We start from the raw sequence: 68,500 nt of genomic DNA, 5'->3' as shown, positions 1-68,500 counted from the left end.
TACAAAAGTCAGTTGTGTTTTTATACACTAACAACGAAATAGCAGAAGGAGAAATCAAGAATACAATCATGAGGCTGGCCCCATGGCATAGTGGTTAAGTTCGCATGGTCCACTTCAGCACAAGTTGGGATCCTGGGCGTGGACCTACATACTGCTCGTCAAGCCATGCTGTGGGGGCATCCCATGTACAAAATTGAGGAAGATTTGCACTGATGTTAGCTCAGGGACAATCTTTCTCAAGCAAAAGAAAAAAAGGAAGATTGGCAACAGATATTAGCCCAGGGCAAAGCTTTCTCATAAAAAAAAAATGCAATCGCAACAGACAGAATAGAATGAAATACCTAGGATCAAATTTAACCAAAGAACTGAAAGACCTGTACACTGAAAACTATAAAACATTGCTGAAAGAAGTCAAGGAAGACACAAAGAAATGGAAAGATATTCCGTGCTTATGGATTGGAAGAATTAACATAGTTAAAATGTCCATGCTTCCTAAAGCAATCTACAGAGTCAATGCAATCCCTATCAAAGTCCCAATGATATTTTTCATGGAAATAGAAAAGAATCCTAAAATTTATATAGAACAACAAAAGACCCCGAATAGCCAAAGCAATCCTGAGAAAAAGGAACAAAGCTGGAAGTATCATACTCCCTGATTTTAAAATATACTACAAAGCTATGGTAACCCAAACAGCATGGTATTGAAACAAAAACAGACACACAGATCAATGGAACAGAATTAAGAGCTCAGAAATAAACCCGCACACCTATGGACAGCTAATTTTTGACAAAGCAGCCAAGAACATACAATGGAGAAAGCAAAGTCTCTTCAATAAATGGTGTTGGGAAAACTGGACAGTCACATGCAAAAGAATGAAAGTGGATCATTATCTTACAACATACATGAAAATTAACTCAAAATGGATTAAAGGTTTGAATGTAAGACCTGAACACAAAACTAGAATGAAAAACATAGGCAGTATGCTCTTTGATATTGGTCTTAGCAGTATATGTTTTTGAATATTGTGTCTCCTCAGGCAAAGGAAACAAAAGAAAAAATAAATGGGACTACATCAAACTAAAAAGCTTCTGCACAGCAAAGGAAACCATAACAAAACAAAAAGACAACCTAACAACTGGAAGAAGATATTTGCAAATCATATATCTGATAAGGGATTAATATCCAAAAAATATAAAGAATGCATACAACTCAACAGCAAAAAAACTAACCCAATTAAAAAATGGGCAAGGGGCCAGTCTGGTGGCTCAGTGGTTAAGTTCACATGTTCCTCTTCAGCGGCCCGGGGTTCGCCGGTTCGGATCCCAGGTTTGGACATGGCACTGCTTGTCAAGCCATACTGTGGCAGGTGTCCCACATATAAAGTAGAGGAAGATGGGCACAGATGTTAGCACAGCAAAAAGAGGAGGATTGGAAGCAGATGTTAGCTCAGGGCTAATCTTCCTCAAAAAAAAAAAAAGGGCAAAAGATCTGAACAGACATTTTTCCCAAAAAGACATACAGATGGCCAACAGGCACATGAAAAGATGTTCAACATCACTAATTATGTTGTTGCAAATCAAAACTACCATGATGGGGCCGGCCAGGTGGCACAGTGGTTAAGTTCACAAGTTCTGCTTCTCCGCAGCCTGGGGTTCCCCGGTTTGGATCCAAGGTGCAGACATGGCACCGCTTGGCAAAAGCCATGCTGTGGTCGGCATCCCATATATAAAGCAGAGGAAGATGGGCATGGATGTTAGCTCAGGGCCAGTCTTCCTCAGCAGAAAGAGGAGGATTGGCAGTAGTTAGCTCAGGGCTAATCTTCCTCAAAGAAACAAAACAAAACAAAACTACAATGAATTATCACCTCATGCCCATCAGAATGGGTATTATTAAAAAGACAAGAAATAAGAAGTGTTGGAGGGGCTGGCCCCACGGCCGAGTGGTTAAGTTTGCGAGCTCTGCTTCGGCGGCCCAGGGTTTCACCAGTTCAAATCCTGGGCACAGACATGGCACCACTTATCAAGCCATGCTGAGGCGGCATCCCACATTCCACAACTAGAAGGACCCACAACTAAAAATACACAACTATGTACTGGGGGGCTTTGGGAGAAAAAGGAAAAAATAAAAAATTAAAAAAAAAAGAAGTGTTTGAGAGAATGTGGAGAAAAGGGAACCCTCATACACTGCTTGTGGGAGTGCAAACTGGTGCAGCCACTATGGAAAACAACATGGAGATTCCTCAAAAAATTAAGAATAAATACCATATGACCCAGCTATTCCACTTCTGGGTATTTATTCAAAGAATATGAAAACACTAATTCGAAACGATACATACACCCCTACATTCATTGCAGCATTATTCACAACAGCCAAGACTTGGAAACAACCTACGTGCCCATCGAGGGATGAATGGATAAAGAAGATGTGGTATATATACACAATAGAATACCGCTCAGCCATAAAAGATGAAATCTTGCCATTTGTGAATACATGAAATGACCTTGAGGGCATTATGCTAAGTGAAATAAGTCAGATGGAGAAAGCCAAACACCATATTATTTTACTCGTGTGGAAGATTAAAACAACAACAGCAACAAACAAACACATAGATACAGAGAATACATTGGTGGTTACCAGATGGTAAGGGAAGGGAGTGAAAGGGGTAAGAGGGACACGTGTATGGCGACAGATGGCAATTAGACTTTGGTTGGTGAACACAATGTAGCCTACAGTGAAATGGAAATATGATGTACACCTGAAATTTATATAATGTTATAAACCAATATGACCCCAATAAAAAAAAAAAAAAGAATGTAGTGAAGATAGAGATGTCAGGCAATAATCCCCAGTTATATGCTGATGTCAGGTAATAAACCAGGGAGGGAGCTGTCTCTAAAGGGCCTTGCAACAACAGCAGGTGCCACCCTGGATCAGGGAGCCCTCCCATTTCCTAGTGGCGCACAGGGAATGGCTGTGCTCCACACTGGATTAATTTCTTCTAAAGGAGGCTAAGTAACTGTTATAAAAATTTACTTTTTAAACTTGTTATTATGAAACTTTTAAAATAGTAGGAAGAATAGTATAAAGAACACCCATATGCTCATCACCTAATTCCAACAATTGTCAACATTTTGCCATATTTGAAAATGTGGCAAAAATGTTAAATTATATTCTATTATAAAAATAGTAAATATATATTAAATTATATATGCATGTGTGTATATACATATATTCGGCAGACTCATTTCAAAATGAGTTACAGAGATCGTGACATTTTATCCCTAAATACTTCAGCATGCATGTCCACAACATAAGGACATTCAGCTACACATCCACAACACTGTTACCATACCTAAGAAAATTAACAGTAATTCCTAATATTACTTAATATTTAATCAGTATTCAAATTTTTTCAAATGTTCCACAAATGTCTTTTATGGTAGTTGTATTTTTAAAGAGCTAGTATCCAATCAAGGATCAAGCGTGGTATTTTACTGTTACATCTTGTAATGCTTTTGATTCTAGAACAACCTACTTCTTTGCCTCTTTCTGTGACGCTGATCTTTTGAAAAGACTAGGCCAGTTGTCTATGTTCCACAAGTTGGATTCGTCTAACTGTGCCCTCTTGATTTATTTATTTTTATTTATTTTTTAGGAAGATTGACCCTGGGCTACCATCCATGCCCATCTTCCTCTCTTTTATATGTGGGACGCCTGCCACAGCATGGCTTAATAAGCGGTGGGTAGGTCCATGCCTGGGATCTGAACCAGCAAACCCCAGCCACGAAGTGGAGCATGCAAGCTTAATCACTGCACCACGGGTTGGCCCCCTTCTTTTGATGTTTTTAACGTATTCCTCAATCTTCTGCATTTTCTTTAACCTGGGAGTTACACCCAAAGACCTAACTAGATTCTGGTTACATGGTTTGGGCAAGAATACTTCATGGATGACACTATGTATTAGTTTCCTGTGGCTATTGTAGCAAATTATTATAAACTTGCTGTCTTAAAACAATAGATATTTATTCCCTCACAGTTCTGGAGGCCAGAAATCTGAAACAGTTTCACTGGGTTGAAATCAAGGTGTTGACAGGGCCTTGCCTGCTCGGGAGATACTGGGGGAGAATCTGTTCCTTATCTCTTCCAGCTTCTGGTGGCTGCTGACATTCCTTCACTTGTGGCCCCAACACTCCAATTTCTGCCTCTGTGTCACACACATTGCCTCCTTCTCTTCACTCTGTGCGTGTCGAATCTTCCTCTGCCTCCCTCTTGTAAGGATATATGTGATTGCATTTAGGGCCTACCTGGATAATCCAGGGTAATCTCCCCATCTCAAGATCCACGTCTGCAAAAGGCCCTTTTTTCCCTGTATAAGGTAACATTCACAGGTTCCAGGGTTAGGATGTGGATACCTTTTGGGGGATCATTTTTCAGTCTACTACATGCTACATACTTCGCAGGGCCTCACAACAGGGGGATCACAATATCTACTTGTGCCATTATTCTTGGTCTCAGTTTGATCACCTGGTTAAAGTGGTGACCCCAGATCTCGTCATTGTAGAGGTATTTTCCCCACTTGTGATTGGCAAGATTGGGGTAATTCTTTGCCACCAACTGAATGAATAAATATCTAGTTCCCCATCAATCTTTAACCCAATGATTTCAGCATCCACTGATGATCTCTGCCTGTGTAGGGGAGGAAATAGTTTTCCTTGACCCTTTTAGGGTCTCTGGCTGTGCCTGAAAATTAACCTGACAAAGATAGATTAACGGGAGAAAAGCATACATATTTATTTAATATGTTTTACATGACGCAGGAGCCCTCCTAAGGAATGAAGACCCAAAGAAATGGTGAAACCTACTTGCTTTTATGTTAGGTCGAACAAAGGGAGGCAATTGTGGAAAAGTGACTACATGTATTGGGGAGGCTAAAGGAAGATAATTATTTTAACAAGGTCTGTTTGGATAGAATTCTTTCAGTCTCAATTTCTTGTCCTTGATAAGAATGTCTTCCTTCCTCCTGGTACAGGGAGGGCATCTTTCACAGCGGAGCTTTATTTCCTGCTTTCAGGAAGAAAAAGGAAGGTCATGAGCCAGCCCCGTGGCTGAGTGGTTAAGTTCACACGCTCTGCTTCGGCAGCCCAGCGTTTCACCAGTTCGGATCCTGGGTGCAGACATGGCACCACTCATCAGGCCATGCTGAGGCGGCGTCCCACATGCCACAGCTAGAAGGACCCAGAACTGAAATATATACAACTATGTACTCGGGGGATTGGGGAAGAAAAAGCAGGAAAAAAAATGTTAACTGGAAGGTCAGAGTGCCTTTCTTGCACCTGCTGTTTCTCAAGGGCCTTTAATTCAAAATAATAAATACGCCTAAGTGGCATATTTTGGGGTGCCATGCTCTGAACTCCTTCCCCTGAGTTAATTATTTCATTCAAGTTTGCAAAATAATGATTTTCCAGTGGGATCATTCTTCCTACACTTGTTAGCTGACAATCCTTTGTAAAAGAAGTAATAAGTCATCTCATAAACTGTTTTTTTTAAAGATCTTTATTTATTTATTTTTATTTTTCCTTCTTCTGCCTAAAGCCCCCCAGTACATAGTTGTATATTTTTAGTTCTGAGTCCCTCTAGCTGTGGCATGTGGGACACCGCCTCAGCATGGCTCCATGACCAGGTCCGCAGAGTACACGAACTTAACCACTTGGCCACAGGGCTGGCCCCTACACTGGTATTTCGTCTAACCTGAATTACTTGTTCCCACTGCAAAGATAGGATGATTTATTCTTTTCCTTTATTTACAGTATTGTATATAAGGAGTTGGTGTAAAAGTCTCCTCCAATGGTGACAAATGAATTTCCCTCTTTTTTTTTTTTTTGAGGAAGATCACCCCTGAGCTAACATCTGCTGCCAATCCTCCTCTTCTTGCTGAGGAAGACGCCCTGAGCTAACATCCGTGCTCATCTTCCTCTACTTTACTTTATGTGGGACTCCTGCCACAGCCTGGCCTAATGAGCAGTGCCATGTCCATACCCAGGATCTGAGCCGGTGAACCCTGGGCTGCCAAAGCAGAGTGTGTGAACTTAACCACTGCACCACTGGGCCAGCCCTCTTTTTTTTTTTTTTTTTTTTTTTTTTAGCATTTTTGGTTATTTTTAGTTAAAGAAAAACAGCCTTTTCCAAGGGTGACAAAGTGAATTGAAGGTCAGAAGGAAGCAGGATGTTTGTTGCTCACAAACTCTTGCTCCAAAACCTGGCCAGGAGGAAAGAGGGCCCCCCTGGGAACTTAAGGGCAATTGGCCAGCAGAGGATCTTTGCCGGGGTGGGCAGAGCTGCAGCCCACCCTTGGTCACTGGATTGGTCTGAGTGGGCTCTAAGGTGATTTCCACCAGCCAGTCGGTTGACATGATTAACACTATTATTCTTGGAGGGCATTAAATTAAGTAATGACGTGGGGAGCCAAGAGAGTGGCTTATTCAGTCAGATTCTGAATCACAATCAGGAAATAGTCTTTATCTGGTGCAACTATAATTTCATTTTTCTTGGAGTGAATTGGAAGGAAGATGAGGTCCTTCTGGGGGTCAATTTCGCAATGGTGCTCCAGGCCTTCAAGATGAAGTTGTGCATGAGGCTGGTGAACTGTGTGGTGGAGGGATCGTCCATGGTGATCTTGATGGGAATGCCTGTGTTCACCATGATGATTCCCTGCTCTCCTTTCTGGCTCTGAAGTCGCTTCGTGTCCCTTCCACCTCTGCCTCACAGAGCTCTGGTGAGGAGGAAAGCCAAGACACGTGAAGTGCTTAGCCATGCCTGACAGATTAAGCTTCCAGGACACATTATCATTATTGTTGCTGTTGATGCAAATAATCAATAATCATTCTATAGTAAAGAAAATAAGAGCATTTTATTTAAGCCAAAACTGAGGACTATAGCCTGGAAGTCACAGCCTTTGCAAGGGAAGAAAGCCCTCCAGAGAAGAGTGATTTTCAGCACAGTTATATACCATTTCCAAACAGAGACAAACATCAAGCATGACAGGGGTACATTCTTTCAACACTTCAAGGAGCTATTTTATTACAGATTAGCATGTACACAGTGGGTCGACATGATCCTGATGACACAGGAAGGGAGACATCAGGTGTCACAAGAAGGGAGGCATTAATTCTTATCTTCAAAGAGTGCATTCTTTACCTTAGGATTATAATTGAGGCAGGTGTATGAAGCACGCGTACAATGCATGTTTGACAGGCCATAAGTCAGGCTTCTTTGGTTCACATAAATTTTAGGCCAAAATCAAGTTTAATCTAGAATGGCTTCCCCATACACCTCAACATATACAAATTTCTTATATCATTACTATCTTGCAACAAGGCCCAGGATGCTAGGATGCAGGGTCCTGTGGGCTGGTCTCCCCGTCTCTGTCAGTCCCTTGCCAAGGCCTGAGCTCCTGCTCTGGTCAAGGGTGCCCCCTCTTTTTTGTATACATGGGTCCAGGAAACTTCCCTGTGGTCCCTTTGACCTTATCAAATGCCTTGCTGAGACCCAGACACACCGAGACACTGGTCTTCCTCTGATGTCTCCTTTTACAACTGTGGCCAAGGAACTGTCACTGGGGTTGGATGATATCCTCAATGAACCCATATTAGTTCCTGGATGTTGCTCTCTACTAGGCTTCTACCTCCAATAGCAAGGGCATCTCAACATCTCCAGGGATTCCAAAATAACAGAACCAAGCTTGGTAGAGGTCAGACAACACGTGTCCCTTAACTTGGCTAATTGACAGGAACACAGCAAAGTTAGCTGGGCTTAAGATACTGAAGCAAAAAGGTGATTATCTATCTCCTCTCCTCCCTCTAGGTGTATTGCCTCTTGATGCATGATGGGATCATTCGCTCTGGGCACCACTTTCTTTGTGGCTCTATATTTGTCAAGTTACCCAGAGGTCTCCATTTATCTTTTTCCTTCTATTTTATTTGTTGTGAAGTATATAATATATACAAAAGTGTATAGAATAATTATGTACACTTTAAAGAAGACTGATAAACAACATGTACTCACCACTGAGTTTAAGATCTGGTGCTGATAAACTGTGGCTTGCAGATTTAGGGGCCGTAGGAAATGTGATTTCTGACCTCAGTCCCACAGGAGTGTGAATTTTGTTAGGAATTTTCCAGAGACGCTTTTCTTTTCTTTCTTTTTTTTTTTTTTTTTTTGCTCTCTCCAGAACAAAGACGGAGGCCAGTTCACCCACTGAAGGTGAGGCCTTTTGATACTTTATTTACAAAGAGAGGCAGCTAGCCTGAGAGCTGTAGTTTGTCAGTGTTTAAAAATATTGCATTAAAATATTGTTTATCTTGGGGCTGGCGCAGTGGCGCAGCAGTTAAGTGTGCACGTTCCACTTCGGTGGCCTGGGGTTCATGGGTTCGGATCCCAGGTGTGGACATGGCACCGCTTGGCAAGCCATGCTGTGGTAGGCATCCCACATATAAAGTAGAGGAAGATGGGCACGGATGTTAGCTCAGGGCCAGTCTTCCTCAGCAAAAAGAGGAGGATTGGCAGATGTTAGCTCAGGGCTGATTGTCCTCAAAAAAAAAAAAATAAATAAAAATAAAAATATTCTATCCAGAATATTAGGAAAGGGAAGAACCACTCTTTCATTGTGGTAATCTGAGTCCCTTTTTTTGTCAAAAAGAAGCACAGGCCTTTGTCTTAAATCTTCCTTCCTTTTTTTTTTAAGATTTTATTTTTTCCTTTTTCTCCCCAAATCTCCCTAGTACATAGTTGTGTGTCCTTCTAGTTGTGGTATGTGGGATGCCGCCTCAGCATGGCCTGACGAGCGGTGCCATGTCCGTGCCCAGGATCCAAACTGGCGAAACCCGGGACCGCCGCAGCGGAGCTCGCGAACTTAACCACTTGGCCACAGGGCGGGCCCCTTAAATCTTCCTTCCTAATCATTTTTTTGGGTGAAAATAGTTGACCTCCTCCTGCTCTGTCCTGTTAATGATTTCTTGTTGTGAGGGCTGAATTAGTGAAAAAGTGTACCTGGTGCCTGGTCCCTGGTATTTGCTGTTCAATATTAACAGTTAACGATCTCTTTCAATTGTTTAAGTGCAGCCTGGTAAGACAGGGAGAGCGAGCCCAGAGCTGGTTCAATCCTGAGCCGAGGGGCTGATTGTGTGAAGGGGAGAAGGGCTTGTGCTGGGGGGTTGGGGCTCCACACTAGAATTGGGCTGCTGATCCAGGTGGCACTCACCAGGCTGTAGTTTTCAAAGTCCACTTTGTCCTATTTGTAAAAATACACACTATACCTTCCCCTTTCAGCCTCCTGCCACTCCTTCCAATTCCCCCTTTATGTTACAAGAAAAAAAGCTAACCATCAAAAAGTTCTACAACCCTTTCTGCACCCCGGACACGTGTTCTAATCCTGATTTTCAAACTTGAGTGTGCATCAGAATCCCCTGGAGAGTTTGTTAACACAGATTGCTGGGCCCACCCCCAGAGTTTCAGATTCTGTAGGTCTCAGGAGGCAGTCGAGGAGCGGGGAAGGCCAAGGTTTTCTAACACGTTCCCAGGAAGTGCTGCCACTCAGCTGGGACCACACCTTGAAAACCACTGGCCCAGCTCCTTATCATCCTGGACTTGTCTTTCCTCCTGTCTTAAAGCACCCACCATGTGCCAGGTGTTGGGGCGGGTCTTTAAGACGCCTGGGTAAATAGGGCAGGTTTGGTCCCTGTCAGCTATATGGTTACTGGTTTCTTTAGACACATATTCTTCCTGCTGAGACAGTTTCTCTTTTGAGATCTTTTCTTCAGTGTTTTGAAATTTAATCTTCCTAAGTCTAGGCTAAATGTCTAAGAGAAAGTTTCTTAAAGTACAGTCCAGGGACCCTCGAGCATTAGACTCTCCTGCAATTCCTATTAAAAATGCAAAGTGCGGGCTGGCCCGGTGGTGCAGTGCTTAAGTGCGCATGCACGTTCTGCTTCGGTGGCCCGGGGTTCGCCGGCTCAGATCCCGGGGGCAGACATGGCACCACTTGGCAAGCCATGCTGTGTTAGGTGTCCCACGTATAAAGTAGAGGAAGCTGGGCACAGATGTTAGCTCAGGGCCAGTCTTCCTCAACAAAAAGAGGAGGATTGGCAGCAGTTAGCTCAGGGCTAATCTTCCAAAAAAAGAAAAAAGCAAAGTCCTAGACACTGATTCTAGAAATACTGGAATCTGCAGGTCTGGGGTGGGGCCCAGGGCTGGGGAGGAGGTCCTTGAAGAGGATCCTCTCTTAGCTGAGGGTTCTTGGCTATGAAGAAGCAACATGGTCACTTTCTCACAAGCCTCTGCGACGTCTACTTCACAAGGCAGTAGCTCATGGGTCAAACATTCATGGTATCATTTCCTTTCTTTCCTTCACTATTTCTGAGAAATAAAATCTTAACACGACTTGGTCAGATGTGCAAGTTTTAGTGGTATCAGACAGCAGATGTCCCAAGTGCTATAGACACCAGCCCCACTATTCTTTCTTGTGTCCTATTTCGTGATCTGCATTAGAAAAGCAGACCCCCCACAACCACGCCCCTGCCTTTGTTTCTCTCCCTTCTTCCCTCAGATGTCCCCCTGCTTCCTCCTGCAGGCCCACAGATTCTGCCTCTGTTTGTGTTTCTTGTGTGGTCACAATGTGGTTTACTGGCTAAGGCAAAGTATTACATCAATTTACTCTGAGAACCAGCAATTAAAGGGGGGAAATTAAGCATTTATCCTGCCATTCCCATACAAACCATGTTTTCAGGGCAACCGAACAGCCTTGATGAAGGAAAGCTCTTTTTTTACTGAAGAATTCCAGCTAATAAATGAGGATGAAATAACAGAATTTAAAAATCAACATTTCACAACCCCTCATGAAATGGTTGATTCAGGCAAAACTCATCTGTGGATGAAACTATCAGTTCTAAGTTTGATGGGGGAAACCTACAAAAGAGGGTCAGGATTTCGTCATCTGAACCCACCACTCAACCTCAGCTTCACTCAGAGAGGGACGAGCAGACAGTACTTGCTTCCTGACGGGCGCAACAGGAAGCACACAGCTCCTGTGAAGGCATCATGCTGCCCCCACCCCGCTCCCCATGGAATCTGAATCCAATCAAACCTCAGGTTTGAGACCTGGAAATACAAGGTATGGAGGAAGAAGTTAAATGACACTCTGAGAAAGCAAACTAATGAACCCAAAAATGGAAATTTCTTTAGGACAAATGACTCCATTTCTGCATAAATGGTTTCAAAAAAAGAAAAGAGGTGGGACTATTGATTAAAAGAGACTTGGGAAATGTCAAAATCCAATGTGTATGTTTTCTTTGGATCCTGATTTGAACAAATCAACCATAAATAAGGTATTTTTGAGACATCTGATAAAATTTGAACATTGAGTCTTAGCTGGTACCATAGAGTCATTGTTAATGTTTTGGGTGTACAACGACATTATGGTTATACAACAAAATGTTCCATTTTAAAGAATGAGATGTATACTTAAGAATGTAGGGGTGAATGTCATGAGGTCTGGGATTTGCTTTAAAATACTTCAGCAAATGAAAAGAAAAGAATCAGAAGCAGCAAATATGACAACATCTTGATAACTGTTGAAACGATGTTGGGGTGTATGTGGGGCTCGTTAAACTATTTCCTCTACTTTTCTATGTTTTTAAAAATGTCTGTAAATGAAAAATTCAAGTGTTACATTATTGACCACAAATTCTTGATAAAATCTAACAAAATTACACCATGTCTTCACATACAGTGGGATTATTCCACTGCTTCCACCAGACAGAACAAATTATCCTATCATTTCTTTTCTTTCCGTTTTTTTTTTTTTTTGAGGAAGATTAGCCCTGAGCTAACATCCACTGCCCATCCTTCTGGTTTTGCTGAGGAAGACTGGCCCTGAGCTAACATCTGTTCCCTCTTCCTCTGTTTTATATGTGGGACGCCTGCTACAGCATGGCTTGATAAGCAGTGCGTTGGTCCACACCCAGGATCCAACTGGCAAACCCTGGGCTGCTGAAGCAGAATGAGCTAACCTAACCGCTACACCACCCTATGGGTCAACCCTATCCTGTCATTTCTTAGAGAAGCAGCTGGCAGTAAAACACCCTCTAACTGCAAATAGATGTGGCCCTTATCCCTCAGCCTTGAGCATTCTCACCATCCCTTCCAGGCGCCTTACTTTTTTTTCCACATGGAGGAAAGCTGTGGCTCTCCCACACAGCTGCAGCCGACCCAGGTTCTTTTCACAGCATCTGCCTTAGGATGATACTATTTTCTCACATGACTTGTCACAGTGCTGACTTCTCTGCCAGGCCAGCCTGGACAGTATCCTACTCCATCTTAGAAATATAAAACAGAGCAAGTTTTTAAATATCTTATGGGGCTCCCCCTCCTACTCTCATGACACTTCTGAAGATCAATCAGTTTTCCTGTGATGAGAAAGAATGTGAAAGGGAAAGAAGGCTTTGACTGGCCAGTTAGATTTCCACAGGCAATAAGTACACCAGCTTCCCCATAGCTGAGTTCCATCTCACAAGTGTACATGAGGAAAACAGACATGAAGACGCGCATTGACAACCAGAGATGCTACTCATGTTCATGCTCCTTCATTAAAAACATTAAGTTACAAACATTTTGATTCATAAATAGTCAAGGTGGGTGGTGAGGCTAGTTCCCCACCCTGAAATCAAACATCCCACCCTTCCGGGACATTCACCAACCTTCTTCAAAGCCAATACCTTAGTCCAAAGAGGAAGCTCAGCCTTCCCCAATTCCCTGAGCTCACATTTCTTCAATGCTACGGGCCCACCTCACCCTGTCCAAGAAAAGGACCGATCATTGTCCGGGGAGGGCAGGACTTCTTGTGTGGGAGAAGCAGCCAGGCTTTTAGTCCTAACAGAGTGATTTCCCTGTCAAAGAGAAGTTGGTTTTGCAAAAGGCTAGTGTCTAAAGGAAGCTGAAACTGTCTTTCAGGCACCTCCAGCAGACCCACCACAGACCCATGATCCTGAAGGCTGAGTCCAGGGCCTTTTACCCCTGCACGCAACTCAGAGTGTCCCATAGACGCTGACTTTGGCCAGGGAGATGCTCTCTGTGTATTGGCTCAGGCCTTTCTCATACAGGACGTAGAGCTGGGGGGCCTGGTCCTCCCCACCCACGCTGCCCTCCAGGGCTGCCATCGAGGAGTAGCCACTGGGTCCTGGCCACAGCTGGACCGTCTCTTTCCGCCATGAAGTCCCATTGCTGAAGCTCCAGCGCAGGGTCAGGTTCACTCCTGGGGAGAGTAGCAGAGTCAGGGAGAGGGGGGGTGCTGCCTAGGCCTTCTTTAGATAACAGGGGCTCCCCTGACAACCCCACTGGCAGACACTCACGGAACTCTGGATGGGCTGGGTTGGAGAAGAAGATGATGCCAGAGTTGGTGGCTACAGCTCCTGCAGCTACCACAGGGTCCACGAGCTCTGGGTCGAAGGTCACATCCCGAGGCCTCAGTGTATCACAGGCGTCATAGCTGCGGAGGATGATTCGACAGTGGCAGTGGTAGTTGTTCTGGTTCCTGGCATTGATGATGACTGAGCCATCTGGAAGCTCATAGGGCTGAGGGGAGAGAACAGGGCATCAGGATGACCCAAGGAAGGGGCAGGAAAAAGGGCCCAGCCCCTGAGGAAGCAAGGCTGTGAGGCACAGTGCTGGGCAGCCAGACCCTGGGTCTGTGAGTGAAATGGTGTCTGGAGGACAGGGCAGGGAACAGCCCACGGAGTCCTGACCTGGCATTCATCAGGGTTGAAGTCGTATTTCTGCTTGGGCTGGCCATAGGGGATGCCTCTGATCCCATTCCCATAGCGCCAGGAGGCGCCATGATCATCACTGAGGAGGCAGAAGACCCCATCCCGCTCCAGCGTCCCGTGGCCACACACGATGAGGCGGCCCTTCCGTGGCTGCCGCTGTTTCTATGAGAAAGGGAACTGGCATCACAGAGGGAAACACTGAGGGGGCTCAGAGGGAAGGGCAACCCACCACCTCCTAAGTGTGAGGACACATCTCATACTTGGTTCTGTCCTTGCTTACTGAGGGTCCCAGAAGGATCCCGTAAACACCTACTGCCTGAATTAAGGAGCTCTTGTACAGAATAAGCTCCTTCAGGACATCCAGGGTGTACACTGAACAGGCTGTGCACACAACAAGCCACAGGGGTGCACGGGAGCTTAAAGCCAACCTGTGCTCACTCACCAAGCTGCGCCCCATGGCACAGCCCTGTGTCTGCTCAAAGAAAGGAGAGCCTTTTTCTATTCTGCACAGGCACCACATGGACTAGTGCAGCCCTGTTGAAAACCCCCAAATAGGCAGCCAAGGGCAAAGTTCCATCTTCTCTTGGTAGGATGTTCCTCCCAGGATGTCCCTTTTTCCAAGGAATCCCATCTAAGACAGAAAATTTGACTTCACAGCACCTTCTCCTTGGAAAGGAATCTATTTTGGGGCATCACCCAGACTCTCCACAAGGCAGCCCCCTCCACCCCTCTCAGACAGAGACCTGAATGCCTGAGCCCGGTCCAGGGGCAAACACCTCGGTGCCGATATCCAAGGAAAGGTTCCGGGGTGAGCTCCAGGAAACACCGTCATCCTTGCTCCACACCAACATGGTGGAGGCCACCTGGCAGCCAGCCTTGTGAGCACAGAGGGAGTAGAAAAGGAATACAATTCCTGTCTCCCTATCGCTCACCACTGCTCCCAGGTTCAGCCCATCTGGTGTTTCTCCATCATCTACAATGAAGGCTGTAGGAGACCACGTGCTACCTAAAGAACAAAGGGAAGAAATCCAGGGTGAGTACTCTGGAGGTGACCTTTCCACCACTCCTTGTAAATTTCCACCTCCTGCCAGGGACCCAAGGCCTTAGAATGGCCCGAGGGCCCTATAAGACCTGCCCCTCCTTACCTCTCTGACCTCATCTATCCTACCCTCACTCACTCCATCCAGCCACACAAGCTCCTTCCCATTGCTCAAATACTTCCCTCCCTTCTTGAGGCCTCTGCACAGACTTGTGACATCTGCCTGGGGTACTCTTCTTCCAGGCTCACTCCTTCACCTCCTTCAAGTCTTTGTTCAAATGTCACCTATTTGAAATTGCAATTGAACTCCGGCACTCCCCACACTTCTTGCTCTGTATTATTTTTCTCCATTGCATTTATCACCTTCTGACATAAAAAGTAAACTTATTTATTATGCTTATTACAATAAGCATAATTGAATATAGAATTAAAACATTATATATATATTGAATTAGAATATAAGCCCCTTGAGGACAGGAATTTTGGTCTGTTTTCTTCATAAGTGTATTCACATAACCTTGAATAGTGCCTGATATATAGTATGTGTTCAATAAACGTCTGAATGAATGTTCAACTCCCAGGTGATCTCAATTTCCAGATCAGTGCCCTGGACAGCTTCCCTCCTTAAGTTCCCTGCACCCTTCAGGGACCCAGGCCTCCAGCCCCCCAAGTTCCCCTGTCCTCAGGGTCCTTGGGCAGGTCAGGCTCCCCATCCACCTAACCCAGCACCAGAACTTGCCACCCAGGTATCTTTATACCCTGGTCCATAGACCTCCGCAGAGCAATAAACTTGGCCCCCAGATCCGACGAGGACATTTTTCGGGCTTCAGCGAAGGCAAGGAGAGTGCCCTGAGGAGTTACTGTGATAAGCGGGATGCGGAAGGTATCCACGGAGCCGATCTGCTTCCCACTCACCCACAGCAGCTGCTCCATGGTCACCAGCGGCTGAACCTGCGAAGGGAGAAGGGAGGGTCAACACGAACAAATTTGACTTGGGGTTTTAGGACGATGACTAGCAGCTTGCAGTCGAGTTTCCCTGGAAGAGGCAGGGTGCTGGGGATCCCGAGTGGGGGCATGGGTCCCAGAACAAGGAAGGGGAACCCGGAGGAGAGTCTGGAGTGAAGCCGGGGGCTCGGGGCTCGGGAGGGAGGAAGGAGCCCTGAAGGAGCGGAGGGACCTCAAAAGGGGAAGGAGCTTGAATGAAGAGGAGACGCAGAGGAGAGGAGGACGGAGCCCGGAGATCGAGAGGGGTTGAACAGGGAGAGTGGAGAGAACAGGGTCTGAGAACCGCGGGAGAGTCCCGCGGAGGAGACGGGGCTCAGCAGCCCGCGCCCCGAGGAACACCAGGCATAGAGTGCCCGCGTGGGTCGGGGGATGGGGCTATATGAGGGGTGACACTCACCAGATCGAAGTCGTTCCCTGCCCTAGTTCCAAATCTTGCCAAAGACAACAGCAGCAGGAAGATCGCGGCCAACACCTGAACTCTACAGCCTCCCCAGAACCCCAGCGTCCGCGGTCCCCCGGGTCTGTCCCGGAGCACCGTGCCGGAGCGCTCCGCCATCATGTCTGCCCGCGGAGGCCGCGACCCCGGCCCCCAGGCCTAGACGCTGGCGGGAGTCGGTCAGCAGATCCCGGCCCTTTAAACCCTCAGGTATCACCCCCAAAGCCGCCTCACTGCCAGCCGCCCCGCCGAGCTTCCGCGACACTAATTGGTCCTCTCACACTCCGACTCCCCTCGTGACCCTTCAGCCTCCAAGCTAGCCCTTCCAATTGGCTCTCTTTGAAGACCCGGAGCGCGTGACCCGGAGGGAAGGGTATTGGCTGGCGTGACGATGGGCAGGCGTTACTTCGGAAGAGCCTTTTGATTGGCCGCGGTACCTGGCTGCGTCACAGGGGCGGGGCCTATTTTAAAGAGCCAGGCGGGGAAGAAAAGGACTGCGGGTTGTCATGGAAGGAATAAAAGTCCCAGACTTTTTGAGAAAACAAAATAGCACTCTTTAATAAAACGTTTTTACTAAAAAATCGGGATCTGGAAGGTAGGTGAGGCTATGAGGCTGTACAGGCGGGGTGCAGCCCTGGTTCAGGGCTGCATCTCTCACTTCTTCCTCTTCTTGTCTTTCGGGGGCGCCTGGTTCTTCTTGCCCAGAATCTTCAGAAGGGACTTGGACATGTAGTAGGGCCGGTCCAGGGAGCCGTCGTTCCGCTCCAGATCCTCCACTGAGCCGCAACAGAGACCCGTTAGAGCGGACCCTCAGGGGGCCACAGCCACTCCCCCCGGAAAATCTTGGGCTAAGAAACTGGCTGCCTGGTTTGCAGGCTGCACCACCACCGGCTGTTTTTTTCGGGTAGCTTTTGTAACCTGCTGGGTATGTTATATAATCTCAGTTTCCTCATCTGTAAAGTGGAGTCAATGATACTGTATTTCATCGTGTGATAAGAGTTAACGGAAAAAAATGCATGTCAATCGATTAGCGCAGAGCCAGAATGAATTATAGGAGGGTTAGAAAATCCCCACTCACTACAGCCACCTGCTGGGAAGTCTCTTGCGGCTAATTTCTACCCTAGATTTTCTGGAAGTTCCCAGAGGCCTCTGCCCTGGAATGCTCTTTCTTGGGAGAACTCACCAGCCTGGGAGCTCACTTCCTCCTTTCTTCCCCAAACCCCTGGCCTGAGGATGCCAGCAGAGGCTGCCTTTGGCTCTGGCTCTTTTACAGAGTCGCTGTTTCTGGAAGCACCAAGTTTTCTAAAAAGCCTGAACAGTCTGGTACCTTGAAGTGGGGGGAGGAGGTGGGGGTGTGACTCACAGAAACAGAGGAAGAGCGTGTCTACACACATGCCAAAAACGCTGAAGAAGCCGCTGGCGATGACGTAGGCCCCTACGATGGAGGTCTGGAAGACACAAGGCCCTTTAGCGTTCCTTTGGGGAGTTGGGGGTGAGGCAGAGAAGGGGGAGTCACTCACCATGATGGGTAGCCAGTAGTAGTTGAGTTGGGGGTTCTCAAAGTTTTTACCCAGCCCCTGGATGCGACCAGTGAAAAAAAAGAAGGACAGGACCCCTGTGGAAGAGATCTGGCGGTCAGTGTCATTTCTCAGAGGTTACCTCTTCAGCCACCCAGCACGCCTGCCCTCTGTTCCTTTAACTCCCAGCCCTGGTCCTTACCAACACCTCCAACCACCAACAGCTTCCCAAAGAGCAGCAGCAGATCTGTCACTTTGTCCAGGATGACCACCCTGTATGGGGAGTTGGGGTAGGATGGGGGTGAGAGGCCTGGCAGGGCTGGGAGCAGAATTGGCTATATAATTTGCCGTTACAGATACAAAGTGAAAATTGTTCACATTTCAAGATGGAGGCAGCAGAGCATTAAACCAAGCTTGAGGCCCTTCTGAGCACAGTGTGCCCATGAAGCTGGCCTGGGGTGGGAGATCCCCCGGGGTCGCGGGTGGGGTGGACAGCCTGACCTGATGATGTTCCGCATGAGCAGCATGAAGGCGTTTTTGGCTGAGACACAGAAATTCTTCCCATAGATGGCGATCTGGGTGAAGTGGAAAGGTCAGAGTTACCTGTGGAGAGCTCACCTGGGCCAGGATGGGGGGCCTGGGCCAAGGGACCCTGGAGCAAGTGGTTGCTCAAGCATTGGGGCTCACCATGATGTATGCATTGCGGTTCAGGAACTTGATGAACTTTTCCAGACACCAGAGGCAGCACTTGAAGCAGCACATGATGCAGCGGGTCACAGGGTTCTGGGCTTCTGGGGGTGAGGGGGGCTCGTGTTTGGACTCTATCCCCTGACAGTGCCTCCCAGAGGATCCAGTTGCTCAGCCTGGCCTTCCTCAGCCCCCGAACTCAGTTTACCTCTCAGTTTGTGGTCAATGTACTCCAAGATGACTCGAACTATCTGCACAATGGTCAGGATCAGGGATCCGAAGGCCAGCGACCCGGTGTGGTAACTGCGAAGGGTTAGGCAGTCAGAGGCGGCCCCAGGACCCTTGGGACTCCCAGGCTCACAATTCCCAGCCCCGTGTCCTGGGCTTACCGGATGGTGCGGATGAAGGCAGCGCTCAGAGGGAAGGTGGGGATATCCCGGGGCTTGTGGAAGGCCCAGTAGAAGGAGGCAAAGGCCCCAGCCAGGACACACTGGCCCAGGGCCAGTACCCAGTTGAGGGTCCAGAATAGCCCCAGGACCCCATAGATTTGCAAGTTGAAGATAGAACGTTGTACCAGGCCTGTGGACAAGTAGCTTTGGAAGACGCATTTCAGCCCTGGGCATGAGTTCACAGGCTGCTCTTGCTGGAGACAGAATAGGTTTAGGCTCAGCCTTCAGACCTCAGTGTAGAGCCTCAGCCCATTCCCAGCCAGCTCCTGCCGCTCCCAGATAGAGAGGGAAGTAGCAGCCTCCCTCAGTTGGGGGACCCAGTTCCTTCCAAGAGTTCCATGTCCAGGTTCAAACTGGTTTCACTTGGCATATTGTGTAAGCATAATTAGCTTCCTTCAGTCTGGATGGGCACAAGAGCTCCCAGGCCGTGTGGGCCAAGTCGTTTTTTTTTCTTTTTTTGTGTGTGAGGAAGATTGGCCCTGAGATAACATCTATTGTCTATCTCCCTCTTTTTGCTTGAGGAAGATTGTCACCAAGCTAACATCTGTGCCAATCTTCCTCTATTTTAGGTGGGATGCTACCACACTGTGGCTTGACAAGCAGTGCTGGGTCTGTGCCCAGGATCTGAACCTGTGAACCCCAGGCCTCTAAAGTGGAGCAGGCACACTTAACCACTACGCCACCAGGCCAGCCCCTGGGTCAAGCCTTAATGGTGCAAGGGCACTGTGACCAACGCCTAGCTCTCCTTGGCACTCAATCAGCAATCCCCTCCCAGGGCAGCCTCTGCAACTTCAACCAAAACGCTTTCCAGCAAAACTGAACAGACTGGGTATTAGACAGTATTAAGGAATTATTAACTTTGTCGGGTGTGATAATGGTATAGTGGTTATGTTTTTGAAAAGTCCTTATCTGTTGAGATCCATCCTGATGTATTTACGGGTGAAATGGCACAACACCAGAATTTGCCTTGAAAAACTCCAGAAAAAAAATTTGCAGGGGCCTGCTCCATGGCCAAGTGGTTAAGTTCGCGCGCTGTGCTGCGGCGGCCCAGGGTTCGGATCCTGGGTGCGGACATGGCGCCGTTTGTCAGGCCATGTTGAGGCGGTGTCCCGCATCCCACAACTAGAAGGACCTGCCACTAAGATATACAGCTATGTACTGGGGGGGTGGGTGGGGGAGATAAAGCAGGAAAAAAAAAAAGATAGGCAACAGTTGTTAGCACAGGTGCCAGTCTTTAAAAAAAATTAAAAATAAAATAAGAAAGAAAAGAAAATGTGCAGCTAGGGGAGTGCATGGGGAGATAGACAAAACAAGAATAGTAGAAGCTGAAGGCTGTGGAATCCGGCTAAGGGGATTCTCAACATTTGTGTGTGTTTGAAAATTTCCATAATAAAAAGTAAAAAATGCAGAAATAAAAAACAACCCTTTCCAGCAAATGGGACAAAAATCTTGATAATTGCTGAAACTGAGGATGTGTTTGAAATTTTACGATAAGGAAACCAACCCCTTTCTGCTTTACTTGTAATTGTGGACTTGTGTCAGTCTCCAGTGTGAGACCCTGAGCACGTTGAAAGAAAGAACCAAGGGATTTGGGGCTTGGCACACCCAGTGCCTGCCTCTGGTGCCTGGAAAAGTTTACCCGTAGTGGGTCCTCCATAAATGTAAAGGAAACTCCTTCTCCTTTTTCAGAGTGGGGCTAATGCCTGTGGGCACAGCACATGGTCCCAGCTCAGATGAGGTGGCCATGTGAAAGCCCTGAGGACAGTACGTGCCCAGCAGTCCAGTGACAGGTCCTGCGAGCCTCACAGGGGACAGGGTGTGGTAGCAGCTCCTCTCCCAGGCCCCCAGGGAGTCCCACTGGCCTATTGCCTGGGGCACTGTCTTCCAAGGGAGGACCACCAGCTGCATAATCAGATCTTGTCAGAAGCCGGGCATTGCACTAAGCACTTTCTTCTGCCCGATGTCATTTAATCTTAGTCACTGGAGGGACAGGCCACTTCACCCGTTTTACAGATGACTGGACTGAGGTCAGGTTGGTGAAGTGGTGAATGGTCCACCTGGCAGAGGAATGTTCTGGGGAGGGGTGGAGTTCTGGTACTGAGGTTCCCCAGGGCCTAGCCCTGCCCTCAGGCACAGTGTGCCTCCTCTTCCAGCCTCAGTTTCCTTCCCTGCATCAGGGTGGCGCAGTGGGAGGAGTGCTAGATCTGCAGTCAGTGCACTGGCTCCCTTTCTGGCTCTGCTGGGGGTCTGTTGTGTGGCCTTGAGTGAGCCCCTTGCCCTCTCTGGTCCTCAGTCTCTTCTGCACAATGAAGGATTTGGACCAGTTGGCCCCTAAAGTCCCCTTGGCCCTTTTGGTGGCCCCTCTATGTCCACCCCAGATCCCCTCACCATGGGGTCGCATGATGCATTCATTGTCACGATCTCACAGCCGGGCGTGCTGACATTGGGAGCCCACAAGACATACTGAGGTTGCCCGGATGTGGCCAGGTACCCAGAGAGGAGTCAAGGAAAGCCTGGTCATATGGGGGTCTCCACAGATCCCCTCCCCAGGGACCCCTTCCCAGGGACTTGTGTAGGTTGTTCACTGCACAAAGGGGAGTTGAGCCTGGACTCCCTCTTTCAGCTCTGTCCAGGTGCAGGGCCGTGCCTGCTCGGAGGAGGGGGCACCTTCGTCCAACGGCACTGAAGCACTATGTGTGGGCAAGTCCCGCCCTGTCTCCCCTCCACCCCCCATGGGCTCTAGGAGGGCCCGGCTGTGTGGGCAAAGGATACAGAGCAGTCATGGCCCAGTAGGCGATGCAGATGAGCAGGAGGACAAAGGTGACCAGCGGGTAAAACATGGTGGACATCATCTGTCCCACGGCCCTGCGGGGAGATGGAAGCCTGTCCACTGGCATGGCCTGGCCCCCGGACCCCACCCTTCCTCTCATGGGGCTGACCTGGCGAGGGCCCCACCTCTGCCCTTGCCAGGGGCTACTCCATCCCCCCAGGCTGAGCACACAGTAGGCACTCACTGAATTAACTGAACTGAATAAATCAGGCTCAAGGGCCCCTTAGAGGAAACTAGAGTCACAGAGAAGCCACATGGGGCAGCTTCAGGGAGAGTAAGGCAGGAGAATCCTCAGAGTGGGGTCTCTTGACCAACCTGGCAGGTAGGTCCTGGTTGGGAGCAAGCTGCCACTTCTCCTCCCTGCCTGGGCTCCTGCCACTCCACCCAGCAACCACCACCACTGTGACAATAACCACTACCATTACGCCCAACACTTACAGAGGGCCACGCCCTGATCCGGGCACCTGACAGACACTAATTCACTTAATCCTCATGACAACCCTACAAGGTAGGAACTATTATTGCCTCCACTTTACAGATGGGTAAACTGAGGCTCAGAAAGGTTAAGTCACACAGCACTGTTAACCACTGTGCTATTCTGCCCTTCTCCAGGGCTCCCTGCCACCTTCCCAGCACCTCGATCCCCGGCCCACATCTCTGCCCTCAGCCCCATCTCCATCCCAGACAGGCCCTGACTTGCTGGACTCTTTCAGGAGGGCGATGGCGATGAGGATCCGCTGCCGCAGGAAGATGAGCACTAGCAGCAGGAGGCCTTCAAGCACAGCCAGCACGATCACTGAGGGTGGACGGGGAACAGAGGGGCCTTGGGTCAGGGCCAGGACTGGGCACAGCTCGGGGCAGCCCTTGGGTGGCTGGTGGTTTGGAGGTGGGCAGGGCACTCACGCGCAGCCAGCCAGGTCTCCTGAACGCTGCGGTAGGCGCTGAGGTTGGTGGTGAAGCCCACCTGGGAGATGGAGGCACCGCTGTCCCGCAGCACTTGGTACTCCTTCCAGCAGTGGTAGATACCATACGCCAGCACGCCCAGCACCCCCAGGATCAGCACCAGCACCAGGGGCCCAGCCACCAGGCGCAGAAGCAGGATAAACAGCAGGCTCAGGACCAGAGCCACGCCTAGGGCACTGTAGGCAGGGTGAGGTAGATGAGGGTCACTGCTGGTCCCCTAAATCTTCCCCTTTTAGAGGCCCCCAAATGCCTTCCTCACATCCTCAATGTCCCCGGATTAGATCCCCTTTCTCTGATAAATCCTGTTGGGCTTGGGGTCCATTCAGAGCTCTGGCTCCTCCTCCCCAGTCCAAAGTCTCTGTTTCAGACACTGGGCAAAGGGATAGAGGATCAGGGAGGGGAAAAGGGAAGGAAGAGAGACTGGAGGAATCTGGTGACTCACGCAAGAATCCAATACCAGGAGTGGGCAAAATCTTCAAAGATCTTAACACTGATGTCACGGGCATTGAGGCTGTCAAGAAGACCACTGCCGGAGAGAGACTGAGTCAGATGGGGCTGTGGGTGGGAAGGGGTGTGGGACAGAGATGTGGAGGCCGAGGGATGCCCACCTGATCCCCTGGGAGATGGAAACGTTGCTGATCTCTGGGAGTTCAGGCAGACTACTGTTGGGCCATGGAAAACAACGCCCCAGCGCTGGAGAGAGAGAATGGAGTCCTGGATGGGAGGGCCCAGAACTTTGCCTTGAAAGTCTCTGGCTCCCACCCCAGCCCGCAGTGCCCTCAGCCGAGGGAGGAGAGATGGACTTTGCCCCTCTCAGAGGGCGGTTCTTGATTCCAAATGGGAGCTCCTGCCCCATGGAGCCCGGTCCACACTTCCTTCACTGTCTCATAATGCCCCCTTCCCCGCCTCCCTGTCCAGACCCTCTTCCCCTCTGTCCTAACTCTTACAATGCCTCCACCCCGAACCTTGCCACCTGTCAATCCACCCTCTGCCCGAGTGCCAGGGAGACGGTGGCTCGGCATGGATCTCATCATTCCATGGCTCTAGATCACTCGGTGGCTCAGACGCCTCCAGAGGCGCTGTCCTGGAGAGTGCCCACGCTCACCGCCAGGCTTCACGGCCCCCCCCGGCTGAGCCCAGCCCCTTCTCCTCACCTCTATACCTTGGCTGTTGCTGCATCTCTCTCTGAGCACTCTGCCTCCTCCAGTAATCCCATCCACTACTCTCTATTCAGCTCCACCTCCATCTCACCTCCTCCAGGAAGCCTTCTTACCCCATCCCATCCTCTGTGGCACCTATTCTGTGCCTACAGAGCCACTTATCACCACCCTCATGACAACTTTGCCAAGCAGGCTTGCTTTGGCATTTACATTCTAAAGATGAGGAAACAAGGCTCAGAGAGGTTGAGTAACTGGCCCAAGACCACACAGCTGGAAAGTCCTGGAATTTAAATCCAGATCTGTCTGACTCTGGAGCATTCATTTGAGATACTTCCTATAGTACTTATATTGAGAACTGGAATATCTTTTCTCATGTTATAATTAAAATTTTTTTTCTATTAAAAAATGACGTTTACTATTGGCAAGAAGAGCATACAGAAAAAAAAGTCCACGGTGACCCACCACCCAGCCACATTCATTTTTAACATTTGGACAGACATCCTTCCAGTCTGCTTCCTGTACATATACATAAACGTGTGTGTGTAGATTCACCCATGGATATTTTCATGGGATTCTCATGCAGTCTTGTTGTGAACATCTCTGATCTCTCCTAGAATGTAGCTCAAACAGGGAGCAGTTTTCATCTTCCCTCATCTGTCCCCAGTGCCTGGCACACAGTAGGGGCACAACCAACACTGATGATCTGACTGCAGGGTCATGCAGCAGAGAGACAAATGAAGACCTGGTGCTAATTCCAATTTTGCCACAGATGATCTATACAGCTTTACTCTCTCTGGGCCTGCTTTCCTCATTTGAGCAATAAATATAGGACTAGATGATGCCTGAGGAAGGAATATGGCTTCTTACCTGGAGTGGAAGGGAGAAGGAAACTGGGGCAGAGCTCCTGGTTCAGGCTTTCGCGAACTGACTGGGGGGTCGGGGGAGGACAGACAGACACACAGATACAGAGCAGGATGAAGGAGTGAGCCTCCTTACCACCACTACCATCACCAAAGCCATCTACCCAACCCCTTGATGACAGCGTTAACTTAGGGGCTGTGCTCACCATATCCCAGGGCACCCCTGGCAGACAAAAGTTCCTATTTGCAGTGTAGAAGACTTCCCCAACTGTCAGTGAGAGCTGGTTCACTTGCACAGTCCACGGGTCCTTTGGGCAGGAGGACACACACACCTGGGGGCAGAGAGCACACTGAGGGGCCTGGTACCCCGACCCCGGGGGTGATCTCGGCAGAGGCAGGTCCCAGGCTCTGACCTGGGGTGTAGGGCATTGTAGGCCATTCACAGAGACTGTAACGACGTTGGTGGTCAGGATGCAGTTGAAGATGTTGAAGTACAGGAGATATGGTTTATCTCTGTAAGAGGGGAGGAAGCATGCGTGTCAGGGCCTGGGCAGGTGTGAGGGGAGAGGAAGGACTGCTTAAGGCCGTGCCTCAACAGTACAGTGGGCCCAGTGTAGGCCAGACACGCAGCACCCAGTTCCTGGCCTCAGGGACCTCAGGGCAGCTGGGGAGGTACGGGAGACACCCGAAAGATTTCCCAGAGTAATTCAGCCTTGCAACTGCTAACATTAAGAGCTTGAACTCTGGAACCAAATCACCACCCAGCTTTATGACCTTGAGCAAGTCACTAATGCTCTCATTTCGTCATGTACAAAATAATAGTACCTACCTCATACGGTTTAAATGAGTTTGTGTGTATAAAGTACACGGCTTGCCCAGAACATAGTAAACACCATATAAATGTTAGAGGTTTTGTTTGTTGAACGTCTCCTGCATGTGGGGACTGAAAGCATTGCTTCTGGGATCATCCTTCCGTTTCTGATGAGGAAATCAAAGCTCAGAGAGGTTGAGTACCTTGCCCAAGGCCACACAATCAGAACTTACTTAGCCCAGCTGGGGATTTAAGTGCCCATCTCTGAACTCTAAAACCCATGCACTTAACCATGACTCTACAGTGCCTCCCAATTCTGTGGGACTCAGAAGCCAACTGCCCAGCAACGGAGGATTCTTGTGCCATGAGTGCTGAGACTCAGGGAGGCTGAGGGGAATGGGAACAACAGGGGGAGTGTCTGGAGCTTAAGTGTTGGGGGGTTCTCGGCATTTCCCCCGGCCCCCTCCCCGCCCCCTCTTCCTGCCTTCCTACTCACTTGTTCATCCCTATCCCGCAGTAGGCTCCGGTAGAGTTCCTGGGATAGAGGACTTGCTGGGGGTCTCCATACACCCAGGCTGGAGACAGAGACACACAGATGAGTCACTGGTGGGGGAGGGCAGGGGCTTCAGAGGGAGCAGCTGCAGGTAATGTCCCTCCCCGGGTTATTGCCTCCCAGCCACTGCCCCAGCTCTGCGAAGCTGAAAACTCACCCACGATCCCCACCACGATGTAACCCAGAATGAAGACAAAGAAGAGGAGACAGCAGATGATATCTGTGCAGCCCCTGGGAGAGAAACAGGGGAAGCCTTTGGAGAAGGGGTGCAGGGGGCATGGTCTGGAGGAGTCGCGGGTTGGAGAGGTGGGGGATGCTGGAGAGCGGGCATCGGTAGGTTTTATTTTTTTAAGAAAATCTTTTTCCGGGTGGTAAATTTTCTTCTGAAGTATAACACAGAAAAGTGCACAACTGATAAGTACTCAGCTGGTTGGGTTTTCTCAAAGGGCACATACCGGTGTAGCCAGCTCCCAGGTCAAGAAACAAAACATCACCAGTAATGGAAGCCCCCACGTGTTCCCCGCACCGACGACAATCTCCCCAGTCTCCTGGGTCAGGAGTTTTCTTTTTCACAAGTTCTTCCTAATATGTCAGCAAGTACAAAGCAAAACCAAGACACACACCCACTCTAAGCAGCACAGTGCCCAGAACTCACCTGTTCTTGATGGGGCCTCGAAAGGAGGGATCATATTTGACTGGTTTCCCTGAGGGACATGGAGAGGAATGTGGAGAGTGAGGCACTGAGAGGAGTCTCTTTCCCCATTTCCTGTCCCTCCCAAGTCTTTCTCTGCCCCAAGGTCCCCCCTGACCCTCAGGAGCCTCCTCAGCCCTCAGGAATTGTGGGGAGATGGATAGGGGCAGGGCTGGCAGGAGGGGAATTGGAGAGCAGGAGAGGTAGGATCAAGGCCTGGTCAGCAGCAGGACTGCTCACTGTGAACTCCACCCTGGGGGCCTTGGAGGGAGGGGAAAAGGGAGCCTTTCGGGGGTCATTTCCAACTCACAACTCAAGGCGGTCCCCCAGGGAAATAGCCTTTGCCTCCTGCCCCGTCCCTGGCCCATTTCTCCTGAGTCTTCCTCCAGCTGGGATGTGGGACTCTGTGTCCAGCCATCTCAGTGGCCCTTATGTCCCCATCTTTGTCTCTCTCCTCTCGCTGTGCCCTGCTTAGAGTGGGCACAGATCTGGAGCCCCTCTGGGCGGTCAAATTCCTCCTCATATCTGCCCCAGGCCCTACCTCCACTCTCTGGCCTGAGGCCATGGGGGAAGAAACTAGAGCCAAAGGCATGCACTCCTGCAGTGCCTGAGGAGGAAAGTGGCCCTGTAAACGCCCAGCCAAAGGGACCTCGTCCCTAGGCCACTGCCAGTCTCTGGGCGAGCAGTCAGTGTGACACCTGAGCCCTGTGGTTGAGATTGTGGCCATGTCCTGTTCCTGGTCCTCCCTGAGTACACACAGGGAGGAGGTGGGGCCAGGCAGCCAGGGTCCCCTGTTGGCACTGAGGAGGCAGGGCGGAGGGCTGGGCGAGAGTGTGGGAAGGGGTGGGGGCCATTCTCCCCAGGTGCTCTGGACTCTGTTCCTCCATGGCTGTCAGACATGAGATCAATGATTGACCCAAAACTGCTCCAGGAAGTCTGCTGGAGAGTACTCACTTCACTGCTCCTTCCCTTAGCCCCCTTACGGGCCCAAGCTTTGCCTCTGGGAGGCCCCTCCCTTGGGATTTCCTCACCTCCAGACCAGGAACTCAAGGGACCTCTGCAGGCAGGCCCCTAGCCCTTAGTGCTTCCAGGGATCCCACAGGCTTGTTCCCAGTTCCCTTTCCCCTCAGGCCCCCCCACCCCTAATCCTCCGGATCCCTGGAACAGGCTCCCAGGCCTAGTTGTTCACAGAGATTCTGGAGACAGGCTCCCTGCTCCCTCTCCCCTCAGGCCTTGCTCTTCACAGGGACACCAGAAGGGCCCTGCCCCTATTCCACAAGGTACCCAAGACAGGCTCCCACTCCTAGCAGAGAGACCCCGGAGGCAGCCCCCAACCCCATCTCCACAAAGACCCACAGCCCCAGCTCCTCGCAGGGCCCCCCAGTACCTTTTCCTCTGAGACCCAGAGTCCAGGCTGAAACTCCTCCTCCTCACAGGGACCCAGCTGCTTCTCCTGACAAGGGCCCAGCCCCCAGCTTCACCCCTTGAAGGCAGGCTCCACAGAACATGACACCCCCCAGCCCCTGAGACTCAGCCCCCCGCTCGGGATCCCAACCTTGCCTCCTTCTATTCAGGCTTTGATTCCCAGGGCCCTGCCCCAGGGTACCCAGAGTCCAGTAAAGGCCCCCTCCTCCCAGGGACTCCAGCCCCAACTCCTCATGGAGACCCCAGCTCTACTCCTCAAAGGCTCTCCAGGAACCACCCCCAGCCCCCTGAACCCCATCGTCCTCCTAGGACCCTGACTCTGCCTCCTTCCATCAGCTCCTTTCCAAGGCCCTCCTTTCAGCTCCTCTTCCTGGGGCCAGCCCAGCCACCCTTCCCTGGTGCGGGCCAAGGCCAGCCTCCCCTCCCTCCGGGACCTGCACCCCAACCTCGCCCAGTCTCACCATAGGCCTCGTCCCCGTCCCCGTCCTTCTTTCCCCCCATGGCTCAGTCTCCGGAGTGATTGGAACCTTGGAGACCCAGCGACTCACCTGCCACCTGCTCCGCCCCCCACACGTCACAGCCCCACCTCCACCTGTGGTCCCCGACACACTCCAGTTCCTCCTTCCCGACTCCGTTCCAGAGGGCGGGAAAGCCGCGCCTGGGACAGGGGCTCAAGGCTGCTTGCTGCAGGCCCGTGTACCATGGCCTGGAGTACTTAACTTGCTCTAAGAAAATCCTTCAGTTTTGCAAACGACCTTAACTGTGGTACACTTACACCCACACCCTCCCGCCGAAGATTAAGTGTTGAGATTTGCCTTTGAGCCCTTGACTAGAGCCTGCCCACAGTGGTCCCCCTACAATACAACCCTCCCCTCCCGCTGGTCGGCTGTCCACACCAGCCACACCTGTCCAGCCTGCTTCCCAGCAGCTCTGCCCCTTGGACCCATGCTCCCTCTGGCTATGTGTGCTCCCCCCTGCCCCTTGCCAAGTCACCTAGACAGTTATTACCAAACCCAACATTTATTGAGAACAAAGGAAACCAGTTGGCATAGAGGCCCATTTCAATTCATCAATCTTCAGCAATGGGGAATGGGGGTAGGGGTGGGGGTGGCCAGCCCTGAAGTCACTCTCCCAGGGAGGAACCAGCTCTGGGAGAGAGGGGCTGTCAGACCTCCAGGGCCTGGCTGGGGTCTCTGGCCGAGGAATGTGTGAAGGGGTAGGGGGAGAGAAGATGGCAGCATCCCCAGGTGTGGGCTGTGAGCAGCAAGTGGCAGAGGCGGCTGCTGAGCCGGTGGCCATCCAGGGGTGGGGAGGGGAGGGTGTGGTCCGCTCTCAGGGGTTGACGGGGGGCAGGGAGCTGAGCTCAGGCAGCAGCTCAGGGTGGGGGTCCAGGCGGGCCAGGCGGCTCTGCTCCAGGGCGATGGCCTCGGCTGAGTGCTTGCACTTCTCAGAGCCACACTGGCAGGTGAAATATTTGCTTTTGATGTCCCAGAAGCGGTCACCATAGTCAAACCTGTCAGAGGAACACATGGGACCTTTAGGACCCAGACCCAGCTGCCCAAGCCCATCCCAAAGCACCCACCCCCTCCTCTTCTCCTGATGGGTTCTAAGCCCTCATATGTTCTAGGGACTTGCAGCCCCAGCACTGCCTGGGAACTTGTTAGAAATCCAGTCTTGGGGCCCATCCCAAATCTACAGGTCACAATCTCTCTGTGAGGCTCAGGATGCTGTTTACACTGCCATCTGGGAAGCTCTGCTCTAATCCATGCTTGGAAACCAGGTGCTCTCCAGCCTTCAGCTTCTGGTCCAGGATTGCTGCATCTCCCACACCCCTGGGCTCACCCTGGGACACCTCACCCCAGCTCCTCCCCAGTCCGGATGTCTCGGGAACTGAAGAAGGCAATGCGTGGAAATCGCAGGTCTTGGTGCAGCATGAAGACCCGGACGGGGATGATGTTGGGGTCACACAGGTGGTTGATGAAGCGGCTGATGTTGCCATAGTAACGAGCATCAATGCAGTACACCTCTCCATCCTGAGGGGAAGGCGTCACTCTTCACACCTACCACCATCCTGCTTGCCTGGCCAACCTTCCTACCCACTGTCCACCCAGTCCCTCCTCCCCAGGTTTCCATCTGCTGACTGGGAGTAGGGGGGCAGAGGGGTCTCCTGCCCACCTTGTTGTCTAAGTCGAAGAGATAAGAATCATCCTCTCTCACATCGGCCTCAGCATCGGAGATCAGCTCCCCGACATACCTGGCGGGCAGGAAGTGGTGGTTCTGAAGATGAGCAGCGGTTATGGGGAGCCAGGTCCAGGCCCTGTCTCTCCTCACAGCCCCATGGAATCCTCTTCCACTATTCTCAGCTGCCCCAGTCACTGTCCGTGAATCTTACGGATCAACATGGCTGGGGTTGGGATGGGTGACCAGGCCACAGTGGGCCCAGAGGACATCATCGGGGTGGGCAGAGAGAGGTGGCTCCCCTCTAGTGGGGGAGTCAGGAGGAGGAACACAGGGATGTAAGCATGTGAGGGGACAACATATGAGACACTCCTGCCAGTGAGGGTCTCCACTGGACAGCTGGAGAGGCAGTGGTGGGAAAGGTAAAGGGAAGGGCCCAAGCCGCGCCAGGGGAAGCCGAGGGTGAGCATGGACAAGCCCGCCTCTAGGGTGAAGGGGTCAGTATCTGCAGGCAGGTGGCCTTGGTGAGGAAATCTGGTCAGGTGAGATGCTGGGAGGTTTGTGGACCGGAAATCACCCAGCAGGTGGTGGCGATGCTAGACTGAAGAACAGGAGAGGGGTCAGGGCTGCAGGAAAGGATGGAGCCACAGGAGCTGTGACGAACTCCAGGAAGGAGCCGGGAGCGAGGACCTCACATTTGGAAAGCAGAGGGAGAGGAGCTGGCGAACAGGAAGGATGAGGACAGTGTCATGGGAGCCAGAGCTACGCACGGTGGCAGATGCAGGAGAATGATGACCGAAACACACAGGGGGTGCAGGGAGGGCAGCATCAGCTGAGGGGTGAGGCAGGTAGAGGCAGATTTGCACAGAAATGAGCGGATAGTGGGGAAATGGGCCCAGGAAGAAGGGCCACTTGTCAGGGAAGTTGGGAGAAGACGTGACAGAGAAAATGGATGGTCCCTTACATAGATAAATGGGGCTGAGGCCTTTTTTTTAAAGGCGAAAGGAGACCTAAATTAAGTTGGAAGGTCATGGGGTAGGACCAAGGCAACAGGGAGATGTTACGGATGCTGGTCAGAGACAGAACAGACAGAGAGGGATGAGGCCCCTGAAGAGGTAGATAGAAAGGCACCTGTTAACACCTCCATTTTGACCAAAAAAATGAGGCTCAAAGAGGTTAAGTAACTTGACCAAGGACACCCAGCAGCAGAGTGGGGCTCAAACCCAGGTCTGTCCCCAGAACTGGCTCTTTCCCAGCTGGAAGGGCAGGGGAAGGGTGTGTGAGGCTGGGAAATACACCGAGGGCGAAAGAAGCAGGGAAGACATGGGCAGTGGTGACACCCTGAGGTCTGGGAAGAGTAGAGGCAGGTGCGGTCTTCAGCTGTGGGGATAGGGGTCAGAGAAGGATGGCTGGAGAGGGGTCAGTGAGAAGAGGTGGGACCCGTCAGGGTGGAGGGCAGAGAGGGAGGCCTGGGAGTCAGCAGTGGCCATGTACCCATCCCTCGCCCCCAGGGGCAAGGTACCCCTCCATCCCCAGACTCACTCGCAGATGAAGGTCCCCTGGGGGATGGTCTGCAGGGCGCGCACCCCCCAGCCCATCTTGGCTGTTCGGTAGAGCTGCAGTCGCACCCTGGGGGTGGGAGAATGGGTGATGTTGAGTGGAGGGACTTGGAAGCCCCACGGGAGGGGATGAAGGGGGATGAGGCGGGGTGAGGGCGGGGCCTCACTTGATGCCGCTCTGCACTACGCGGTTCTTGCAGTTCCTCCAGCAGGAGCATGCCTGGTTACACTCAAAAATCAGCGGCGGCTCGATCTTGTTAAATTCCTGGAGCAGCCGCCCGTCCTGGGGTTGAGGAGGGGAGGACAGTAATTTCTGTGTGGCGCCCACCCCAGCTGTCTGGGACTCCCAAGACTCCACAGAAAAATCCACCGCTGACCCCAACCCAGAGAAAGGGGGGGATGGGCTGGGGGAGGCCACAGATGCTCCGAGATCAGCGAACAGGAAGTACACAACCATCCCCTTGATTTGCATGTCCCTGGGCCAGGCCCATTTCTGTCCTGGCAGCATCTGGGAATGCCAGGTCCTGCCCTGCCCTCTCTGCCACTTCCCTGACAGGGCAGGAGGTGAGGGACAAGGTCCCAGGGAGTTGGCGTTAGTTAGAGGCTAGCTCCTCTGAAGGAGTGGCCAGGGCAAGGGCACATACCTTATCATACCAGCAGCGGATGCTGAGCTGGCCACACAGGCAGTTGGAGCTGGAGCAGTCGTCCACACATGTGCAGTGCTGCAGTGGGAGTCAGGGGTCAGCTCAATCCCCAGAACCAGCCTTGGCCCCTCAACTCTCAATGCTCCCTGACCCTCCCCAGCTGCTGCCCTTTCTCTAGGGTCCCTGTTTTAGGACAGCAGGTGGTGATGGTATCCGGTGAGGGGGAATCAAGATGTTGTTGATGGGGTGTCCCCAGGGCTACCACGAGCCCACGTGATACCTGCATGTGTCCTAGGAAAAGGAGGTCTTTCCCAGCTGGATGTAAGCCCACACCAGAGCTCCCTTTCAGCCTCACTCTCTTTCCAGCTGCCCTTGTTGGCCTACAACTTGCCTATCTGTACTCAGCAGCTCTGGGTGTCCCTCTGGGAGGGCCCAGCCCCCTGCTCACCTGCAGGTGGGTGATGTTGCGGTCGATGTTCATGGTGGACGTCTCGCAGTTCTCTGAGATGTACTTGTAATCCTCGGGGCAGGGCTCCCCGTCCACGCCGTTGACACAGGGAATGGGCACATTCTCGTAGCCCCGAGCCACATCCCTGGCAGAAGGGAGACAGGGCTTGGGGGCTAGAGTATGTGGTGAGGGTGAGAGGAGGGGGCTGGGAGGTCCCTGGGGCCTGGGGAGTGGGCTGGTGAGAGAAGGGGCGTTTCTGGGGGTTCATCAGGATGTGGGGAGTAAGGCTACCATATAAAATGCAGGACGCTCAGTTAAATTTGGATTTCAAGTAGATAAAAAATAATTTTTTGTATAGGTATGTCCCAACACCACATGGAACACTCATACTAAGAAAGTATGCACTGTTCATGTGAAACTTGAATTTAATCAGCTGTCCTCTACTTTTATTTGCTGTACCTGGCAGCCCTAGTGGGGAGGCAGGCGGTTCTGGGGACTCAGTGGGGCATGGGAGGGTGTGGGGGATGTTCTGAGGGTTCAGCGGGGCCTGGGGAGGGGTGGGAGGTGGTTCTGGGTGCAGAGGCCTGGGCTCACCGGCAGATGATCCTCTCCGTGCGGATGGCCCGATTTCCCACCCCGAGCCGAAGCTTGCGGTTGAGCTGGAGTGCAAACCACACGTCAGAGCGCTCAGGAGTCAGGTCCCATGCTGTGTCCCCCTCCTTGTTCCGAAGTTCAGGGTTTGCCCCACGTGACAGGAACAACCTGGGAGGGGACAGGAAGCCCGTGGGGTCTGGGGCTGCGAGAGGTGGTGGAGGGGTGTCAGGCGTGGGGCAGGCGGGGGGCTCACAGCACACAGTCGTGGTAGCTCTCCCGGGCTGCGATGTGCAGGGGCGTGTCCCCATGGTAGTTCACAGCATGGAGGTCGCAGCGGGCGTTCAGTAGCACCTCGGCGATGGCGGCACTGCCGGTGAAGGAAGCCCAGTGCAGGCAGATGTTTTCCTCCTGTGGAGGTGGGAGGGGGCAGGATGGGCCCAGGCTCTACCTTCCTCAGGGCCAGGGGCCATCCCCACCCCAACCAAACTGTCACTCACGTTGTCCGTGAGGGTGACGTCAGCGCCCCGTGTCAGCAGCATGCGGATCACCTCGATGTGCTTGTGCTCTGCGGCCCAGATGATGGGTGTCCACCCCCCACTGTCCTGTGGGTGGGCAGAGAGGGAGGGACGAAGATGGGGGGCAGCCCTTGCCCTGACCCAGGGCACCCTAGCAGCCCTGCTCACCAAAGCAGCATGTGGTCCACAGCATGCACTCTGGAGCAGACTCCCAGCTCCACCACGCACACGCTGCAGGACCCTGGGCAACTTATTATCTCTAGACGGCAGTTTCCTTATCTTTAAGATGGGACTGATAGTGTCTATCACTCAAGGCTGTGGAGTAATTTTTCTCTTTCTAAAAAATACTTAGTTCCCAAGTTTGCCTACTCAAAAGTCCTAGAAGCAGTGACCCTATAGCAATAAACACTCCTAGGCACACAGATGGCAATCTCTAAAAAACTTTTCCTATTTAAAGGAGCTAGAGTTGCTTAGAGAAATGGCAGATTCTGAGTCTGGGGCAGGAAATGTGCTGAAAGATAAGTTTGCTCTCAAAGGCAACTGGGTCATATTAGAAACCACAGGAGCCTACTTCTAGGGGCTCCTTCTGGACAAAGGATGGACCGAGTCAAAGATGGAGAAGAACGACAGTAAGAGACTCCAACACATCCAACATACAAAAAACGAAGAGTTAATGAAGAATCTTATTGGATAGTTCCAGAGATTAAGGCTGCAACTCATTATTTGGAAAAGTGATAAATAAAAAGAAGAAAAAGTGTCAAGAAAAATACACATGAAGAAGGAAAAAGATGGCGACGGACTGGAGCAGCATGAGAGGCAGGAGGAGGGTCAGAGATCAGCCAAGGAGAAAGAGGACCCAGCGCCTGAGGCTGAGCCAAGAACCTGGGGCCAGGCTGGGCGGGCAGCCTGGGCCGCTGACCTGGGCATTGACGTCCACCTGTCCTGTGCTGAGCAGCAGGCTGACCATCTCCAAGTTCCCAATTTTGGCTGCGTGGTGGAGACAGGTGGAACCGTCTTCCTCCTGAGGGAGATGTGGGCAGATGAGTCCTCTGGCTGGTACCTCTAACCGGTCCCTGACCCTGGGCCCCAGTCTGCCCAGCCACCGCACCTTGCTGTAGACACAGCCACCGCGCTGCACCATGTAGCGTGCAACCTCCAGGTGGTTGTTCACCACAGCCTCCATCAGCGGCGTCCGCTGCTGCTTGTCCACTGCATTGATATTGGCTCCAGCCTGCGAGGAGGGGGCACATGGGCTGGTACCAGGGAGGGGATGGGCAGGGGAGGGGTCCAAGGGCCTGGTCAATGAGGCAGGGGGCCGGGCCTGTGCTGACCTGCAGCAGCACGTGGCAGATCTCCACGGAGCCCTTCTGGGCGGCTGCATGCAGAGGCGTGCGCTTGCTCTGCTGGTCGCTCTGGAAGTTGGGGTCCAGGTTGTCCACTGCGGGGAGAGCCCGCCACACCGGGAGAGGGAGGGACAAGTGGTAAGCGAGCTAGGGGGCAGGTGGCACCTCCTCCAGGAAGGCTTCTCAGGGCCCCAACCTGGGTCAGGACCCCCTCCTGGGCCTTCTTTGTGCTGCCTCCACCATGGCTCTTATCAGAGAGTAAGGAGTGAACAGCACTAGCTCTGCCTGAGCTCAAACTGGCCCTGCCCCTTAGTACCACCACTGTGCACTGGGCAAGGTAGTTAACCTTTCTGAGCCTCCGCTGGGAAGGCTGAAGTGAGTGAATGTGTATAAGCACTCAGAACAGTATCCAGAGCCTATGTGCTCATCGTTGCCAAAGCCCTCATCATTCCAGGTTATCTGTGTCTGTGTCCCCAACCACTTTAAGTCCTTTGGGGAAAGGACAATGTCCTTCATTGCTGCACTCCTGGCCCCGAGCTCAGTGCCTGGTATATCATCGGTGCTCAATCAAGGTTTGCTGAACAAATGAGCGGAATACTCACACAGCATGAGGATCACCTTCTGCAGCTCCCCCTGCTTCACTGACAGGTACAACTGCCGGGGGTGGAAACGGAGTTTCTTCCGCCTGCCATGGTGAGGGAGGGAGAGGGCGTGGGCTCCTCAAGCATCCGCCTCAACATCAACATCAGATCCACCCTTACAGCCCCAGCCCTAGTCACACCCCTGAGACCAATCCCCCACTCACCTCTCTGACTCCTGGATGACCAGGGCCTTCTCCAGGGCCTCCCGGCCTGGCCCAGGTGGCAGCCCCACGGCTGAGAGGCAGCCCCCATTGGGCAGGGTCAGGGAGGGCCCTGAGCTGTCGATGGTGTCAGCCAGAGGGTCACAGGGTGGGCGCCGGGGCTCCCCATGCCCTCGCATCCGGGCGCTGTGGGAGAAGGCGCCAATGTCGGGGGCGACAGGGATGGGGCAGGCAACAGATAGAAGGGAAAGGGGAGGACAGTACCTGGGCTGGGAAGTGTCTGCTCTTCCAGGGGCATCCTGGGCCGGGGGGGGGGGGGCAGGGGCGGCAGTGCCGGCTGGTGGGGTCACCCCGTCTCCCCGGGGGATGGTCACCTCCTGGGCTTCAGATGCGTCCTCCCCACAGTGAGGACAGAAAACCATCCCATTCAGCTGGGACACACAGGCCTTGTGGAAGCGGTGGGCCACACGGAAGTCGGGGTGGCACTCCAGGAAGGTGCCCTGGGGACAGGGAAACATGTGAGGCTCTGGGAGCCCCTTCCTCTGTGGGACACACTGCCTGTCTGCCCCACAGGTCACTCACCGCTGTACAGAAGTAGCCACAGCCCGGGCAGCAGTGGTGTTTGACCATGCGGGCGCGGTGGGTCTCACAGAGCACCATCAGTGCCACTCGGCTTGATGGCCTCATGGTCTCCCGCTTGAGGATTGCAGCATTGCAGCCTGACAGCTGTGGGTAGTGAGGATGGGCGAGAAGAGAAGTGAGGCTGGGGCTGGATCGCCCTGGCACCTCTCCTACCAGCCCAGAGGCCCACCTCTCCATCCACACTCTCTGTGGCCATGCACTTGTGCCCCGCTCTCTCGCTGATGCGGTCAATCTTGGGTGCCTCCATGCGGCAGCTGCAGAGGGGCAACTCCTCAAACCCGCGCTCAGTCTCCAGTGAAGACGTGTCATTGGACACCCCTTGGATGGAGGAACAAGGGAGCTGAGGGAGGCCTTGTCCTTCACCCACTGGGACCCCTGGTGGGGCCTCTCACTCCCACCCTGCCTTTCCCTCCATGTTCCAGAACCCCCAAAGCCTGGCCATGGACACCCCAGCTCCAGCGGGGTCCCCCTCCTCCCAGTTCCCTCCAGCCCTGAGGGCGCCCCCTAGTGGCTCCCTATCCCAGCAATTGGCAATTACCAGCGTGGTTGGGGGAGAGGGTCCCCTCGCTGGGCAGCTCCAGGGACCCCAGAGGGACCTCCATGTACTCACTGGGGCCTGAGGAGCCCACACCATTCACTCCTGACACAGAGACAGAGAGAGTGAGAGTGCGAGCTCACAGGTGCCTGGACATGTGGTACATGCGGGTGTGCATGCGTGAGCGGGTGTGTACGTGTGCGCTCTCTGGGGGCCGGGAGGGGGTTTGGAGGAGTGGACCCAAAAGCAGAAGAGCCTCCTCACCTCGTGGCTCCTTGGCCCTCGGAGGCTCCCGCTTCCGCCGTTTCCGTGATGGCTTCACCCACGGGCTGTCCTTCCGCCATTTCTTCTTGGCTTTGCGCCGGCCGCTGGAACCACTCTGGGGAGGAGGAAGAGAGTTAGAGAGCCTGGACCCCAGCCCACACCCCCTCCTCTGCGGACTCAGATCTCCAGCTCTCACCCTGTCTGACTGATTGCCTGACTCCTCATCTTCTTCTTCTTCCTCTTCTTCCTCCTCTTCCTCTTCTTCTTCCTCTTCTTCCTCTTCCTCCTCCTCCTCTTCCTCGCTCAGTTGTTCAGCGAGAGCTTCAACCTCAGACTGGGAGAGAGGCCAAGTGGGTCTGGGGAAACAGCAACCCCCAGGCCACAGCTCTCTCCTGGGGGGCACTTGGGGGAGAGAGGCAGAGCAGCACACAACCAAGCCCCAAGCCTCAGACAGTGAGGGGAGATAGAGAAAACAACAATTACGCAGGCATGGCTCCCTGGTGGAGGTGAATGTAAGGAGGGAAAGGGCTGGATAAAGAGAGGGTTTGTACAATTTTATACAGCAGTGAAAAAGAAGGTGCTATAGTTAGATGCAACAACACACGTGAATCCTGGCAACACAGCATTAAGCAAAAAAAAGTTAAGTTCCAGAAAACAGACGTATAGTATGACCTCTTTTTATGAAGTTCATAAATAGGCAAGACTACCAATGGCTGCTAAAGATATTAGATGAAAAGCTAATGAGGGGGGCCAGCCCGGTGGCACAGCAGTTAAGTGAGCACATTCAGCTTCGCCGGCCTGGAGTTCACCGGTTCGGATCCCTGGTGTGGACATGGCAGTGCTTAGCAAGCCATGCTGTGGTAGGCGTCCCACATATAAAGTAGAGGAAGATGGGCATGGATGTTAGCTCAGGGCCAGTCTTCCTTAGCAAAAAGAAGACTGGCGGCAGAAGTTAGCCTAGGACTAATCTTCCTCAAAAAAAAAAAAAAAAACAAAGAAATATTGGGCAGAGAGGAATGCGTCAATCCCCATCCAATCAGCCAACTCCTAAACATGAGGAATTGTGTAGGACAACTGACCTGGTTTCTTCAACAAATAAATGGCAAGAAAAAAATTTTTTAGAAGATGAGGGAAGCTATACATCAAGAGAGAGCTAACACAAATGTTAATCAAATCAGTGTGTGGACCTCATTTGAATCTGGACAAAGCAAAATCCATTTATAAAACAAGTGAGGAAATGTGAAGATGGACTGGTAGTCAAGTGATGGTATGAAGGAATCACTGGTAAATTTCTTAGGTGTGAAAACAGTAATGCAGCGATGTTTGAAAACAGAAATAGACCTTTTGTTTAGAGATACATATGGAAATATTTGTAGATAAAATGATATGATCTCTGGGATTTGCTGTGAAACAATCCAGTAGGTGTGTGTGTTGTGGGAGAAAGAGATGAGTCAAGATCAGCTGTGTTTTGGTAATTGTGGGAGCTGGGTGACGGCCACATAGGGCTCACTCCTCTATTTTTTTTTTTGAGGAAGATTAGCCCTGAGCTAACATTTGCCAATCCTCCTCTTTTTGCTGAGGAAGACTGGCCCTGAGCTAACATCCCTGCCCATCTTCCTCTACTTTATATGTGGCACGCCTACCACAGCATGGCTTGCCAAGCCGTGCCATGTCTGCACCCGGGATCTGAACCAGCAAACCCCGGGCAGCCGAAGCAGAACGTGTGAACTTAACAGCTGTGCCACCGGGCTGGCCCCGAACTCCTCTATTCTTTCCTGTATATTCGTTAAGTTTCTACAATAAAACATTAAATGAAAGCAACATAGACAAAACTAAGCATTATGTTGCAAAAGCAAACATGTATGAGATAAAACCAAACAAAGAGCAAAGGCATAAACAAACAAATAGCAAGTAAACCACGAAATGGGGTGTGGGACCCAAAGTTAAGGATGGTGGTCACCACTGTGGAGAGAGGTAAGGAAATGGAATGGGGTGGAGCACACACTGGGAACAAGTTATAGACAGGATGGGGCAGTGAATTAGTGGGTGTTCAGAAGATGAAAAAGTAAGGCAGGCAAGACTGGAGAGCAGGTGTGCTGGCCAGGAGGGTAGCCACTCCCTCTCACCTTGCTGTCAGAGTCCACACGCTCATCTACAGAGTAGGAATCATAGTAGAGGCTGAAGTCGTCACCCACTACTGTCTCCCACTCCTCCAGGGACCCAGGGTCTCCCTTCTCCAGGGTCACTTCTCCCGAACCCCGGGCAGAGCCCAACTCCTCTGACTAGGAAAAGATCAAAAAATTGAAGCTCCTGGCACTCCCCCACCAACCTCCCATTTCTGGGGAGGGCAGCCCCCCAGGTGGAGAGGCCTTGTTCCATGCCTCTCCTGGCTCACCAGGCCACCTCCTGCGTTCAGCTTCCTCCTCTTGGCCACATCTGGAAGGTGAGAGTGAAAGGCATGAGACCTGCACTCTAACCCCTCAGGCCGGGCCAGGCCAAGCCACAGGTGGGTGGGGGGGGGGGGACTGACCTGAGGTGACCTTCCCCAGGGAGTGCACGTCATCACTCATGCGGAAATGCTGCACTTCAGGGGGCCGCTTCTCAGGGACTGGGGGCTGAGGGTGAGAGGGAGCACACTTAAGGTCAGGGAACATTTAGCCTGGATCGCCAGGTGGGGGTGGAGTGGTGAGCCACACCCTCAACAATGCCATCTGAGTACTGAGAACACGTCAATAACACAAACTGCTGTTTCCCGGAGAGGAAGCGTGTCAAGCACATCCCATACCTAACACTCACTCACTTCTTCAAGCACGCAGAAGCAGGCCCTTTCTCCCCATTTTACAGATGAGAAAACAAAGGTTAAGGCCTTGACTAAAGCTACTCAAACCACATTCAGAACAAAATGATATCCAGAGCCCTAAAAACATTGTCATAAAGCCTGTGAGATTCTGGGGCCTTTGTCATTTGCCTTCTCTGTCATTTTTGTGGCCTTCATCTCCTTCCCTGTAGGGACTTGGCAAAATCTTTAAAAATGGAGCAGGGGCAGTTTCAAAGTAGGGAGGAAAAGTTCCCTTGGGGCTTGCTTTGAGGTAGAAAGGAAGAGTGGTTTGAAGTTTCTTTACACAGTCATTACCATAAGAGTAATTAAGACATTAACTACATAATTAACTCATTGACACTTCTCTCTTCTACTCCTCTCTCCCCAAGAATGTAAACTCCAGGAAGACAGGAACCTGTGTGTTCACAGATTAAACCCCAGCCTAGAATTCAACATACAGTAACCCCTTGGTAAATATGTGAAGCTGTGAATAGATTAGAGAAAGCCTAAAGCTAAATTGTAACAAAAGCCCACAAGCTATTTACAGTTGATTACCCCTGTTGATTACCCCTGTCTCTCTCACTCCCCACAATCCTCCTCCAATCCTCACCTGTCCATTGCCGGGTTTGGACATGGTTTTCCTGGCTCGGTGGACCTTGGGTGGCCCCTCTGGGCTGGCTGTAGCAGGAGGGGGTTCAGGTCCTGCTGCCACTGCCCCCTGAGCCCCTGGCATACTCAGCAGCCTCATAGCCAAACTTTGGACTGATGGGGGTGATTTTCCAGCCCCTGTCATTGACATCTTGGCCCGGCTGGGACAGGCACTCCCCTTGCTGGGGGAAGACGGGAACGACTTTGTGGCATGGCCTGGAAAACAGGCAGGCAGGCAGAAGACAAGATAAGGGGGAAGGCAGAGTCAGAGGATACCCCATCTCACCCCTCAGACTCCGCAGCCTCTCACCCAGCAGGATGCGGCCCCCATGGAGGTCCCCATCTCCCTCGAGATTCTCAGGTTCTTCCCCGATAAGTGGTGTGGCCCCTACAGGGGTGTCAGCCCCCTCATCGCCGACGGTCACAGTGACAGAGGCTGGGGATGAGGGGCCAGCAGGCTCCAGGGAGTCAGGGTTGGCCTTGGGCAGAGTCTCCTCACTACGAGGGGTGTCCCCCAAAGAGCCATGAACTGTAAAGGAAGATAAAAAGTTCAGCGTTTAGGACTCAGGGGATCCTGTGTTGGGGGAGGTGAAGGTCCAGTCGGGCCGTTTCTGCCAGAAACTCACCTCTCTCGGTGGCTCCTCTGGGCTCCTTCTCCAGCACCAGCGCCCCCATCTCAGCAGGGGCCTCCCCCTGGGAGGGGACACAAGGGATAGGAGGACTGGTCAGCCCAGTAGGAAGTTGGGGGGCCCAGGACGCCTGGGCCCTGGGAAGAGAGAGTAGGCTCCGGGGCCTACCTCTTCCTCTATGGGGGCCCCCCCTTCCGCGGCCTCGGCTGCCCGGAGGGGCCGCACGACCCCTCCCCCGGGCCCGCATCAACCCCCTCCCTCTCGGTAGACCCCGCATCTCAGGGGCCGAGAAGAGAGGAGGGGGAGGGGGCGGGGCCTCTGCGCCCCGGCCCCGCCCCCTCCTCCCGGCTGCACGCGCCGCTCCCCCTTTGTCCCCCAGGCCGCGGGGACCCCGGGCACCAACCCCTCCAGCGCCCGCTGCCCCCCAGCCCGGTGGACGGCCCCTCGTGCCCCTCGCGCGTGCTCCTGGGGCCCCGGCGCCTGCCGCCCACTCGGGGGCAGCCGGCGGCTGCACGCGCGCCTCCGTGCCCACTCCCCCCACCTCCCACCCCCTGGTCCCCTCATCCGCCCCCGGTGCTGGCCCTCCGGAGTGCTGCAAGTCCCGCCCGGGCCCCCCGGCCCCGTTGCACCCCCGGAGCATTGCACGGGCGCGCGCTTCCCCCGGGCGCGCGCGCGGGCATGCACCCGCCTCTCCCCCTCCCCTTCCGCACCTCGGCGGCCGCCGCCGCTGCAGCTCCCGCCGCCGCCGCCATCGCCGCTTGCGCGGGGGGCCGAGCCGGCGCGCGGCCGCCCCGGGTCACGTGGGCGGGGGAGGGAGGGCTAAGAGGAGCCTTAAAGGAGCCAGTACGCTCTTTCTGGCCTTTTTCCCCAGAGAGCGGCTTCGGAGACGGCAGTGGCTGTCCTAGGCTGGGGCCTGCAGGGGAGAATGCCTTCCATTCCTGGCCTCAGCCCAGCGGGGAACCGAAGGCGAGGCACGCCTGGGTCCAGGTGTGGCTTCTGCATCCCCTACCTGGTTTTAGGTAACAAGCGGAGCGTCTGAGCTTTCCGGCTCTCGGCAGCGGTTGTATTTCCAATCTGGCCCGCGTGTGCTTCTCCCGCTTCTGGTTGCTTTCTAGTTTCTGGGTCACCAGATAGAAGGCTCGGCCTCAGTTTTGGCCTCGCTTCTCTAACGAGCAAGAAGGGGGCGATGGGGACGCGCGGAGGACACCTTTCCTCTTGGCTGTTTCTAGCATGCTGCTTCATGTCCCCTGGAGCAGTGTCCCCTTTTGAAAACCTGGGGCTAAATGTCTCTTTTGTTTATGCCAGGCATGTTACGCCACCACATGCACTGGGGATCCAGGTGAGCCCCCAGCGGCCCGAGAGTCATTACTGTCTGGTTACAATGTAGTAAGTAACCTTTTTGCCAAACACTTCACAAGCATAGTTAGGCACTCCGTAGGTCATAGCCCAGCTGACAGTGGAAGTAGGAAGGATATTTCCCCAAGCCACACAACCTTGAAAGGAGTATTTAGGGTACCATCCCTTTAGGTATTACATTCTGGTCAAAGTTTGGAAAATATCCGTATGATTTCACATTCAGTATTTGACACAGACAGGTGGTTGGGAAATAGGGCACCTGAGGCCAATTCAAGGCCTTCTGGGAACTGTAGTTCTCTTTGGTTAAGAACTATTCCAGAGCTTTCTGGGAATTGTAGTCTTCCCTGTACCCTAATCCAAACAGTGATTTTTAGCTTTCCTGAGGACATGAACCCTTTTCCCAGACGAAGAATGCCCAAACACAGGCTCCTGCTTACAATCTTGGTGGGCACAATGGTCACACCTATAGCCCATCCCTGGCCCTGATCCCAGACTCCTCAGAGAGGAGCAGGTCATGTGTTACCACTGCCAAACAACCACGGAACACTTGTGCAGCGAGGTACCTGCCAAGCATTGAGGTTACAGAACTGGGAGGGTCCCCAGCCAGAGCAGCCCACATCACCCTCCCCTCCCCTGTCAAGGCTCAGGCATGGGACGTGCATGAGTTGTGACTCCAGGTATTGAGCAAGTGGCATCAGAGGAAGAGGCTGTCTAGGGTGGGACGCTCATTTACACGCAGTTGCCAGACAGACTATAAAGAAAAAAAAACTTTTTTTTTTTTATTTTGTGGAAAACAAAAGCAGAAAAACTAAAACCCCAAACTCCAGAAAAAATCCTAAAAAATACGTTTTGTTTTCTTAAAAAATACTGTATAAGTCTCTACTCCTCTCCCTCCCCCCAACAGCCCTTCTCGTGTCCTCTCCTCTAAGTGCCCTACCCCCCCCAGCACTATTCACTGTTCTTGCTATTATACCCCACATCCCAACATCTACCCAGGATGCTCACCCCCATGTCACCTGCCACTCTACTTTCTTCTCTCTAGAGTTTCGGTGAGCCTTGTACCCACAGTCCCATTTCCCCAGCATGCAAGAACTGTCTCCCCTTCCTTTTCTGAGATTCAATAATCCTTTCTTTCCCCCTACCACTCCCTCTCCCAAGGATCTATTCTAAGCAGGAGCAGGTAAGCTGCCTCCTGCCAAATTCCCTCCCAGTTCCCACCCTCCCGCCCCCTACCTCAAGAAATGTCAGAATCTCTCCCTGGGCAGCCTTACCCCAAGAATAAAACAGTTTCCAGTCTTTTTTCCTCCTCATTTGTATAGGACCCTTTTCCTCTCTCCACATATCCATGCACAACTAAGAAAAGAAAATCTTTCTCTTTGACTCCGTATTCCCTTGGCCTTCTTAAAGAACCCTCTCCTCCTCCATTCTTTTCTTCTGAAGAGCCAGGGTCTTCTCTCCAAGGAATCCTCGGCCCCTCCCTCAGGATGTGTGTCTGCTCAGGTTCCCCACCGTACCTGCCTGCCCCTGACCCCCACCCCCCTATTCTCCTGGGCCAGAGAGCCCCCTTCTCACCCAGCCCAGGGACCCAGCTGCCTGCCCCGCTAACGCTAGCGGATGAGGACGTTGATCTCAGCCACGCTGGCCTCTAGCACGTTCTCAGCCGTGGTCTTGCCGTGCTGCTCCTTGAGGTGCCGCCTAATGGCAGGCTTGTGGGCGAAGCGCACGTCGCAATAGGAGCAGCGATAGGGCCTCGCTCCCGAGTGGAGGTTGAGGTGGTCGTGCAGCGTGGACTTCTGCGTGAAGCACTTGCCGCAGATGCCACACGAGTGCGACTTGACGCCGCGGTGCACGTTCATGTGGCGGTTGAGGTTGCTGCTGTGGTTGAACTGCTTGCCGCAGCGGGGGCACATGAAGATGAAGTGCTGTGCCCGCATGTGGAAGACCAGCTTCTCCACGCCCTGGAACACTTCTGGGCACTTGGTGCACTTGATGTTCTTTAGGGGGTTTCCACTGGAGAAGCCCCCGGGCAGGGGTCCCCGGCTCCCCCCAGCCCCTAGGCTGCCCCCCGCCCCCCGGGCAGCCATGGCCACCGCTGCTGCCTCCACCAGGCCCGAGGTGGCCCCCACACTGGCCCGGCCTCCGGGGATCAACAGCAGGCCCTCCCCTTCCGCGTCCTCGGACAGGCTGTAGCAGGCTTTCACCACACCCTGCGGTGGGGCCACAGTGCTGGGGGGCACGCTGCTCTGGGTCAGCTCCCCAAGGTGGCTGCCCACGGAGCCTCCAATGCCCAGCCCACCTCCCAGGCTTCCAGGAGGTTTGAGCCTGTGTGCCACCTCCAGGGCCGACTCCACCTTGACGATGCAGATATCAGACACGTCCTCATCCTCATCCTCATCCTCTTCCTCGGCCTTCAGCTCCAGGTCCTCATCCAGCGGGTACTCCAGCTTCACAGGCCGAAGGAGGGGAGGGGGTAGAGGGGGTGGGGGTGGGGGCTTGGGGGCTGGCTTTGGGGTCCTGGCAGGAGGAAGGAGGGATTTGGTGGCACTGACACTGCTCACAAGGCTAGCATCGCTGACCCCATCCTCTTTGAGGCCTATTTTGGGCTCAATGAACTGGCTGAGGGCATTCCGGCACTTCTCCACCACGTGCTCCATCTGCAGGTAGGAGGCAGCCGTCAGGTAGTTAACGATGTCCCTGACGGCGAATTCCAGGGCACCCGTGTAGCAGGAGAGGAGCAGGTCCGCCACTATGCGTGCACTGTGCATCAGTGAAACCTGCAGCTCAGAGCTGGGGTTCAGTAGGAACTGGTCCCGCAGGAACGGTGAGCAGGCGGCCAGGATGACCTTGTGGCCGCGGAACTTGAGGCTGTCGGCCACAATGGTCACGTCGCAGAACCGCTCCTCTGCACGGAGCTGGTTCATGTTCCGCAGTGTAGCGGCCTCGTGGCCGGGCAGCTGGAAGCGCAGGACTTCCACCCCAGAGGCCATTGTGGCGGGGGTGGGCAACCCTGGTTGGGAAGGAAACCGGTCAGAGACAAAGGTCTCTGGCTCTCCTAAGCCAAGGTTCCAGGCCCCTCGCCCTCATTCTTGCCCGACCCCCCCAGAATCAGATCACCCAGTCTTCAGGCCTCTTCCTCAATTTCCCCAACCCCCCGGGAGGCGCTGTCCCTCGCAGAGGAGGGAGGCGTGGTTCCCGGGGGCGGGGCAGCGGCATCCACACCCCCCAGCCTGACCGCCCGCGAGGATGGGGTGAGCCCGCGCGCCCACAGGAGAAGGTTGGAGGAAGGGGGAGCAGAAGCCTGGGGCTTTGGGCTCCGGGGTGGCCCAGGTTGCAGCCTCTTCTCACCCCGCCCCTTTTAGCCGCTGCCTCATTCCTCCGCCCCCCCTTTGCACGTTTGCACGCGCCTTTCACGTCCTCCCCCCGCCGCCTGCACGCATCGTGCACGCCCCCCCCCAACGTTCAGAACTCCGTGGCACGCCCCCCCAGCCCCACGACCCTGAGTGCACGCGCCTCTCACCTGGCCCGGTTCCGCGCGCTGTTTTTTTCCCCCCCTATTTCCCCCACCCCCCCGGGGTCGGCTGCGCCCCCACGCACGGGCAGGGCCTGGGCAGCGCGCAGGCGCGGGGGTGCACGGGGCGCGCGCGCGGGGCCGGCTCCGCGTGGGCGTAAGGGGGGAGGGGCGGGGGCGGCTCGTGCCGTGTGTTCCAGGCCCCGCGCGCGGCGGCGTCGGCGAGAACTCGGGGAGGAGGAAGAGGGGAGGGAATTAAAGGAGCAGGATTCCCCCGTTCCCGACCCCCCTTTCTTCGCCAGCCCCCCCACACGATTAAAGGGCCGGACGGCCTGGCCTCCCCTTTGGCCGGTATTATTTGTCCGCCAGAGCGGAAATACGTTCCACACCCCCCTCTTTCTCGCTCCCCCTCCTGTGTGCCTCCGGGCCCCGCGGCCCGTCTGCGCTTGCGTGCCAAGTGCCGCGCGGAGGCCCGCTTGCTGGGGCCCGCCCCCCGCTCCCCGCTCCCCGCGGCCTGTGGCGCCGCCGGCTCCGCGCCTCCCCGTGCGCGCCCCCGCACGCCTGCGCTCCCCGCAGGCCTTGGCTACCCCTGGCGGCGCTGCCACCTGCTCCCAGGGGTGGTGCGGCGCTGGCCCAGCTGCGCAGAGCGGGGCCCGGGTTGCAGCCACGGCCCCTCCCATGCCGCTCCGCGGCTGGCTTCTGTAGTTCTCGCGTGCATCCCGTGTTGAGCGTGTTCACAGTTCCTCCAGGCACACTTTGACACTTTTCCAACTCGTTGAAGCTAGTAACAGCCCCAGCCCTCCTGGCCTGAAAGATGTTTTAACTTCCTACAAAGGGAAACAATCTAGTGCCTTTAACTTTCTTCTCAGTCTCACAATCGTGTAAAATCACACCCTATCTTCCTCTCCCCTCCATTCTCAGAATTGGTCCCGAATTCTTGCCAAGGCAAACGCCCTGCGCTTGCGCTGTCAATGACCTTGCCCATTTCACCCCTACTATATAATTAGCCTGAGTACTAATTCTTCTAATTATGCGATTATTTATATTAGTACGATTCTACTATCTTTAATCTTTCCATCTGCAACCGTCCCTCTGATCCCCGCCCTTCCCCCAGAATGACGAGGTCAGAGTTCCACCGCCCTAAACAAAACCTCTCCTCAACTGTGCACGTCTGCCTTCTCTTCCTCTATCACTCCTAGACGAAGCTGCAGTCTCCACAGCTTCACCACCAGCATTTATTAGCGCCCTGCGAGACTGGCTTCCCTTCCCTCCCAACTCCTTGCATCTCATACCCACACTCAGTTCCCCACCCATCCAAGTCCAGGTGAAGAAGCCCCTGTCTCTTGCCAATTGCATTTGTTTATTACATCCTCCAGGAGACGAGAACATTTTCCTTAACTCATCAATTTTGATGAAACTGCTTGTTATGTGATGCGTTCAATATGTGGTTTCCCCATTAGATTGTAAACTTCTGGATTGCAAGAATTATGTCATGGGTATGTTTTGCAAATAAAAGTCATGCCATAAATGACTTTTGAAGTCATTCCTCTTCAGCACAGCCAGCATCCACCCATAAAAAGTTTGTTCCTGACTGAAACTGAATCCTGAACTCAAGGGCTGCCCTTTGGTGGGAGAGTGGGCACAGGGCTTAGGAAGTGCCTTGACTCTGCCTTTCCCTTTTAAATTCTCTGACTTTTATGCCTGCACCTAGTTCTCTTTATTCTAAAATGCCCTCATTGTAGAAATCTCCTTTGTAGTCAGGCCATGTGGATTTGAGAAAGAACATTGGCTTTTGTGTCAGACACACCTAGGCTCAGAGCCATATTCTACTACTTCCTAAAAGAGGGCCCTTGGGCAAGTTGCTCAGTTCTCTGAATCACAGCGTCTTTATCTTTGAATTGGAGGGCCTTGATTCCTCACAGGGCTCATGTGAGGTGTAAGTGAGCCTGGTGTACAGTTGATGCTGAATCAATGAGACCTCCCTTCATCTTTGCCTAATTGGGAGGCAGACTACGAAATTTTCAAAAGAATTTTAAAAATTCTGTTTTCCTATCTCATCTCTTCTTTTCCTCACGGCCAAACTTCTCCGAAGAATGCTTCACAGCCCAGTGAGGGCGGAGACACAGAAGCTGCTGGAGTCAGAGCTTAGGTTTGTAAAGTTTTGTTTCCTGTCCCCTTCTTGCTCCTTCTCCTTTCTGGGAGTGTGGATGGGACAGGGAGCCTAATCTCAGCTTTGAGTTTAAGACAGGTGGTCCTGGGTGGCAGGTAGAGTTGAGAGCCGACGAGTCCTTCATGTGTCCAGTCCACCCAGCTACAGTTTTGTATGGAAACAAGCAGCAGCGCACAAGGCTGTCTTTTCTTTCTTTCTTTTTTTTTTTTTGAGGAAGATTAGCCCTGAGCTAACTGCTGCTAATCCTCCTCTTTTTGCTGAGGAAGACTGGCCCTGAGCTAACATCCATGCCCATCTTCCTCTACTTCATATTCAGGATGCCTACCACAGCATGGCATGCCAAACAGTGACATGTCCACACCTGGGATCTGAACCAGTGAACCCTGGGCCGCCAAAGCGGAATGTGCACACTTAACCGCTGCGCCATTGGGCCAGCCCTGTCTTTTCCTGTATGATCTGGTGGAGAGATGTTTCAGGGCTGTTTCCCCACGTATAGATACCCCATGTAGGAGAATCTAGATCCTTGTCCCTTGGTCCCCAATTTCTGCCAGTGTGTGCTGAGGGGGCCTCCTGTCCTTGGCTGGCAGGACCAAACGCTCTGGCGTAGTGTCCAGAACAGATAAATTCAGGATTCTTAGTGTGCTTTATAAATAAAATCTGACAAGGAACAACTAGGAGACTAGGTTCTAGCCCAGATTTGAAGTCACCAAGTCCCCAGAAGTTTCAGTATTTTCTTCAATGAAATGGAGGGATTGTCCTCTTAACTCTTCTCCAGCCCTGTGAGTCTGTAAAAGCTCAATCTGAAAAGGAGTTTGCGTATTTGTGTATGTCTGAGAAAAGTGGTCAAGGACTAGCTAGCTCATGGCTTGGGGCGCCGCTCTTGGTTACTGACGGAGGCGAGCAGAGGCCTAGATAATCCCAAACAGGAGGAAAACTTGGACATTTCTTTGAGGCGTGCAAAGTATTTTTGGCAGTAGGTTTACTTTTGCAATTGTCCTTAGCCCAGACTGGAATAACTATGTTCCTTAAGTGACCAATAGGAAAAGAGGAGGGAAAGCAGCCTGGCCTTTTTCATCCAGAGGCTGATAAAACTTTCTTGTATTACAACAAAATCTCCAACTTTCCCCCCTTTCTCCTTTGACCCACACTCTTACTGTAGGAACCCTGGTGAACACTGTGTCCTTTTTAGGCGATGGTGGCAGGGGCTCACAGCTGGAGAAAAGAAACCCTATCAAAACAAAGGGCCCCCACCACTCCCATCCATTTGCAAAAACCCCTTTCCCAGACTCCCGTCCATTTCCTGCAGTGTACTCCCTTCCCCTGACCATTACTCGATGCTGGCTCCTCCTCTTTCCTTGTGACTCATTCTCCCTAGCTCTTGGAAGCCCCTCACAGCCTCAGCCTCCTGACCTACTCTTCCCTCCCCCTCCTACCTTAGGGGGAATTTAGTTCTCCCTGCAGCCCACCACCTTCCCTCTCCTCCAAGTCTTCCACACCATCCCCAACCCAGCTCAGCACTAGGTCTGGGGAAAGGAGGGTGTTTTCTCCTAGCTCCTTGCCAATCCCAGGAACAGGACTCTTCCACTTCATGCCAAACCCCCTTTCCTCCCAGCCTCATGAGTCCTGCTCTGCTACGCCCTGCCTCTCCTTGCTGCCATGAGCAACTGGCTTCCAGGCCTGTGGTACCTGGCTGAGGCATCCTCCCCAGGCCTGCCAGTGTTCATGCAGATGACCTAATCCACACCCCAGTTAAAAAAAAATTGTCCACTTTATTTTATGTTTTCATGGAATCATTCATATGGTTCAAAATTCAAAAAGCACAAAAGGGTACCTAGTGAAAGGCCTCCCTTCCACCCCACGCAGCTCCCCTTCCCTTCAGCAACAAATATTACTGGTTTCTGCAAAGCTGCTTTTTTTTTTTTTTTCCCTCTTTCAAAGACTGGCACCTGAGCTCACATCTGTTGCCAATCTTCTCTTTTTTTTCTTTTTCTTCCTCTTCTCCCCAAAGCCCCCTAGTACATAGTTGTATATTCTAGTTGTGAGTGCCTCTGGTTGTGCTATGTGGGACGCCGCCTCAGCATGGCTTGATGAGCGTTGCCACAGCCTCCCCCAGGATCTAAACCGGAGAAACCCTGGGCCGCCAAAGCTGAGCAAGTGAACTTAACCACTCGGCCACGGGGGCTGGCCCCTCTGCAAAGCTTCTTGACCTCCTTCCAACAACTTTTATCTTGACTCCATTTCACCCACTGTCTTCTCAGTATCACACTGTGTTGATTATCAGCATTTGGAACTTTTTATTCTCTCTGAAATTTAAAATACCAGCACACCATTCTCTGAGTAGCCCCCAGATTGCTCCCTCCTGGTGGGCAGCTAGTGCACCTGGTCCACTTCCCCAGGGAGACCTCCAGTCATCTAGTCTTCCCTTGTCTGTCAGGGCCTCCTTCCTCCTCCCTGCCTACCTCCCTCTCTCCCTTCCTCCCTTCTCCCTTCCTTTCCTGTCTAGCCAAGATGCCACTCAAGACGCATCACTCAGGGGCTGGCCTTGTGGCACAGTGGTTAAGTGTGCACGTTCCACTTTGGTGGCCTGAGGTTCACCGGTTCGGATCCCGGGTGTGGACATGGCACCGCTTGGCAAGCCATGCTGTGGTAGGTGTCCTGCATATAAAGTAGAGGAAGATGGGCATGGATGTTAGCTCAGGGCCAGTCTTCCTCAGCAAAAAAGAGGAGGATTGGCAGCAGATGTTAGCTCAGGGCTAATCTTCCTCAAAAAAGAAAAAAGAAAGAAAGAAAAAAGAAGCATCACTCAGCTGCTCTCAGCTGGCACCCTTCAGCTGGGTTCTCCATGCTACTTTGAGCATCTGGAGGAGACCCTGTCCCCATCACAGCTCCCTTCCAACCTCATCCACTCTCCTGAGTTCCCCTACCCTGCTCCCGATACCCCTCTCTCAGCAGACAGTGGGCTGTGTCTCTTAACTGAGGCTCCAGTGCCCTCTTCACAGACCCAGACATCTCTTTCTTTCCTCATCCTTATTTCCCCTCCTTAATTTTAGAGCCTGTTGAAAGCCAATCCTGCCTTCCTACATCCCACTCCTAGCTCTGCTCCATTTCTTGCCCTCCTGGACTTCCCACGTATCCCCTTTACTTGAAACCCAGACAAGTCTTTGCTATGTTTAAAAACAAAGTCCTTCCTCCACCTGGTCCCTGTCTGGCTGCTGCTGCTGTGACATCTTCCCTCCCCCCTTGCCGGCACAGCCAGCGTTCTGACTGTTCACCCTTCTTCACACTCATCCTCTCTCTTAAAAATATTTATTGTGAATATATTAGACACACAGAAGAATGTATAAAATGAGCATGTATAGTTAAAGATGAAGGAAACAAATACCTGGGTACCTGATTGCAGCTTAAGAAATAAATTCCCAGGACCTTAGATGGCTCGTGTGCTCCACGCTGACTGCGTCTCTCTCCCTCCCCCAGGGTGACCTCTACCCTGCATTTCTTGTGTATACTTCCTTTGTTTATCTTCATAGTTTCACTATCTATACATGTGGTAGGTTTTCCTAAACAGCGTACTGTTTAATTTTGCCTGTTCAATCTTCATATAAATGGAATCATGCCCTGTGTTCTTCTGGGGCTGGCTTTTTCACTCCACATTATGATTTTGTTGACTTGTCTAGCTGTAATTCATTCACTTTCTTTCTATTGCATGCTCACACCACCATTTATTTGTCTTTTGTCCTGTGGATGGATGTTTGCTTTTTTTAAACTGGTGGTTATCACCACAATGTGCTGTGAACTCTCTTTACTCTTCTCTGGGTGCAACGTGTAAGCTTCTCCAGGGCAGCAGTCTTCAAACTAGGGCACATGCATCCCTGTAGGGGGAGAGCACTGTCCAAGGGGTAGGTGGACCTGGATAGATGTAAGGGGACAGTTTGCAGATCTGACACTCCCATGTGATGCTGGGATGCTGATGGGCCTGAGAGGGCCCCTGTGAAAGAAGAGCAGGTATCTCTTTCCGCTCCCCTCATCTGACCCTCCCTTACCACAGAAAGAAGGCCCAAGGGGGAATTCAGGAGGGTCAAAACCCCAGGGCACCAAAGGGGCGGTCCAAAGTCTGTGTTGGTTCTGAGAAAGTGAGTGACCTAGTAACATCATTCTGCTAGTCAGGTTCTTTCGCTGTCTTTCCTTTCAACAAAATTAAAGGAGAACTCATTGAATGTCAGCTGATTGGCCTTTTTTTTTTTTTTTAACCCTTTCTGTTATTGAGGTGAAATACACATAACATAACATTAACCATTTTGAAGTGAACAATTCAGTGGTATTTAGTATGTTTGCAATGCTGTGCAATCACCACTTCTATCCAGCTCCAGAACCTTTTTATCATCCCGAAAGAAAACCTCATACCCGCTAAACAGTTGCTCCCTGTTCCCCTCCTCCCTCCTGGCAACCACCAATGTGTGTTCTGTTTCTATGGATTTACCTATTCCAGATGTTCTGTATAAATGGAATCATACAACATATGGCCCTTTGTGTCTGGCTTCTTTCACAGATCACAGTGTCTTTGCCAGCCCCCTGGTCTAGTGGTTAAGATAGTCAAGATTTGGTGCTCTCACTGCCGTGGCCTGGGTTCTTTTTCTGTCAAGGAACCACACCACCCGTCTGTTGGTTGTCATACTGTGATGGCTGCATGTTGCTGAAAGCTGTGTCACCAGTATTTCAAATACCAGCAAGGTCACCCATGGTGGACAGGTTTCAGTGAAGCTTCCAGACTAAGACAGACTAGGAAGAAGGACCTGGTCACCCACTTCTGAAAAAAAATTCGCCATGAAAATCCTATGAATAGCAGTGGAGCATTGTCTCATATAGCGCCGGAAGGTGAGAGGATGGTGCAAAAAGACCGAGCAGGGTTCCGCTCTGCTGTACACAGGGTTGCTAGGAGTCGGAATCCACTCCACGGCACTAACTACAAAATATATTTAAGGTTCATCCATGTTGTAGCGTGTGTCAGTACTTCATTCCTTTTTTTTTTTTATTTTTATTAATGTTATGATAGATTACAACCTTGTGAGATTTCAGTTGTACATTTTTGTTAGTCATGTTGTGGGTACACCACTTCCCCCTTTGTGCCTTCCCCCCACCCCCCCTTTTCCCTGGTAACCACCGATCAGATCTCCTTATCAATATACTAACTTCCACCTATGAGTGGAGTCATATAGAGTTCGTCTTTCTCTGACTGGCTTATTTCGCTTAACATAATACCCTCGAGGTCCATCCACGTTGCTGTGAATGGGCCAATTTTGTCTTTTTTTATGGCTGAGTAGTATTCCATTGTGTATATATACCACATCTTCTTTATCCAATCATCAGTTTCTGGGCATGTAGGTTGGTTCCACGTCTTGGCTATTGTAAATAATGCTGCGATGAACATAGGGGTGCAACGGACTCTTGAGATTTCTGATTTCAGGTTCTTAGGATAGATACCCAGCAATGGGATGGCTGGGTCATAGGGTATTTCTATTTTTAACTTTTTGAGAAATCTCCATACTGTTTTCCATAGTGGCTGTACCAGTTTGCATTCCCACCAACAGTGTATGAGGGTTCCTTTTTCTCCACAACCTCTCCAACATTTGTCGCTCTTGGTTTTGGATGTTTTTGCCAATCTAACGGGTGTAAGGTGATATCTTAGTGTAGTTTTGATTTGCATTTCCCTGATGATTAGCGACTTCATTCCTTTTTATGGCTGAATAATATTCCAATATATGTATATACCACAATTTGTTTATTCATTCATCTGTTGATGGACATTGGGCTGTTTCCACCTTTTGGCTATTGTGAATAGTGCTGCTATGAATGTAGCTGTATTTGTGGAGTACCTGCTTTCAGGTTTTTTGGGTAATATACCTAGGAGTTGAACTTCTGGGTAATATGGTACTTCTATATTTAACTTTCAAGGAACCACCAAACTGTTTTCCACAGCAGTGGAACAATTTTACATTCCTACCAGCACGTTGTACAAGGGTTCCAATTTCTCCATACACAAGCCAACGTTTGTTATTTTCCATTTTATTATTTTTTTTGTAGTTATCTTAGTGGGTGTGAAGTGGTAGCTCATTGTGGTTTTGATTTGCATTTTCCTGATGACTAATGATGTTGAATATCTTTTCATGTGGTTGTTGGCATCATTTGTATATCTTCTCTGAGAAATGTCTACTCAAGTCCTTTGCTCATTTTTAAATTGAGTTGTTTGCCTTTTTGTTGTTGAGTTGTAAGAGCTCTTTATATATTCTGAATACTAGATCCTTAGAGGGTATATGACTTGCAAATATTTTCTCCCAATCTGTAAGTTGTCTTTTTCACTTTCTTGATAAAATGCCCTTTCATGCACAAACTTTTTTAATTTTGATGAAGTCCAATTTATCTAATTTTTCTTTCGTTGCTTGTGTTTTTGGTGGCATACCTAAGAAAGCATTGCCAAATCCAAGGTCATGAAGATTTACTTTTATCTTTTCTTCTATCAGTTTTATGGTTTAAGCTGTTATATTTAGGTTGTTGATCTGTTTTGAGTTAATTTTTGTATGCAGTGTGAAGTAGGGGTCCAACTTCATTCTTTTGCATGTGGATATCCAGTTTTCCCAGCACCATTTGTTGAAGAGAGCAGCTGATTGATTTTTGATGGTAGATCACTGGTTTTGGTATATCATTTTGTATGATTTCAAAGAAATTAGTGACATTGCTATGAGAAAATTCTTTCCATTCTCATCTACATATTTATGGTAACAAAATATTCAGTTCTTACCTCTACAAAAATGAAAAATAGGAATAGAATTCATGCTGAATCCTAATTCTAGCAAATAAGTAATGTTCATCCATAAATACATGAACTACTTGAAAAGGAGGTGGTCCGGTCATCTTATTTCGAACTGCGCTTCCAATAAAGTTTTATTTTTTATGCTAAATCATTTGGCAAACTTTGTAATATATTCATGTTGTTTTGATAAATTAATTACTAATGATAATCATAATAATTACTTAATCCAGGGGCTGGCCTTGTGGCTCAGTGCTTAAGTTCGTACCTTTCTTTTTGGCGGCCCAGGGTTTCCTGGTTCAGATCCCGGGTGTGGACCTTTGCACTGCTTGTCAAGAAATGCTGTGGCATGGGGCTGGCCCCATAGCCGAGTGGTTAAGTTCGCACGCTCTGCTGCAGGCGGCCCAGTGTTTCATTGGTTCGAATCCTGGGCGCGGACATGGCACTGCTCATCAAACCATGCTGAGGCAGCATCCCACATGCCACAACTAGAAGGACCCACAATGAAGAATATGCAACTAGGTCCCGGGGGGCTTTGGGGAGAAAAAGGGAAAATAAATAAATAAATAAATACATAAAAGAAATGCTGTGGCAGGCATCCCACGTATAAAGTAGAGGAAGATGGGCACAGATGCTAGCTGAGGGCGAATCTTCCTTGGCAAAAAAGAGGAGGATTGGCAGCAGATGTTAGCTCAGGGCTAATCTTTCTCAAAAAAGAAAATTGGGCTGGCCCTGTGGCCGAGTGGTTAAGTTCGTGTGCTCTGCTTCAGCAGCCCAAGGTTTCGCCTGTTCACATCCTGGGCATGGACCTAGCACCACTCATCAAGCCATACTGAGAAGGACCCACAACTAAAGGACCCACAACTAAAAATATACAGCTATGTACCAGGGGGCTTTGGGGAGAAGAAGGAAAAATAAAATCTTTTTTTTTTTTTTAATTACTTAATCCAGAAGAAAAAGTTTAACATTTACAGCCTTAAGGCCACAGGAAATTTTAAAACTTCAATTTTAATTTATATACATATTTTTCTTGCAGAGAATAAAAGAATTTCAAGCATAAAATATATTGGGATAATGTTTTGGGGACTAGAAATAAAAAATTTGAATTCAGAAGAAATGGAGCAAAAAAGGAAAAAAAAAGAAGAAATGGAACAATGTGAAATTTCTGACTGTTGAAGAGTGTGATCATGTACTTTTTAATGAATCAGAGAGAGTATCGTTAAAAGAGTGAAATAATACTTCTTTGAAAAGGTCAGTTGGGGGGCTGGCCCCCTGGCCGAGTGGTTAAGTTCACGCGCTCCGCTGCAGGCGGCCCAGTGTTTCGTTGGTTCGAATCCTGGGCGCGGACATGGCACTGCTCATCAGGCCACGCTGAGGCAGCGTCCCACATGCCACAGCTAGAAGGACCCACAACGAAGAATATACAACTATGTACTGGGGGGCTTTGGGGAGAAAAAGGAAAAAAATAAAATCTTTGGGAAAAAAAAAAGGTCAATTGGGGGCCGGCCTGGTGGCGCAGCGGTTAAGTGCGCATGTTCAGCTTCGGTGGCCCAGGGTTCACTGGTTCGGATCCCCGGTTCAGACATGGCACTGCTTGGCTAAGCCATGCTATGGCAGGCGTCCCACATATAAAGTAGAGGAAGATGGGCACGGATGTTAGCTCAAGGCCAATCTTCCTCAGCAAAAAGAGGAGGATTGGCAGCAGATGTTACTCAGGGCTAATCTTCTTAAAAAAATAGATCAGTTGTTTACAACACGCTGGAAATTGCATCCTTTTGCAACTGTTTCAACATTTGAGGAAAATTTTCGATAACAGCATAAAAATGTGCAAGGGGTACATAATTTGCAAAACTTTTTTAACATGAGCAAAAACGTCTGAAGATCAAGTGCTTTCAAACTTCATTGTGCGCATGAATTATTTGGAGATTTGTTCATATGCAGATTCTGAGTGAATAGGTCTGGATGGGGTCTGAACTGCATTTCTACAAGTTCATGGTAATGCCAACGCTGCCTGTCTGTAGACCACACCTTGAATAGCAAGCATCAATATGTTCCTAAGAGTGGAATTGCTGGGTGCTGGAGTTTGCACATGTTCAACTGCCCCCACTGATGCTAACGTATTTTCTTTTTTCAAAAAACTTTTAAAAAAGATTTTATTTTTCCTTCTTCTCCCTAAAGCCCCCCAGTACGTAGTTGTATATTTTTTTGGTTCTGGGTCCTTCTAGTTGTGGTATGTGAGATGCTGCCTCAGCGTGGCTTGATGAGCAGTGCTAGGTCTGCACCCAGGATCCGAACCTGTGAAACACTGCGCTGCCGAAGTGGAGCGTGTGAACTTAACCACTCGGCCGTGGGGCTGGCCCCCGATGCTAAAGTATTTTCTGAAGTAGCTGTACAAATTTACATTCCCACCAGTAGTGAGACTGCTGCTGCTCATGAAAAGTCACTAAAGGCTTCCTGATTTTCAGTCCTCATCTCACTTGAGCTTTCTGCAGCCTGTGGCACATTTGACCATGCTTGTTTGATTCACTGCTTCTCCCTGGTTTCTGTGACATCCCTTTCTTTGGGTTCCCTTCCTTCTACAACCTCAGTCTCTTCTGTAACCCCTCACTCCACACTCTCTCCTTTTGACCTTAGCCTTCTTGCTCTTCTTCTCATGCTACATGTGCTCTTAAGGGGTTAGTTACCACCTTGATGACTCTATGATGGTTAATTTTTTTTTTTTTTTTGAGGAAGATTAGCCCTGAGCTAACATCTGCCACCAATTCTCCTCCTTTTGCTGAGGAAGATTGGCCTTAAGCTAACATCCGTGCCCATCTTCCTCTATTTTTATATGTGGGACGCCTGCCACAGCATGGTCTAATAAGTGGTGTGTAGGTCCGCACCCAGGGTCTGAACAGACGAACCCTGAGCTGCCGAAGCAGAATGTGCAAACTTAACCACTGCACCACTGGGCTGGCCTCTGTGATGGCTAATTTTTTTTTTTTTAAGATTTTATTTTTTTCCTTTTTCTCCCCAAAGCCCCCCAGTCCATAGTTGTATATTCTTCGTTGTGGGTCCTTCTAGTTGTGGCATGTGGGACGCTGCCTCAGCGTGGTTTGATGAGCAGTGCCATGTCCGCGCCCAGGATTCGAACCAACGAAACACTGGGCCGCCTGCAGTGGAGCGTGTGAACGTAACCACTTGGCCACGGGGCCAGCCCCTGTGATGGTTAATTTTTTATGTGTCAACTTGGGTAGGCCAGGGTGCCCAGTTGTCTAGTCAAATGCTAGTCTGGATGTTTCTGTGAAGGTATTTTGTAGATATGATTAACATCTACACTCACTTGGCTTTTTTTTTTTGGAGGATGATTAGCCCTGAGCTAACTGCTACCCATCCTCCTCTTTTTGCTGAGGAAGATTGGCCCTGAGCTAACATCTGGTGCCCATCTTCCTCTACTTTGTATGTGGATGCCTGCCACAGCATGGCTTGCCAAGCGGTGCCCTGTCCGCACCCAGGATCTGAATAGGCGAACTCTGGGCCGCCTAAGCGGAACATGCGCATGTAACCAACTGCTGCGCCACTGCGTCAGCCCCCTCACCTGGCTTTAAAGAAAGGAGATTACCCTTGATAATGTGGGTGGACCTCATCCAATCAGTTGAAGGCCGTAAGAGCAAAAGCTGAGGTTTCCAGAGAAGGAATTCTGCCTCAAGACTGTAACATAGAATCCTGCCTCAGTTTCCAGCCTGCCGGCCTGCTCTATAAATTCAAACTCAAGACTGCAACATCGCCTCCTCCCTGAGTTTCCAGGCCGCTGGTCTGTCCTGTGAATTTTGGACTCTCCAGCTCCCGTGATTGCATGAACCAATTCCTTAAACTAAATCTCTTTACCTGCATACTATTGGTTCTGTTCCTCTGGAGAATCCTGACTGATACAGACTCCCACATTTCTGTCTCCCACTAGACCTGCCTCCTGTTTCCAATCTAGAATATGCATCTCCTCCTGAGTGTTCTGAAGGTACTTAAAGCTCAATACATCCTGGACAGAGTCTGTTCTCTTTCTTCTCAAACCTGTTTCTCCTCCTATAGTCACAAGCAGTGGTGCACCATCCATTCCAAGCCTTTACCCATCCATTTAATAAATATGTGAGTTCCTCCAATGGCCAACCCTGAGCTAGTACTGGTGGTAAAAGGAGAATAAGATACATTTCCTGAAGGTGTGGAGAAATTGAAATCTTTGTGCATTGTTGGTGGGAATGTACAATGATATAGCTGCTATGGAAAACAGTAGGGCAGTTCCTCAAAAAAATTAAAGATACAATTACGATATGAGCCAGAATTCTACTTCTGGATATATATCCAAAAGAATTGAAAGCAGCATCTCAAAGAGATATTTTTACACTCATGTTCATAGCAGCATTATTCAAGTGAAACAGCTAACATGTGAAAGCAACCCAAGTGCCCTTCGATGGATGAATGGATAAGCAAATGTGTATACATGTACAATGGAATACTATTTAGCCTTAAAAAGGAAGGAAATTATGACATGCTATAATATGGATGGACCTTGAAGACATTATGCTAAGGGAAATAAGCCAGACACAAAGGGACAAATACTATATGATTCCATTTGTATGAGATGCTTTGAGCAGTCAAAATTATAGAGACAGAAAATAGAATGGTGGTTGCCAGGGCTGGGGGAAGCGGGGGTTGAGGAGTTATTATTTAATGGGTATAGAGTTTCAGTTTTACAAGATGAAAAGAGTTATGGATATGGATGGTCGTGATGGTTGCACAACATTATAAATGTATTTAATACCACTGAACTGTACACTTAAAAATGGTTAAGATGGTAAATTTTATGTTTTGTGTATTTTACTATGATAAAACTTTTTTAAAAGGAAATGAGAAATAAATTCATTTAATAGTGAAATAATACAGAAAATTGTCCTGTCAAATGTAACTCCTGACAAAGAAATCTATCTCTTTAGAAGCTAAAAACCCACATCTATTTATTGGACACATTTTCTTCTCTTGTTCAAGTTCGTTTCCCGGGAAGCTAAAACCTCTCTCATGTTTCATTGAATAACAAGATGTGAATTTGTTAAAAAAAAAAAAAAGAAGAAGACATTTTCTACCTTCAAGAAGACTACAGTTAATAAATCAGCACCCACAGCTCACTGGGGTAGGTGCTGGGATGGAGGCGAGCCAGGTGTTATGAGAGCCCTGGGAGAGCTGGGGCCTCTGCTCTCTGCTCCTCTGTGCTGTCCTGGCTTCTCCTTCCCCACTTCTCTGCCTGCTTTTAGCCCCTGGTCTCTTGCCAGGACTATAAATGTCTCCCAGTTGGTCTTCCAGCTCCTCCAATTCACCTTCCACACCGAATCCAGAATAATAGTTTTGAAATGCAGATAAAATCGTATCACTTCCTTATCTAAAATGCCACATACCTATTTGCCTTAGGAGCTACCAACCCTGGCTCCTGAGTAGGACATACTCTCCTCCATGGTTTCGTCTTACTGGGGCCTCCCCTTCCCTTGACCACCTTAAAACTTCCCCAACTACTTATGGTTCCCTTAATGTACTCAGGGGTTCCAGACTCCAGGCCTTTGCTCACATGGATTGCTTTGCCTGGGTTGCTGTCTCTCTTCCTTATCAGGTAGTTGAACACTCATCTTTTAAGGCTTATCTCTAGTTCCTCTATGGAGCTTTTCTGAACCTCTGGAGAGACCTGATACCCACTGTTTGTGTCCCTGTGAACTTTATATACATATATATATATCCTATCTCAGTTTGTATCAGTCAGCAGCATGGCTAAGTAATGCTGCAGTAACAAACAGCCCTGCAATCTCAGTAGCTTAACACAACTGTTTTATTTCTCACTAACACTACCTGTTGGGTGAGCGGGAGTGGTGTTGGGGGGCTCTGAGCATCACAGTCACTTGGAAATCCAGGTTAAAGGAAGCTCCATTGAAAGAGGGCTCTTCAAATGGTCTCCCATTGCATTGGCAATTAGCACTTCTGCCTGGAAGCAGCAACACATGCGGCTTGTACACACGTTGCATTGGCAAAAGCAAGCCATGTAGCTACACCTAACTTCAAGAGCACTGAGAAATTCGATCTTGCCATGTGCCTGGAAGGCAGAGAATGGCAAGATTGGTGAACAGCCTCAGTGACTCCCACAGCTTGGCGCAGTGCTGACTGGCTTACATATCTCTCTCTCACTAGACACTGAGGGATCCCAAAGGTATCACAGGGCCCCTGCGTTTGAGCAGTTTGTGCCCCAGGAATGTGGAGAGACCAGTAAATTGATGGGTTATAATTCTGTACGTTAATGTTACAGTCCTGGTTTTGCTGGGGGGTTGGTGGCAGGGAGCCCAGGAAAGAAGAACAACAGATTATGGGAGAGGAGGATGGGAAAGGGACTGTCTTAATTTGAGTGTCCCTGAAAGCAGAGCCTGTGATATAGGTATAGGTGGTTAATTTAGGTCGTTCCAGAAAGCAGAAATGAGGCTATAGAGAGTGGGAGATCGCGAAGGAGGAAAAGCCAGTTTAAGAGAGAGTGATGTTACCGTTGTGTGCAGTGGGGATTCGATTCCACTGGAACCTTCTGAGGAGAAAAACAGAATGTCTTCAGAAATTGTCTAGCTGGAGGACAGGAGGCAGGAGCATCTATCCATCAATTTTCATCCTCTGATTGATTGCAGGTTGACTCTGGGTCATTAGTTCCCCTGCCTTTCCCACTGTTCTTGCCCCTTGGGCACTGAAGCTCTGGAGAAGGCCCAGGTTGGGATGATATAGCACAAGGTGAGTCTCAGCTCCCAAAGAACCATCCGCCTCAGCCACGGCTGAAATCAGAGGTGGGCAGAGGATATGCAGGGCACCGGATGCGGCTGCTACAGGGGCCTAATCTTTACTGAATTACTGCTTCCTGCCAGCTGCTGTGCTAGGTGCTAATTTATGTATCTTACCTCGCTTAGTACAGCAACCGTAAGAGGCAGGCTTTGTGGTAGTTTATAGAAAGACAGTAACATGTCATCTGGGGAAGGATAACAGGTGGCTCTGACAGAGTGGCTTTGCCTTTATGTGGTCATATTTTGAAAGATTTGATTCTTGACTTTATGAACGGAGAAATGGGATTTTAAAAATGCAGATATGACTGGGCTCCAAAGAACTGATTCATTTTAATAAAATTCACTAAAGACTAAGGTATAAAGCTCACTTATCAATTTCAGTGGTAGATGTAACTTGCAAGATGATTCAATACTTATGTTCTCTGAGCTTTATCATTCATTCCTTTGCTATTTTTGACAGTGCTATTGTGTGCCAGGGTCTCGATGTCATGTCTAGTCTTTTTATTTGTTTGTTTAATCTTAGTCACTTAATGGTCAAAGGAAGTTAAAATATTTTATGTTTTAACTTTTTTATAATGGAAACTTTAAAACATACACAAAAGTAGGGAGAATAGTAGGTAGAACTGCCATGTACAGATCACTCAGCTTCAACAATTTTAGCAGTTTGCCAGCCTTGCTTCATCTGGCTCCCTCTTAAACAATCGACAGATCAAAGAAGAAATCACAAGGGAAATTAGAAAACACTTAGAGACAAATGAAAACGAGAACACTAGAGAATTTTAAAGCAAATGCCAGACATCATATCAGTTCATCTGTAAATATCGATGCTTGTATACCTAACCTCAAAAGAATTTTAAAACAATATCACCACAATACATGATCACACCTAAGAAAATTAACCATAATCCATAATATCTTCTGCTACATGGTCTACATTCAATTTTTCCTGAGTGTCTGTATATTCAGAAATGTTTTTTACAGTTGTTTTCCTTTTTTTTGAGGAAGATTAGCCCTGAGCTAACATCTGCTGCCAATCCTCCTCTTTTCGCTGAGAAAGACTGGCCCTGAGCTAACATCTGTGCCCATCTTCCTCTGCTGTATACGTGGGACGCCTGCCACAGCATGGCTTTCCAAGCGGTGCCTTGTCTGCACCCGGGATCTGAAGTTGTGGACCCCGGGCTGCCAAAGTGGAATGTGCGAACTTAACCACTGCACCACTGGGCCGGCCCCTGTAGTTGGCTTCTTAGAATCAGGATCCAAGCAAGGGCCACACATTGCATTTGGTCAATATGACTCTTAATTCATTCAATCTGTAACAATTCCTCTTTCATGTTTTCATGACAATTATTTGTAGAAGAAGCCAGATCCTTTGCTTTGTTTTTCCTTATATTTTTTCCCCTTATATTTTAAAAATAGAAATAAAATTAGAAATCAGAGAACGATTACACATTTTATACATTTATAATTCAAAAGAGGCATTTCATTTGGGAAAAGCTGAAAAGTGGGTAAGAAACATTTGAAAGAAGTGGAAGATGTAAACTTTTACAGGAAAAATTTATAATGAGGGACAGCCCCAGTGGCCTAGTGGTTAAGTTTGGTGTGTTCCACTTCTGCAACCAAGGTTCGGTTCCTGGGCACCAACCTACACCACTCATCTGTTTGCAGCCATGCTGTGGCGGTGGGCCACATAAAAACAAAGGAGAGAAAAGGGAAGATTGGCAACAGATGTTAGCTTAGGGCGAATCTTTCTCACCAAAAAAACAAATTATAATGAAATTTCATTTTAAAATTAAATTGTGGGGAAGGGATAGGAAATGACTGGGAAAGGCATGAGAGAGCCTTCTGGGGATGGAGAAAGTTCCATCTGGGTTGTAGTTACTCAGATGACAACTTACGTAAAAAGTCAGTGAGCTGTACCCATAAGATTTGTGTACTTTACTGTATGTGTGTTATGTCTCAATTAAAAAAAGATAACACAAGTTGGTTGGTCAAAAGTGAAGTGTCACATGTTATTAAAAATAGATTTGACCATTTCATCTAGGTTTTCCAATTTGTTGGCATACAGTTCTCATAGTATACTTATTGTCCTTTTTATTTTTGTAGAATCAGGAGTAATGTCTCTACTTTCATTTCTGATTTTAGTAATTTGAGTCTTTCTTTTTTTTTCTTAGTCCATCTAGCTAAAGGTTTGTCAATTTTATTGATCTTTTCAAAGAACAAACTTTGGGTCTCATTGATTTTATCTATGTTTTTCTATTCTCTATTTCGTTTATCTTTGTTCTGATCTTTATTATTTCCTTCCTCCGGCTAGCTTTGGGTTTAGTTTGTTCTTTTTCTAGTTCTTATGTTGTAAAGGGAGTAGTTGATTTGAGATCTTTCTTCTTTTTTTTTTTTTAAAGCAGCCACTCTTTATTTTTAAGATTTTATTTTTTCCTTTTTCTCCCCAAAGCCCCCCGGTACATAGTTGTATATTTTTAGTTGTGGGTCCTTCTAGTTGTGTCATGTGGGATGCGGCCTCAGCATGGCCTGATGAGCGATGCCATGTCCACGCCCAGGATCCAAACCAGCGAAACCATGGGCTGCCAAAGTGGAGTGTGTGACCTTAACCACTTGGCCACAGGCCCAGCGCATTTAACTGCTGCTCCACTGGGCCGGCCCCAAGCCACTGAATTTTAGACACTTCTTTAAGGCACTGCTATGGACTGAATGGCATCCCCTGAAAATTCGTATGTGAAGCCCTAACCTGCAATGTGACTACATTTGGAGATGATAAAGCCTACAAAGAGGTAATTAAGGTTAAATGAGGTCATAAGGGTGGGGTCCTGATCCAATAGGATTAGTGTGCTTATAAGAAGAGACACCAGAGAGCTCCCTCGCTCCCCACGACGGGATGATAACTCTGACACACATGTTCTGCACCACTGCAGGGCTCCTCAGCAGGACTCATCTCCACTCACCCACAACAGTAAATTCACTTGATAACATGCCCTTTATTGGCTGCCTTCCTTCCCTATGCCACTTTCCCACTCCCTCCACCCATGTTTCCTGGTACCCCCTCCAAAATGCACTATTTGCACTTGAACCCTTGTCTCAGGGGCTGCTTCTGTGGGAAAAAGACTTCATATTAACAGGACCTACTATGTGCCAGACACTATCCTAAACCCTTTATATGTAGGAGTTCACTTAATCCTCACAACAAGCTTATGACACAAGTTTTATCATCACCCCCACTTTACAGATGAGGAAACTGAGACACAAAATGTTGAATGACTTGCCCCTGATGCACACAGGTACTCAGTGGCAGAGCTGGGATTCAAATCCAGGCAGCATGGCTTCTGAGTCTACACCCTTAGCCCCTATGCTTTAGTGCCTCTTGCTAACACCTCTGAAGTGGCTCTTCTGAGCTCCCTGAACTTGCCTCCAGTCCAGGCCCACCCGCACCCACTAGCACTGCGCCTTCCGAAGCCCTCTCTCCCCTGGGTGCTTGCCTCTTGTTACCCGCTCTCCTGTAACACTTTCTCCATTCTTTTCAAATCCCTTATCCTCTGGGAACCTTTCTCTGCCCTCTGTCCTCCGCTGGATTCCTACAGGACCTGTCCACAGGATTTACTGCCTTCTAGTTATTTGTGTGCTTATCTCAACCTCCCCAGAGGAAGGATCCCAGGAGTTTCTGTCAAAACAATGAGCTCCACGAGTAAGGTTAAGGCCAACCACCTCCCCAGTCTTGTTGTTATCACAAGTAAATAGCATCCTTTAAATCAGCAACAAAAGTGGCTTTGATTTCTATTCCTTCCGTTTCTTTTTTAATAAAAATATTTACATTGGGTCAGACCCCACCCGCTTCCTCTAACACAGCCCACTACAAGGGCATTAGACACACACACCATCCCCCATCATACCACGCACTGACATACTTACTTTGAACTGATTGCCCAACTCTGACCTTGGGAAACCTTACATAAATCACCCTTAGAGCCCCAGAAAAGATTTATACTCAGCCCCTGGCTCCTCTCTCAGTCTCCAGCTCCTCCAGGCTCCTGGGCCCTAGGGGCCACCCTGCAGGCCCAGGTTGTGGGGGGGACACCAACTCTCATCTCCTTACTCATCCATTGCACAAACAATTCGTGAGACTTAAACAAGGCATTGAGGGTGGAGTGGGGACCTCCCAAGGAACAGAAGGCCTGTTCCTGACCTCCTGTAAGGGGCCACATCTCTTTTGGACGGAAACTCAGCCCCTGGGAACAGCTGGGCCTGGGGTGTACCAGTGTGTCTGTCTGTCCACAACACAGCCCCTACTTCACCCCTGTCCATCCCATCCCTTTGGGGTCTCTACAGTCCTGGGGAGCCAGTGGTGCATGTCACCCTCTCTCTCCCACTTCTTGCTACCTATGAGGGAATGAAAGGGTGGGGACAATGGCTCCTGTACTCAGGGGTCAGTTGGAAAAGGGCAAGGGAGGAAGGCCTCTGGCTATAAACTCTCTGGGTCCCTCCCTCACCACCCCCACCCCCTACATCTGGACTTAGCTTTGATGGGCAAGGGAACCCAACTGCCCCTCCTCTGCCCTTTCATTCAAAATGCCTCTCTAATGATTTCCTCTGACTCCTGGGAGGTGGGGGTGGGGTGGGGGGGGATCTATCTCCTTCCCTTTGCTAGATGCCAACTCCCTCCCACCAAAAGCACAGCCCTGGGGTTTAAGGAGGGGCAGCCTCCCGCCCCCACCCCCCCAAAAGCTGCCAAGGGGCAGGTAGAGAACTTTCAGGGTAGAAGGGACATATATTCATGCCTTGCTTTCCTGCCAGACTCAAACAAAAAGACATACGCCAGCAAAGCTCCTTCGGCTCACCTCTCTGGCCCTAGCCCAGTGTAATGGAAGGAATTCAGGCTTTGACTGAAGACAGCCTGAAATCTCTGGTTCAGCTTGGCAAATTTGCTTGTTGTTTTATAACCTTATTCACCTGATTTTGTCACCTGTCACTCATGGAGCCAACAGCAAAATACACTCCCCTTAAGGTTACCCCTGAGAATTAAATTAGGACTATCAAAATGAGAGGATCTACGCCCCTACAGGTATGGAAGGGTGATGTACAAAGATAGTCACTGCAGCATTCACTGTGACCAAGAGCAAAAGTTTAGAAATAACCCATGTCCATTAACAGAAGACTCGTGCACAGCACGTTGTGGCTTGGACAGTGGAATACTATGCAGCCTCTGAAAGCGTAAGGCTCATCTGTAGGTACAAAGTGGAATGTCTCAAGACATTATATGTATTGTAAAATATATTTTTAACTAAGCAGACATTCAAAACTGTGTATGAGATGCCACCTTTTATGCAAAAAAGGAAAAAAGAGGATGTAGACACATATGTTCTTTATGTGTGTACAATTTCTCTGGAAAGATATACAAGAAACTGGATAGGGGAGCAGCCTCTGGGCAGAACTGGGGACTGGGAAGCGGGGTGCAGGGGAAGGAGATTTGCTCTTCATTAATTCCCCTTTATTATTCTCGGCACCTCTTGTTGGGTACGAATGCTACCCATTCACATAGATGGAGGGAAGCATAAGGAGCCAAGGAGAAAGCTCCAGAATCAGGCAGGAAGACTGTCAGGAGGTCTCTCCTTTGTATCCTCAATCTTGCGTCCCCAGTGGAAGTCCTGTGAAAGCCTCTTAGAGGAAACAGCAGCTTGAATATCTGCCTAAATGTTCCAATACACCAAAAGAACCACCCTGCTGGACTATGAACAAGAGACCCTGACGTAGTCTCTCTGCAGACTGTTCAAGTTTTATTTTGTAAAACTTCAAAGATATGCAAAAATAGAGAGAATGGTATAATGAATCTCCATGTACCTATCACCCAGCTTCAGCAGTCATCAATATATGGACAATCCTGGTTCATCTCTGCACACCCATCCACTCCTTCTGGGATTTTTGTTTTTGAGGAAGATTATCCCTGAGCCAACATCTGCTGCCAATCCTCCTC

The 68,500-nt window shown here is 50.4% G+C and overlaps 4 protein-coding genes across 10 annotated transcripts; all 4 read right to left on the bottom strand.

Annotated features, from left to right (window-relative positions):
* Positions 1-12,620: 12,620 nt before the first annotated feature.
* NEU1 (neuraminidase 1) lies at positions 12,621-16,590 on the bottom strand. The gene is made up of 6 exons (XM_046640918.1): positions 16,257-16,590; positions 15,613-15,805; positions 14,559-14,821; positions 13,795-13,977; positions 13,402-13,624; positions 12,621-13,304 (listed from the first exon to the last, which is right to left on the bottom strand). The coding sequence occupies exons 1-6, from the start codon at positions 16,416-16,418 to the stop codon at positions 13,078-13,080; spliced, it is 1,251 nt and encodes a 416-aa protein (XP_046496874.1). The 5' UTR covers positions 16,419-16,590; the 3' UTR covers positions 12,621-13,077.
* A 235-nt stretch (positions 16,591-16,825) lies between these two features.
* Positions 16,826-28,779, bottom strand: SLC44A4 (solute carrier family 44 member 4). Of its 4 annotated transcripts, none has more exons than XM_046640239.1 (21): positions 28,703-28,779; positions 26,781-26,829; positions 26,283-26,356; positions 26,069-26,147; positions 25,175-25,274; positions 24,968-25,093; positions 24,769-24,829; positions 23,350-23,434; positions 23,184-23,267; positions 22,682-22,917; positions 22,475-22,574; positions 21,721-21,813; positions 21,337-21,439; positions 18,889-19,142; positions 18,708-18,802; positions 18,500-18,603; positions 18,314-18,387; positions 18,015-18,085; positions 17,816-17,910; positions 17,659-17,743; positions 16,826-17,071 (listed from the first exon to the last, which is right to left on the bottom strand). In XM_046640239.1, exons 1-21 carry the CDS (start codon positions 28,740-28,742, stop codon positions 16,950-16,952), a joined length of 2,130 nt encoding a protein of 709 aa, XP_046496195.1. In that variant the 5' UTR covers positions 28,743-28,779; the 3' UTR covers positions 16,826-16,949. The 4 variants fall into 4 exon arrangements, with proteins under 4 accessions (XP_046496195.1, XP_046496197.1, XP_046496198.1 ...); XM_046640241.1 differs by having other exon boundaries at positions 18,500-18,600; XM_046640242.1 differs by lacking the exon at positions 28,703-28,779 and adding an exon at positions 28,204-28,646.
* A 466-nt stretch (positions 28,780-29,245) lies between these two features.
* EHMT2 (euchromatic histone lysine methyltransferase 2) lies at positions 29,246-42,618 on the bottom strand. Of its 4 annotated transcripts, XM_046640237.1 has the most exons (28): positions 42,571-42,618; positions 41,858-41,924; positions 41,542-41,760; positions 41,194-41,447; positions 40,296-40,380; positions 40,161-40,201; positions 39,892-40,047; positions 37,962-38,099; positions 37,766-37,880; positions 37,505-37,606; positions 37,136-37,284; positions 36,907-37,050; positions 36,589-36,824; positions 36,328-36,510; positions 36,125-36,207; positions 35,511-35,617; positions 35,288-35,410; positions 35,099-35,200; positions 34,162-34,266; positions 33,918-34,072; positions 33,665-33,832; positions 33,071-33,215; positions 32,623-32,700; positions 32,146-32,261; positions 31,962-32,048; positions 30,417-30,495; positions 30,099-30,274; positions 29,246-29,754 (listed from the first exon to the last, which is right to left on the bottom strand). In XM_046640237.1, the coding sequence occupies exons 1-28, from the start codon at positions 42,610-42,612 to the stop codon at positions 29,574-29,576; spliced, it is 3,636 nt and encodes a 1,211-aa protein (XP_046496193.1). In that variant the 5' UTR covers positions 42,613-42,618; the 3' UTR covers positions 29,246-29,573. The 4 variants fall into 4 exon arrangements, with proteins under 4 accessions (XP_046496193.1, XP_046496194.1, XP_046496191.1 ...); XM_046640238.1 differs by lacking the exon at positions 37,505-37,606; XM_046640235.1 differs by lacking the exon at positions 42,571-42,618 and having other exon boundaries at positions 41,858-42,165.
* A 1,832-nt stretch (positions 42,619-44,450) lies between these two features.
* ZBTB12 (zinc finger and BTB domain containing 12) lies at positions 44,451-47,352 on the bottom strand. The gene is made up of 2 exons (XM_046641346.1): positions 46,734-47,352; positions 44,451-46,223 (listed from the first exon to the last, which is right to left on the bottom strand). The coding sequence occupies exon 2, from the start codon at positions 46,201-46,203 to the stop codon at positions 44,824-44,826; it is 1,380 nt and encodes a 459-aa protein (XP_046497302.1). The 5' UTR covers positions 46,204-46,223; positions 46,734-47,352; the 3' UTR covers positions 44,451-44,823.
* Between the last annotated feature and the right edge of the window lie 21,148 nt (positions 47,353-68,500).

The sequence above is a fragment of the Equus quagga genome, chromosome 15 (assembly GCF_021613505.1).
Source record: "Equus quagga isolate Etosha38 chromosome 15, UCLA_HA_Equagga_1.0, whole genome shotgun sequence".
Classification (NCBI taxonomy): domain Eukaryota; kingdom Metazoa; phylum Chordata; class Mammalia; order Perissodactyla; family Equidae; genus Equus; species Equus quagga.
The sequence above is the reverse complement of the archived record's forward strand: the minus strand, read 5'-3'. Positions and strand labels throughout refer to the sequence as shown.

Bases quoted from the DNA above. Each gene is read 5' to 3' on its own strand.
- NEU1 (XM_046640918.1), bottom strand. From the start codon at position 16,418: ATGATGGCGGAGCGCTCCGGCACGGTGCTCCGGGACAGACCCGGGGGA. The intron at 13,625-13,794 runs GTCAGGACTCCG...CTCTCCCCTCAG, and splicing joins TCAACCCTGATGAATGCCAG to CCCTATGAGCTTCCAGATGG. The intron at 13,305-13,401 runs GTGAGTGTCTGC...TACTCTCCCCAG, and splicing joins CCCAGCCCATCCAGAGTTCC to GAGTGAACCTGACCCTGCGC.
- SLC44A4 (XM_046640239.1), bottom strand. From the start codon at position 28,742: ATGGGGGGAAAGAAGGACGGGGACGGGGACGAGGCCTATG. The intron at 23,268-23,349 runs GTGGGCATCCCT...TCTCTCCGGCAG, and splicing joins TCCATCTCCCAGGGGATCAG to TGGTCTTCTTGACAGCCTCA. The intron at 19,143-21,336 runs GTGAGGGGATCT...TTCTGTCTCCAG, and splicing joins ATGCATCATGCGACCCCATG to CAAGAGCAGCCTGTGAACTC.
- EHMT2 (XM_046640235.1), bottom strand. From the start codon at position 42,137: ATGCGGGGTCTACCGAGAGGGAGGGGGTTGATGCGGGCCCGGGGGAGG. The intron at 37,051-37,135 runs GTGGGCCTCTGG...CACTACCCACAG, and splicing joins CAGAGAGTGTGGATGGAGAG to CTGTCAGGCTGCAATGCTGC. The intron at 36,511-36,588 runs GTACTGTCCTCC...CTTCTCCCACAG, and splicing joins GCAGACACTTCCCAGCCCAG to CGCCCGGATGCGAGGGCATG.
- ZBTB12 (XM_046641346.1), bottom strand. From the start codon at position 46,203: ATGGCCTCTGGGGTGGAAGTCCTGCGCTTCCAGCTGCCCGGCCACGAG.